Source organism: Pinus tabuliformis, chromosome 4_2 (assembly GCF_031772625.1).
Source record: "Pinus tabuliformis cultivar Carrire ecotype Pingquan chromosome 4_2, CPIR1, whole genome shotgun sequence".
Taxonomy (NCBI): Eukaryota; Viridiplantae; Streptophyta; class Pinopsida; order Pinales; family Pinaceae; genus Pinus; species Pinus tabuliformis.
In genome coordinates, this window is record NC_142304.1 from 85,100,015 (window position 1) to 85,172,103 (window position 72,089).

The following is a 72,089-nucleotide window of genomic DNA, read 5'->3' on the forward strand; positions in this document are numbered from 1 at the left end:
ACAAGTTGGCATATAATACACACAAAATAACAAAGCATCTAAAGAAAAAACATCATGTGCAAAGAGGATGCCCACCTTACGACCCAATTGGGTGGACGTGTCTTAAAATTCCATTACTATTGTAGTAGATTTAGTTGTGTGAGTAGGAGGAAGTTTGTCTTTTTGAGCCAAATGAGCAACAATATGCTCCCTATAATTGCCAGGGGGAGTCATAGGATAAGGAGTCTATAGATGTGTCCATATGACTTGGACAAGGCAGAGCCACAAATTTGAAGAAGGTTGAGAAATGCCATTATGCACTCCATTAGAGATTGTATGATGTTATATTAGATACCATTTTACCTTGTTTAGTTCGTAACAATACTATTAATTATTGAGACTTCCTCCTATTCACGAAGCCTAAGAATATTCTCTCTTGTATCAATAGTGCATTGGTCTCATTTTATTTTGTTCAAACCTTCTTTCCATTTATTCTAGTGGAGTGTTTAACATGTCGCAATTCCATTAGTTTCTACAATGTTCTTACATTTCTTTAGCCCCTTACTTATATATCTTAGGATGTAGAGGAGACAACATCTATTTCTATAATGGAAATGTGTTATAAGAACATTGATACGATGTCGAGGAACTCCCAAAAGTGATACACAAAGAAAGTCATGGAGAAATATTATTCTCCTTTGAATGAACGATATCATTTGGAGCCTTCCATTATGCAATCAACCTCCCAAACATCTAGGTTTTCCCATGGGCAAGAACCTAACCAAACATTACACTACTCATTAATCCCATTGTGTACAAAGTGAATAAGGTAAGGTAGTGGCATGCTATTAACCTTCTCTTGGATAAATGTGAAATGGCATGTGGTGTTCATCATTCCTATATTATCAATGCAATGATGGAGGGGAGTGGGAAACATGTGGAGGTCTTGATTCTCTCCACGCCCTCCTCTTTTCACCTAATATGGCTCCAAGTTTTAGTTTAGAGTCTACTTTTGTGTTAAGATTGTGAAATATTATTGAAAACATGATATGGAATCAAGCTTGGTAGAATGATATCATTTTGGTAGAATGAATGGCGTTGTGAATGTGAAGGAAACCATATGATATTGTAGAGAAACCCTATTAACCTTCTCTTGAATAAATGTGAAATAACATGTGGTGTTCATCATTCCTATATTATCATTGCAATAATGGAGGGAAGTGGGAAACATGTGGAGGTGTTTATTCTCCCCCACACCCTCATCTTTTCACCTAATATGGCTCCAAGATTTAGTTTAGAGTCTACTTTTGTGTTAAGATTGTGAAATATTATGTGAAAAAAATGATATGGAGTCAAGCTTTGCATGTGATCATTAGGAGCATTGAAGAGTAAGGAGAGTGTTGTTTGAAGGATAACATTATGCATTGAATGATGCTAAATTCTCGTGACAATGGTGTTGTGAATGTGAAGGAAAACATATGCACTTGTAGAGAAACCCTATGTAGAGAAACCACCACATGATATTGACTCAAGCTTGATAGAAACTTAGCTTGATTCCAAATGAGCTTGATTGTTGCACCATATGGTTGTTGGATGCTATTGTTGGAATCCAAACATTGAAAGGATCTGTCGAAGTCACAAAACATCTTGACTTGCATTAACCACTGCTCGATACTTTGCTTTTGCTGAAGAAAGAGTAATATCCTGCTGCTTTTTACAAGCCCAAGTGACAGGTTTAGAACCAAGATTTAAAACATAACCTATAGTAGACTTATGGTTATTAAGGTCGCCATCCTAATTTGAATCAATGAAACCAACCAATAAAGGATTTCCCCATGAACCATAATGTAGCCCAAACCAAACTATACACCAAATATATTGAAGTATCCTTTTTGCTACTTTCCAATGACTTTGAATATGTGGCGTTTGCATATATCATGCAACAAGACCAATAACAAAGGAAATATCAGGATAGGTATGACTCAAATATAAGAGGATACCAACTAAGTGATGGTACCAAGTGGCATCAACTTCAGATGTAGTGTAGGTAGCAATAAATTTGACTCCAAACTGAAAGGGAGAAGGGGATGGTTTACAATATTCCATGTGAAAATAATGAAGAAGGTCACATACACAGATTGGGAAAGAGAAATTCCTTCCTTGGTTTGGAAGACTTGGAGGCCAAGAAAATAATGCAAATATCCTATTTGTCATTTCAAACTTCTTTAGAAAGCTTGAATTCACATGGGATAAAAGTTTAGGGTCACTACTAGTGAGGATTATGAGATTGTTTCCTACTTTTTTAATTGTGTAGATAGTGGGGTCAAAATGAGATCTAGAGAAGTTGGCGTCAAGAAGAAATCTATTCATTTTTGCATAGCAAGCTCGAGGAGCTTGTTTAATACCATAGATAGATTTCCTTAAGGTAACAAAAAAGGTTGGAGTCACTCTAAACATAGCTAGGAGGTTGTTCCATGTAGATTTCTTCTTGTAGATCCCAATGCAAAAAAGTAGTTTTAACATCCATCTAATGGACCTCCCATCCATGTGACACAATAAGGGCTAGAAAAAGGAAAATGGAATTCATTTTGGCAATAGGGGAAAATGTTTCATTGTAGTCAATTCCTTCAACTTGAGAGAATCCTAACAACTAATTGGGCCTTATGTCTTTCAACACTTTTATATGATGCATGTTTAGTTTTGTATGTCCATTTACATTTTACAAATTAAATTCTTCCTTTTGGTAGAGATACAAGTTCCCAAGTATCATTCACCATCAATGAATGGTATTCTTCATTCATCGTTGTTTTCCAATCTAGATGTCTTGAAGCTTCTACAAATGTTTCTGGATCATGAGTCTCTGAAACTTGAGCCAAAAGAGAGGAGGCACAATGGAATTGTGAACGGGTATGACATTGATATGTAGGGTCATTGGAAAGGCCACTAGCTACTTCATGTGTTGTAAAAACTTATTTGGGACGCTGTGGTGTTGGTGCAGGTTCATGTTCAATGGGTTTATCTGGAGGAATTTTATAAGGCAAAGGTGGATTTTCATCCTCAGTGTCATCATTTGAAGAAGAAACAAGAATAGGAAGAGACAATGGCACAAATGTTGGAGATGGCTCACAAGGTAAAGGAGGGATAATCGTTGAATTAGGCCCACATGCCAAGATATTTTCATCAAATTAAACAACTATTCTAATGATTATTTAATTGGAGTGAGGTTCAAGAAGTCCATAACCTTTTACATCTTCAAAATGTACAATAAAAATACACTTTTCACTTTTATGCTATAAGGCTTTCCTCTTTTCATCAGGAATGTGAGCCCATGCTACACTATCGAAGATACAAATGTGGCTTACATCTGTCTTAATGTTAGTCTATGCTTCTTCTAATGCTACATTGCTTAAAGCCTTTCTAGGAGTGAGATTTACTAGGTAATTTGCATAAATTATGGCTTCTGCCCAATAACAAAGACTTAATCCTTTATATTGATACAATTAGACATTTTTGTTAATGCATGTTTCTTTATTTTAACAACAATATTTTTTTGTGGTATATATGGAACACTATGTTGCATTTGAATGCTTTGTGTAGTGCAGTAAGTTGTGAATTTATTGTTGACATATTCACCTCCATTATCCGTTCTTAATATTTGCAGTTGATGTCTAGATTCTTTTTCTACTAGGGCCTTGTAGGTCAAGAACAAGATAGAAACTCTTCTCTTAAGTTTTAAGAAATAAACCCAAGTGCATTTGGAAATGCCGTCAATGAAATTTAACAAATACTTGAACCCAAAGAAGGAAGGAGAAGAAAGTGGACCACATAAATCACCATGAATAAGTTGTAAGGGGATGAGGCACACCACGAGGCATGTTTATCAAAACTTTCCCTATGATGTTTGTCAAGAACACAAATAGCACAAACACCATCGCTACAAGAAATAAGAGGAAAACCAATCATTGTGTTTTGATTACATAGTTGTTGCAGTGAGAAATAGTTTAGATGACCAAATCACTCATGCCAAAGTTTACTCAAGTTATCACCATGAGAAATAAAAATGAGGGAAAAGATGATGACCCAAAGTTGTCAAACTTATACGTCCAACTAATATCATCAACTATTCTTGTGGCAAGGACATGCTTAGGATGTTTCAAATCCTTAATTACAAATTAGTGAGGTGAAAACTCTAATATTTTACCTTCACATGAATGAGTGAGCTGATATACTAACAGAAGGTTGTAGGAAAGAATTGGAACATATAATACATCATTGAAATGGCCATTATCTACTTGAAATTTTATAGATCCTACAACATTAAGAGATCTATCATCATCAATAGATATTTGTTTGGTGTTACAATCATTAAGAGAAGAAAAAATGGCTTTATCCTTAACCATATGATAAGATGCTCCATAATCAATAATCCATTCATTAGAAGAAGTAGAGGTTGCATTATTAAAGAAGAAACTAGAAGAGGAAAGTGCATGTCCATGAGAAGAAGCACTAGAAGAAGAACTAAGGTTGGTCTTGTGCTTCTTCATTGTTGCTTCTAATGCCTCAATATTTTTAAATCATTTGGACTCTAGATGACCATATTTCTTACAATAGTTGCAATTTTTTTAGTCTTATTACTCTTTGATTTCGGTCCTTTATCACCACTAGTAGTAGATGTTGGCTGAGATGATTTGGAACCCTTATTTTGCATGTTTTTGTGAGGATGTTTCTTCTTTGGATACTTGGTTTTATAATTCTATTGGGCTACTAAGGCCTTGCTAGATGTAGCTGCAATGATAATCAATCCAATATGCAAGAGTTTGTCTTGTTCTCTAATCAAAGAGTTACAAAAATATTTAAGAGAAGGATTTTGATAAGCAGTTCCTCTAATCAATGAGTCACAAAAAGTTTAAGAGAATGATTTTGATAGGTAGTTCCCAAAGCTTCTATAGTTTCATAAAATGTAGATACAAAAATAAAGTATTGAAAATTGAGTTTTCAAGTAATAATAATTATGCAATGTTTGGCATCTAGAGTAACCTAACAATCTTTAAGAAAATTTCTAAGGGTTTTAAACTTAGTTAAGTAATATTTAGTGCAAGAGAAATCATTAGGAATTTGTGACAACCCCAATTACATTTCCCATTTATTGAAAATTAAATTAAATAAAAATCGGATGAGTCAGGGTGACAGATGCCAAAGCTAAGGAAGGGGGGTTGCTTGGGATGTTGATTGGTTTAATGGAAACCATGGAGGCTGACAAGTGTGCATAAGGGACATGTTACAAAATATCAACTGAGAATGAGACAAGAGCATGCCTTAGGACAACCAAACATGACAACAGGGCCAATGGGAAATTGGCCACGCAGCAAGGGTCAATGTGTGACTAGGTGCACGTAAATTTTTTTGCCACTAGTGGTAACAAGGAATAACCAAAAGAAAAAATCTGGGAGGATAGAGAATTTTATGGCACCAATGTGATTGGAAAAAAGATGCTGGCCAAACATACACAAACAAGTGAAAGATTCTGACTAGACTGGACAATAACAACCTGCAGATAAGACTCGAGCAGTTGGAGGGAAGGCATATTGGATGAAAGAGGGAGAAGAATGATAACTTATTGGAGGATACATAGGAAGGGAATGAATGAAGGAAATACATAAAGGGAAATGATAGAAAATAAAAATAAAAAATGGAAACTCGAGTAGAGAATACAGGGAGACCCACACTGAAGGTGAGAATCACATTACTAAGAAGGACACATAATACAATTGACTGAAGATATTGGGATTCTACGGATAGGGTGATCATCATATGGTATTGAGGATCCATCTTACGGAAGATAAAGATAGGTGTACAACTACACAATGGGTGATCATCACATTGTGGATATTTTCTTTCTAGAGGAGATATTACCATTCACAACTGAGGAGTTGCCATGTGAACCTGCTGAAATTTTGGGAAGAAGCATTCATGAAACCTCTGATAAAGCTACACTAGAAAATGGACATGGGTGACCGAAGAAAGTTGAAAACAACATCTAAGAAGGAATCCTACATTCATATAGCACACAGGGGAAAAAAATGTGTTGGTGTCATCCCTTGAGCATACCTCCTTAAATCTAGAATCTGGCTTGGGGGTGGCTAGGTTGAAAGAAAAACCATAGTGCATCCTAATCTACAGTTGGGCAGAGAGTTACAATCCCCGACTTAGTTGCCTGGTCTTGTTTGAGATGTGTAATTTTTATATTTCTGAAATGGTTTATTTGCTAAATTCAATGTGTTAAAAGATGCCTTCTCATGAATTTGGAATTACTCATGTTATGATTACACTTAGACTATTGATATGATTGTAAATACTTCCATAATTGGACCTTTGCCTAATGCTACAAATAATAGCACATAATTTTACTATATGTGTAAGTATATGAAAATAAGAAGTCCTACATGCTGTGGTCACCATCTTGAGTTAACTGGTTCTACGAATCACAGGGTGCAACATAGTCATTGAGAGATTGATTCTAATTACCATAGAAAACCCTGGGCTGCAAGGGAATAGGTGAACATTATAAATTACTCCTACACAACTTCCTACTCCATAGGTTTTTCAGGGACTATGTTTACTTTACATCTTGTCTCCTTATAAGACCCATAAGCAATCTTGTTTAGTTTAAGCATACCCTCTTATCAATTGCCAAAATAATTCTTGAATGGACTATTAGGATTGTGGTAGATGTTTATATGTATTGTTGTTATGATTTCATTTGAATCAGATGGCGTCCTATTATATTTACCTCAAGGAGAAATTATCAAGGAAGCAATAACGATAAGAATGGTTACAAAACCATTCATCATAAATGTAATGGACTTAGTTTTCAGAGATACAATTAGAGGAGGAAATTACTTGGCATGAAAAATTTCATATTGAGGCTTGAGTAAAGTTGTGATGAAAGGATGGTTCAGTTCATTAAAATCCCTGAAAAGAAAACTTGACTATTATACTACCTCAGTGATTCTACTATGATTAGTCAGTTGTAAAGCTATATTATAGACCTCAAAATAAAGATATACCAACCTGAAAATAATAACAATTGAAGAAATTGCTTGAGCTGAAATACACCACCTCATTTCCCATGAGTTTAATTATGAACATATAGGTACTTATCAGGAGTCAAACGAGGCAAAGGTAAAATAATATGCTCTAGTATCCTAGTTCAATCACACATCCAAATTGAATAGGACCGGTTTAAATATGGACGACTAGCAAATGGTGAATGAATATATTTACGACTTGAAAATGTACATGATTAAGATATTATACCTAAATGAAACCTATTTTGAATTATTAGAAGTTTCTCGCTACAAACAGAGAGTTTCACAGGGATCCCTCTAGATTTCTAATTAGTCTACCTTCACATGGTGTGTAGTGCGACAATAGAAATTAGGGTTGTTAAATAGAGACATATCCTTAACATTGCATTTTCTACCTGGGAATATTTCAAGTGGGTCAAGGGACTAGCCAACGATAACTTTTCATCAAGATAGATCTTGGCAAGGTTTATGATCAAAGGGATCGATCTTTCATTTGAATGTTATTGATTATTTAAGGCTTTGGTCCAAGGTGTGTAGGAAAGGTGAAAACCATTTCCATTAATGCACTAACCTATATCTGTTTAAGAATGTCTGATATCTATTCCCCTCATCTATCTATATGACATGGATTCCCCTTGACAATTTTTTTTATGCTTTGCTAGAGAATATTCTGGGTTAATTGTTAAGATTTTTCTTATCTCCAAGGATAACTTTAGAGAATTGTTCTCTTGAATTGTTCAAACATGATTGACAACCATTTTATAGGTGACTCCCTCAAGTTGGGCTTGGTTGATGAATGTCATCTACTTGAACACTTTCTACTCTAATTTAAGCATTGTACCTAGTGACCACAAAATAGCCATGTGTTGAGACTAATTCAAAGATAATCATAGGATTTATCCTAGGACCATCCAAGTGACTCTTAATAGTGTTGGGAAGTTGTCTACTAGTGAAAATGAAAGTTGTCTCATAGGTGGAATATTAAAAACACTTTTCAAGCCATGGAAGGAGCCTCATCCATATTTAACCATAACCGAGGTGATAATTTACTAACTCAAGAACTTGCATCCAAAAGCTATGCCCATATTGATAGAAATTATGCAGATCCATTTGGATGACTTATAGACTAACATGATTAGGTTTTGGCTTGACTTGATGAGGCATTCCATGTCATGGATTTAGTGTGAGTAAGACAGACATTGGGTGGACCTAAGCAACATCCATACCCCTGTATTGGATCAACCTCGAAGTGTGTATCAAGGTTGTCTATCTAAGATTGATAAAGATGTAAATCAAATCCTTGGGGGCATGAGTTTAGATGCAGGGAATTTCACATAATCAGTTTTGTATGCATGGTCAATAGACCATGAGAATTGGATACCTAGAGGTCATAGTAAATACGAAAATATCGTCTTCCAAGGCATATGAGAAAAATTGGATAATATACCCAAGTAGGGAGGGCATCGACTTACAATGACGATGTTCATTGGCACCTAGGACATTCCTTATTGAATGCAAGTTGTGTGCAAGTTTTAGGGCTGGTAGATATTCCCTTCGACTTTACCATATGGAAGCTGCATAGGTAGGACCATGCATATATATATATATATATATATATATATATATATATATATATATATAGTATAATATAGGAAATATATCCTCATCCAAGGCATACAAGCATAATTTGATAATATACCTAAGTAGGGAGGGCATCCCCTTATAATGATGATGGGCATTGGCACCTATGACATTCCTTATTGAATGCAAGTTGTGTGCATGTTTAAGGGCTGGTAGATATTCCCTTTGAATATACCATAGGGAAGTTGTGTAGGTACGACCATCTCTCTCTCTCTCTCTCTCTCTCTCTCTATATATATATATATATATAGATATAAAATGAAACCTACCACTAATCCATCTAACTAAATTACAAGAGTTAGTATTCTTTGATGATAACAAGTTAAAAAAAATAATAAATAAATAAATAAAAATAAATAACCCCAATTTTCTAACTGCAAAGTAACCACCCTATGGTTATCGGTGAGGACAGGGGAAGGGTGCGTTACTGAATTAAAGTCATGATTTGATTTTGAACTTGATGAGATCAAATAATATTAGCATGACCAAATATCTTTTGTAAATTTTCCCAAGCTTCATCTCGAGCATCAATTCCTTGAATATGAAATTACAAATCAGGATAAACATACATTCCAATTAATCCATGGGGTTTGTCATTTCTATTATCCCATTTAGGTTTCTTATCAAGATTAGTGGGGGAATTTCCTTGTCCCAAGTTAATTTAGTACAATCCTTTACTTCTCAATACATCCTCTACATGGGATTTCCTTGAGAAGTAGTTAGTATTGGTAAGAAAAAGTTCACTTGGATTTTCCATATTACAATATGAAGATAATGTGGTTTCAAAAGCTAAAATTGTTTTTTTGGATAGAAATATCTCGAAAAAATAGGTCATTTAACAAAACGTCATTGAAAACAGACCTTGAATGTGAAAGTTATGTCCTTTTTAAATAAAGGCATTAACAATAGCAAAGAACCACACTGCAAGTATAAATTGGTCCATGTGCTGATGGATGATGACATTTTTTTTTTGTTTCCTTTCACTAACTTTGCCTATAAGCTCGCTTTTACAAATAAATTACTTTTTGAAGTGACCCACTTTTATAAAACAAGTGAGAATCACTTTTACAATGAAGTTACTTTATAAATGAAAGTTGCATGCAAACTTTAAAAATATTAAAGATTGAAGTTATTTTATAGTGATTCACTTTTATAAGACAAGTGAAATACACTTTAAAATAAAGTTATGAAATAACTTAAGTTTGCACATTTTTTTTCAAAAAATAACTTAAAAGGATATTTGAACTCAAAACCTCTTACTAAGTAAAGTAATTTTTAACAAAGTGAGCTAGTGAAAAGGACATAACAATAACAGTGAAGGAGGGTGGGGCATTAGTGTTGTTGTTGTTGAGGGTGAGGGTGTTTTTGTTGGAGCTCTACCTTGAACTAAGTGCTTACTGAAAAAGATGTGCTCATCCAAAAATAAATAACGGTTTGATTTTTTTTTCCAAATTTTATCAATAAAGAGGCTAGATCTTGGTTAGCTTACCCAAAAAATGTGATTTTTCTCATTGTTTATGATTTGCCAAGATCACACAAAGCACACAACAAAGAGCATATGCAGTCAAGAAAACACTTTCCACTCTATTTCTTATTTTTCAATATCACACATAGTGCAGGGAATAGAGCATACATAGATCATAAAGAATATCAAACCAGGAATATATAAAAAAAAAAAACAAAATATGAGGTCTATGCAAAATAATTTAAAAAAAGGATGTATTTGGAGTATATACCTTCAGATCTAATGAAAAAAAATGAGTTTTTAGCTAAAAACAAAGTTTCAGACACTGGAATAATCTATTTCAGCCAAAATAATATTTAAATAGAAGATCTAAAAAATGCAACAACACAAGTTTTAAGATCTTGATCACCAATAAGAGTAATTATTCAAATGGGTTCTGATACCATGTTCGAGTAAATAGGGTATTCCATACATGACAAACACCTTCAATAACCACTCACACAACTAGATCAAAGATCACAATGCCAATATTTTTATGTGGTTAAAACCCTCTGAGAGGGAAATGACCCACGACCCCAACCAACCCGACCACTTGAGGCAATTTTATTAATGCAAAAGAAAATATTTTACATAAGAGATTTCTCGCGATTAATCATCAACCATGAATCTCCATACCATTTAAATAGATACCATGGACCAGTGGAGTGTTAAGACACATATCAATAGCCATTAATATCAATGAGAATATGTTCCCTTAGATCACTCTATATCTAGAACATATGATGATCATAAGATTACAATGAAACTAATTCATACTAAATAAGCACACTAAGAAACAAAATTTACCTAATAGACACATTAGGTCGAGTTAAAATTAACTAACTCCTAAGCATCTAAATATCCTAACATCATGGATTTTATTGAACACCTAATTTGGAGTATATATTCATTAGTTGTAAATTTGGCAGTACCGATTTGACTCTTAAAGTTTGGTTTTCAAGGAACACCTATGTTTCCGCAAGAGCATAAATTTTAGATGCATCTTGGTTGAGATATAGTTCAATTTTATTTTTGACACCAGTGAAGACATGTTATAAAGTCTTATGGGATTTAAATAATTTTGATGTCCTTTTTAACAAGTCTTTTAATAATTATTTTTTGAAACACCTTGAATGTAGGGAATGAAGGCATTAACTTAGGAATTATCGCATTAAGACATTTTTTTGAATTATTTATAATGGCTGGATTTTATATGATGGTTGAATTTGAGAAAAGCTATATTTATCTAGAGTTAGAGTAGCCATTATTCCAAAAGGTTCCCTAAGGTGAGATTTTTTTTTTAATAAGTGGTTTATATTAGAATTATGAATAACTCTATTAAAAATGGCATTAACATTGACTTTATGTGCATGAAAATGATGAGACTGAGCATGAAGGTACCTAGTCATATGGGTTTTCTTCCTATAGACTGTGAAAAATTCTAACACAAAATTCTACTACAGTAACTGATTTATTTCACCTACTTATCTTTCACAATAAGTTATTTACGAAACTCTTCAGTAAACATTAAAATCAATTCTACCATAGTTATCACACAATTACATAGAGAAAATAACATTGGTATACAAGAAGAAGAATCAATCACATCAACACAGTTGTTTTTCGACAGTTGTCCCAGGAAAAACCCAATGTGGGAAAACCGGTGCAGTAGATGAGAGTTTTATTAATCTTCAACAACAATCGCTTTACAAGAAATGATTCCATATAAAAACCGAGACACTTCTGAGAGAAAACAACTGAGACAAAGTTTTTGTTCCTCCTGGAGGAGTTCTAACACCCTGAAGACCCTTCACCCACCTCTGCGTCAGTCTGCATCAGCCTATGTGAGGATTGCATCTCCAATGGTGCTATCTCCCTGCTCTTCCCTCAACATTGTCTCTCGAATGCCCTACGTCACCTCCTCCTTAGTCACTGACTAGTGTTGATGCCCTTCTCTTCCTTCACCATGCAACCTTCCCTCTGAAATCAAACTCCTCCTTGAGAATCGATTTCCCTCGAGGTACTGAGTATTTACCCAATGTATCTCCAAATGACTCTCAAGTCTTCTCTTATACTTTTCATGTTGATGAATCAATGACTGAGATTAAGTCTCTAATCAATGGCTAATATTAAAATAGACTTGATCCTCGTCTCTTAGAAGCTTTTCACCCATAGCTTTATTAATACCCATTAATATTTTTATTTTCCTAAGTTTAGACTTAGGAACCCATTAAAAATATTAATTATTTTAATAACTCCTCATTTGGATGGAATTTCTCCAAACGATTTATGGTTTTTGGAGATATCATGTGTTCTAGCGCCTTCACAAAATTTCAGAGCTAGAGCACATCTTATGCTACCCAAAATTAACACTCCCTCTTAGAGAGGAATGTGCTCTAGCAATACTTCCCAACATAAGCATCAAACTGATCCACGACGTCGGTCCTTTGCGCTATTGATGCTCGGCCAACTGTCCCTCATCTACTGCGCTTCTACAACCTGTACTAATTACCATGACACTATAACTGTCACTACTACATTTGTACCACATCTCCCTCTGAATATGATGCATCATGTTTCCCATAGCTCACTGCTAACTATTGCAGTGCAACTCCTTATACTATCTGCTGCTATTGCTGAAACAAATTCTTCACCATCCCCATCTTTTCCCTGAAGTAAACACACTTTGTTCTTCCTAGGGCCTTGGTAAGAATGTCTACCACCAGTTCTACTATTGGGGTGTACCTCAAATGTACTGCCCCTCCTTGGACACAGTCACTGATAAAGTGACACTTGATATCAATGTGCTTCGACTGATCATGAAAGAATGGATTCTCAGAGAGCTTGATGCAACTCTGATTATATCACAAAATAATGGTCGCTTCCATATTTCTCCTTAATGGATTCACAAGCAATTTCCTAGGCCATACGGATTCGCATGAAGTTGTACTAGCTGCCATATATTCAACTTCAGCTGAGCTCAGAGCCACAAATTTTTGTTTCCTACTACATCAGGAGGTCATTCTTGATACAATGCTGAAACAGTACCCAATGGTACTTTTTTGATCTACTGAACTTCCAGCGCAATCTGCATCAGTGAACCCACTCAAACTTATGTCATTTCCTTGGGCGTACATTAGTCCATGCTCGACTATTCCTCGTATATATCTGAGAACATGCTTGGCTGCTGCCTAGTGCACCCTCTTTGGTTCTACCATGAACTGACTAAGACTGTTGAAAATGAAACAAATGTCTGACCTGGTATTGACCAGATACATCAGGGACCCTATGAGTTGCTTGTATAAGGTGGGATCGACTTCTTTATCTTCAGATGCATCAATCTTCTTCCAGTTGGTGATCATTGGAGTAGCCACAGGTCTACAGTCCTGCATTCTGAACCTTTTCAAAATCTATGTAGTGTATCTTCCTTGCCCAAGGAAAATTTCACCCTTCTACTGCCAAACTTACAAACTTAGTTATGTGGCTAGGTTCTCCTTGCAATCTTTTATGAGCCTGGATGATCTAGTCGAAAAGAGATCATCCACATATAAAACCAGGATCAGAGGCTCATTCTCTACAACCAAATAGTAGAGGTTAGGATCTACGTCACTCTTGCTCAATCCCATCTTATGCAAGTAGCCATCAATTTGACCGTACCATGCTTTAGGTGCCTATTTAAGCCCACACAGAGCTTTCTTCAATCTGCATACATGAGATTCTTCTCATGTGTCTCAAAATCCTCTGGCTTTTCAATGTATACTTATTCTATCACCCCGTTCAAGAACATTGTCTTCACATCCATCTCGTGAATCTCCCACCCAATTTGAGTTGCAAGGGATATCACGAATCTAATAGAAGTATACCTGGCTACTGGGGTGAAGGTTTCTTCATAGCCTATCCCCTTCTTCTGAGAAAACCCCTTCGCCACAAACCTGGCCTTGTATTTTTCTACACTGCCATCTCCAACGTATTAGACTTTGTAGAGCCATATCGACCCTAAAACCGACCTACCCTAAGGCCTAGGTACCACTTCCCAGACATCATTGAACATTATGGAAATGTATTCCTCCACCATAGAATCTACCCATACTTGATGTTGAATGGCCTCCTGAAAACTAGAGGGTTCTCCAACCTGAGCCACCAAAGCTTGGTATCTACTTGGCTGTCTATGCTCCCTTTTCTCATTCCTCGGTGCCCTGACAAAATCATGTGCATCTCATAGTATCTATCTAAGTTCTCGACTCATTCTACCACTGGTAGTGGGTATATCTATCTTCTCCTCCTCTTCCTGAGGCTCCACCTTTGGAGCTTTGTCTTTAGGAGAAATATTAGCGCTAATTTCTACTGGTCGAAGTGGCTGTACCAATGAATCATCCTTTGATAGCTCTTTGGAAGGAATTTCTCGGGATTTTCTGAAGGTTTTGTCCTCTATGAAATTTACATCCTGTTGAATTACAATCTTCCTATTCCCCAGAAGATAGACTCTATATTCCTTAGCATTCTCACTATATACTACAAGATATCCTTTCTCCGCAGTCTGATCCAATTTCTTCCTCTTCTCTTCGGGTACATGGAAGTATGCCAAACTCCCAAATATCCTAAAATGACTCACCTCAGGCTTCTTACTAGTAAAGACACTTTCTGGAGTAATCTTTCCTAATGCCCTGTGAGGAGCCTTGTTCTGGATATACACTACCATGTTGCATGCTTCTGCTCATAGAAACTTGGACATATCCTGATCATACAACATTTCCCTGGCTGCTTCAACAATAGTTCGGTTCTTCCTTTCTGCTACTCCATTCTGCTCCAGATTATAGGGGGATGTCCACTCTCTTCTGATGCCTTCCCTTGCGCAAAAACCAGTGAAGTCATTTTCGATGTATTCTCCACCATTTTCTGAGTGCAATATCCTTATCCTCTTTCCTGTCAGATTCTCAACTAGAGCCTTGAACTCTTTGAACCGACCAAAAACCTCATCCTTGGTTTTTAGAAAGTGGATCCAAGTCTTTTTGGAACGGTCACCAATGAAGGTGATGAAATATTTGGCACCACTAAGAGATTTTGTGGACATGGGTTTGCAGATATCTGAGTGTATCAATCCCAGAACACTCTTAGCCATATTGTTGCTTCTGGAAAATGCTGCCTTGGCATACTTTCCTAATGTGCATCCTCTACATACATGATCTCGTTCAGTACTTAATTATGGAACTCTTGATACCATTTTCCCAATAATTCTCAGAGCCCCATAGTTTAAGTGTCCCATCCTCCTGTGCCATAGTTCATTCAAATCTTTATCCCCACTGCTACTGTAGTCTTGCGCGGTGGGTTGGGTGAACAAGGTTTAGTACTCTGCGTAGTAATAGTTAGGCATTATAACATGTGTCAGTGAATAATAACATGTCACAAGCCATAATACAATCCTATCAGATTGGGGAAACCTAGTTCTGACAGTCACCCATTAGAATCTTGAGTGAGACTTCACTCACTTTGTGGGTGTTGCCGAAAGGGTCGATGTTAAGCGGGTCATATTGGCCACTATGTTGCAAAACTCAGATCTGTTAAAATCCCACATGCCAACAGATGGCTTGATTCTGGCCCAGTTTCATGGTAGCCTTGAAGTAAGGCTAGTGACCAACCATTGCCAACATGGATTCCCAAACTTATTTGAATGCTTTTCATTCTCTAAAAGAGGGTTGGAACCATAATACAAAACATCATTATGGGAAGCATAAAGGTTGGCTTTTATTGGACATATGTGATGCATGAGCATCATGCACACTCATTAAAATTTCATGTATAGTTAACAATTCTATGTTCACTTAGACGAATACATGTTTTATCATTTTGGTTAATTATACTAGGATTTCATCATGCCTTGTTCCCTCACTCACATCAATGTTCCAACAATCCTATGAGATTAGAATTGGAGGTCAAAATAAATGCCATGTATTGTCCGAGACTTGAGTTGGTAGTTTAGAGGTAAACATATGGAAACCATGAAAGGAGGGGAATGTCATACTACTTGTTTCCCACCATGTTGATGATTAGGATGGGTTGTTGGTGTTGATACTTTCACGTCATAATGGTGTAGTTGGGTTTACTAGAATAACTTACACATGTCAGTGATTCTTTGCTCACTCATTAGTTTTCTTCCCATGATCATAACAATCATCTTATGTATAAATTTTTGCACTCTATTCCTTGCTATCCAAATCATAATTAAGGTTTTCTATGGCATTCTCCAACTAAGCAAAAGACAAAACCACTATATACGTGGAAGAAAAATTCACGGTCTTTGGTCTTATGGATAAAACTACAAATTAGGACCATTATATAAAAGTGTTTGAGTTGCCTATGTTGGAGGCTCTTTAGTAGAATGGTTGCAACATGTATTGGTTTCACTATCATTCCTACAAGACATGGGTGAGTTAACACATGTGGCAACAACTCACATGGTTAGTTAGGTCATGGTTATTCTCTAGAGAGACCTATTCCAAGGAAGGTCTAGAGATTCAATTGTCTTGGTCTTGTTGTTTAAAATTTTGAATGTGTCAGCCATACTATGGCAATCAATGAGGATGGTATGTTATATTCTTTTGGTCATGGTTCCAATTTACTTGGAAATAATGATCCACAAGATGAGTTGCAACCACAAGAATTGAAATATTTCAAGAGGAATAATATTCATGTAAATCGTGTATCTGTTGAAGATGAAAATTCAGTTGAATTTGACTCTAATGGATATGTGTATATATAATGTTATGTTGGATCCTTGGGGCATGGTGATGAGAATGATAAAATGGTTCCAAATTTTGTGGTTATTCTTAGGGACCATTAGGCAATGTAGGTTTGTGCTAGGAAAAATAACACTTTTGTAACCCACGCATCCCATATCTACCCACTTTCACTGGTCTGCTAAGTAAACATGAGAAAGAGAGCTACTATGGCATGACCCAACCTCCTAGGTCCCATTAAGGAAGTGGGGTCGAAAACTGACAAATAACTAACATCTCAACACATCTTACAGGGTTGCAGGTCACTTAGAGGTTGAGCAACCACCCCATGAGGCCAAATCCTGAGCTTGACCACCTTTTCATTGCCATAAGCCCTCAACCACTCCCATAACAAGACATCTATGTGGTTTGGAGGCTCCAAATACATGCCTAAGCCTGCATCCCAACGATTGCAACCCAAAATGTCCAGTTCAGAGCATGCGGTCCCGGATTTTGAGCCTAAATTCAGCCTCTAGGCCAGTGCCCATAACTCAATCAAAATTTCTAGAATCATTCCTAACATGGTGACAAATCCATTCAATCAAAATTGAGTCAAAACCTTGACCTAGCCAGGCCTAACAATGACAGTCATTTCGTCAAAAATATTGAGAACATGTAATCTATAGGTAATGAATGCATATTTGAACATAGGGGTCTGATACTTCTTTAAGAATCATCAAGAAGGTCTAATACCCTCTCATAATAGTTTCCATAACATTTTTTAGCTCATGCATTCATTAACCATTCATAAAAAAACCAAACATATCAAGAGCCACAGCTAGAACCTGTAATGAAACCATGCTTATAACAAGCATATAACCAGAATATTAAGCATGATAGAACAACCATCAAAGACACATAATAAAAAGTACAAATACCCATGAAATGTAGGAGGAAAAATATCTTATTAACATATGCAAAAGCCAACCAAGTCAAGGATTTCCATGTACCACCTGAGCATAGATTGGGTTGAACGAAATATTTCTTTTAGCCAATCACCCTAGTGCCATGTTCCAAGCATGAATGTGGGTCTCAAGCAAAAACAACCAGGGCTACTCGGAGATTAAACCACCTCCACCCTCAGGATTTACCGCAATCCCACCAAAATTGATCAAGGATTCCTATGCCCAATGAGCACATAAACAACCAGGCTTTACTGCAATCCTGCCAAAATTGGTCAAGAGATCACTAGGCCCAAAACATGAGCATACACTACCAAGATTTACTTCAATCCTACCAAAATAGTCAAGGGATCACTAGGCCTGAAACAACCTTAGATGCCTCATAATTTCTTCACCAATACCTTGAGGAATTCTCGAGTCTCCACCCTCAGGCTTTACCGCAACCCTACCAAAATCGGTCAAGGGATTCCTAGGCCCTTGGGAATTTTCCTGAGACCAACTCACTTAGTTCCAAAACCATCCGAAAATCGAAAGCTCAACCAAATAAAAGAACCCCATCACACCATGGCTATCTGGAAATTGCAAGGCAAGGCTGAAATCACTGTCACACTTGGAAAAACCCATGCCAATGACCACAAGAGAACCAAATACACACATGCATGTACCATGAATTCACAAACCAGCTGGGAAATCACACATGCAACTTGTTACCTACCAATATTCCTGTTGAAGCTGCTTGATTCAACATTTCCTTTCTTTTTTCTTGCTTTCCTTTGCTTTCCTTTCTCCAATGTTAGAGTGCTCCAAGAATTCTATAAGTGTGCAAGAGTATGAGAGAGAGCTTCAAGCTAAAATTGACAAAAAGGTTGTGAACTGATCCTTAGAAGCCTTTTTATTCTTGAGGCTTCTATTTCTTCAATTTCCTTTATTCTTCCTTCAATTTTCCTCCCATGCAATCATGTGACTTTTCACCTTCCTTTTCTCCTATTTTCCTTTATTTTCATAAATAAAATGCCAAATAATGCCTCTTTTCCTTTTCAAAGCCTTTTCCAATTTACCTTAGCCATAATAAACCAAATGAACACCCACTAGGATGTTTTTCCCATCATTCAACTTGGAATATGTGTCTCGTGACCTTGGTCTTATTTTTACCTTTATTACATGAAATTTTAACCCGGGGCATTTACAAACCCTTCCCCCTTAGGGGAACACTATCCTTGGTGTTCTATAACAGCTATAACCTACAAGACCATTGAAAACCAAAACATACTGCCCATGGAGCTTCATAACTCAATTCGATGCAGTATTTACAATGACATCCTACTCAAAAGAAAACCAACATGAAAATGATGACAACATAATAACCATATCGCTTATTGGAGATTTATAACACAACTCATTGTGGTGTTTACAATACAACCATATATATATACCAAAACTCCTTTACCTCAACTAACAAATAATGAAGGATACTTAGCCTACATCTGATCAACCATCTTGCATGTAGCTTCATTGGGCCCAAAGTGCTTCCACTACACTTTAACATGCTCAAATTCTTGGTTTCAGAGCATGAGTTGTTTCCATTGCAATATGCACTGAGATTCTAGCAATTCTCCTTGTAGATCCACCTACTATACATACTAATCAATCACATGATCAACATCTTTGACATATATTTTAAGCAAAGAAACATGGGAAACATCATAAACTTTCACTGTCGGCGGTAGTGCAAGTTCGTAGGCCACTATTCTAATCCTCTCAAGGATATAGAAAGTCCCGCAATACCGAGGTGCTAACTTAGAACATGACCCAATCCTCAAATAACTCTTCTTGGGCTTGATGCGCAAGTACACATGATCCCCAACTTTAAACTCCTTAAATGCCTTGTTCTGATCTGCATAACTCTTCTGTCTATCCTGTGCTACCTTTAAATTATTCTTTACTGTTCCAACATGTTTGATCCTATTAGTACCCTATTCATTGGATCACTCCAGATGATGGGATAATTACAACTCTTCCCATAAAATGCCTCAAACAGACTCATCCTCAGTGACTCCTCATACACATTGTTGCAAGCAAACTCAACCAATGGAAGATACTCCTCTTACCTCCTTTGTTGGTGCCTAACATACATTCTCAACATGTCCTTCAAAATCTCGTTGACCCTCTATGTCTTTCCATTTGTTTGCAAATGATAATATGTATTGAAAGCCAACTTTATACCCAAACCTGCAAATAACTCCTTCCAAAACCTGGAAGTGAACTTAGCTTCTTTGTCAGATACAATATTTTTTAGGAATACCATGCAATCTCACTATCTCCCTGATGAAGACATGTGCTACCTTAGTAGTTGAATAAGTAGACTTAACTATTATGAAGTGAGCTACCTTAGTCAACTTTTCAACCACAACCATAATTGAATCATGTTGTTTTGATGTCCTCGACAAACCTATGATGAAATCCATGGTTGTAGAAAAACACCTGGATTCTTACACTCTACTTTTACCTATTGACAATCCAAACACCTTTCAATGAACTCTGCTCCCTCTTTCTTTAGATTTGACCAATAGTATAAATTCTTCACAGCTGTCAAAATCTTTTGATATCTTGTATGACATGAATACAACTTAACATGAAATTCCAGCAATATAAGCTTCTTGAGTTCACTGTTGTCGGACACATAGATCCAGTCTCTAAATCTGACCAAACCATCTATTGTAAGATGATAATCCACATCCTGATCACTTGTACCCTGTTGCTGTAACCTATGCATATGCTCCCTATACATGTCATCCTGTTTTCTTGCCTGTAATATTTGATCTTGTAAATCTGTCCCAAATGAGCTCATAACTACTATGTGATTTACCTATACTTTTCTGCTAAGAGCATCTGCAACATTATTCTCCTTACCCTTAATGTACCTAATCTCGAATTCAAACTCACTGAGCGTGGCCAACCACCTAGATTTCTTGGCATTCAAATTAGGTTGGTCAAACAAGTATCTCAACCCATTATGATCACTCATCAACACAAACCTCTTGCAAAGAAGGTATTTAATGTTCCAAACTTATATAAACAGTGACATGCAAAGTGAAAATGATTTACAACACACAATTTTTAAACAATTAGCAAATGCTCATAAGAACTTCAAAAGTAAGAACCAACTGAGCCATTTAATTAATTAATGGAGCAAGTACAATAGTATGGAGGAATACACCTCGTCTTGCCTCAATGGAAAGTGTGACAGAACCCAAGTGATAAGACAATGATATCAAATGCTTGAAATGGCTGCTCCTCTAATGCTCTGCGTTGCCCAAAAAATTACATTGCTCGCTGGAAAGGAACTGCAAGAAAATCCACCTCCGCTGCTTAGAAAATGTTGCAAAATTAACCCCAAGTTCCTTGACCAAAGCCCACAAAAACCCAGAAATTGTTTGTTTTAAATCCAACCTCCCAAAATCGGCCTCCAATATGCCCTATGCCCTCCAAACTGCTCAAGAACACAACCTGCAAAGGTACAAGAAATTCCTCCACCAAGGCTCCAGAAAAGTAGTAATGTCCTCCATAAATGCTTTCCTTAACTCCCCCGGCAAGGACCAGCCTCAATAACTCATACTCTACCTCCCAAATGTGCACCAAATGTTTCCTCTGCGCTGGGCCAGGAAGTGCAAAAGTCACATTGGATACGAGCACTCTCCTCCAACTCCAAAACTCTCCAAAATGGCAGCCAAATTGTTATTCCTCCTCTTCGAAAATTCTCCCGGCCAAAGCTCCTCTAAAAGATGTTATAAACAAACTCAGCCTCCCTTCACTGCGTCCTCCATAAATATGCACCACCTCGAGATGAATGCAACTGCTGGAAACCACAATGAAATCCTCCTCTGGAAGAATGAAGATGGACCTCTCAGGGTGGCACTTGAAGTCCATCAAAGAAAGGGTGAGCTCTTCGCTTGAAGAACTCTTGCTAAACAACAAGTGACTCAGCTAAGTAGCTCGAGCAACCAAAGAGAAAATAGATATGCCAAAAGATGATGAAATGAGGAGAGATGCTTTCCTTATATAGATTTTGTGGAGCACTTTCTCCTCCATCGTGGGTCCCTAACTTAACCATCGACTTCCCCTCCATGCAATTCGAACTAGGGAGTGAGTATTATCCTAGTGTGAGTGGTCCCCACGTACAACTTAACCACATCAAAAATAACTTCTATTAAGTCTAACCTCCTAATAAAATAAAATGGGCCCCATCATCTCCGAAATTGGCCCCAAAATGTAATGATTAATTTTTTTCCAAATTAATTTAGGAAGGGACATGACAAGATAGTGCCTCCACATCTTCAATGCATGAATAATCATTGCCAACTCCAAATCATGAGTCACATAATTCTTCTCATGCTCATTTAGTTTCCTTGATTTGTAGCATATCATCTGCCATTTCTACATCAGGACTCCCCAAAGTCCTCTCTTGCAAGCATTTGTACATACCACAAACTCTTTATCTGGATCTGCAATCTTTAGAACTGGAGCATTTGTAAGCAACTCCAATTGTTCAAAACTAGTTGCACATTACTCTATCCATTCAATTTTATTTCCTTTTTGTCGCAATAATATAATGGGATAAGAAATCTGTGATAAGTTCCTGATGAACCTCTTGTAGTAACCTGCTAACCCCATGAATGATCTAACCTCATCCACATTCCTAGGAGCTTCCCTTTCCATGATGGCTCTTATATTTTCTGGATCCACTATTGTGCTTTCATTGGAAACAACATGTCCCAAGTAATGTACCTTTGTTTGAAAGAAACTACAGTTACTAAGCTTGGCATACAATTGATTCTCTCTTAGCAATCTCAATATTGTTGTCAAGTGTTCTACATGCTCTTCCTCAGTCTTAGAATATATTAATATATCATCAATGAATGCAATCTCAAACTTGTCCAGATAAGGACACAACACATTATTTATCAAATACATGAAAGTATATGGAACATTAGTTAGACCAAAAGGAACTACAACAAACTCATAATGCACATACCTGGTTCAGAAACCAGTCTTGTAGATGTCCTCTTATTTGATGCGTACCTGATGATATCCTAATCTCAAATCAATCTTTGAGGACATTGTTGCTCCCTTCAATTGGTCAAACATGTCATTGATCTGAGGCAACAAATACCTATTCTTGATCATCACCTTGTTCAACTGCTTGTAATCAATACACAACTTGAGAGTACCATCCTTCTTCTTCACGAACAACATTGGTGCACCCCAAGGTGACACAATTGACCTAATGTATCCCTTTTCAAGCATTTCCTTCAACTGCAACTTCAATTCCACTATCTCTAGAGTGCTCAATTTGTAAGGTGCCTTTGATGTTGGTGTTGCCCCTAGTACCAACTCAATAGAAAAGTCCACTTCCTTATCAAGTGGTAACTCTAAAATCTCTGTTGGAAATACATCTTGAAACTACTGCAAATCTGGATACCTATTCAAGACTTCCACACCCTCAACATCCTTACCTTTATCACTAAAAGGATGCATTGCAAACAATATACACCCTTTCCTGCGACTACGCTTTTCTTGCATAATTGTAACCATTCTAACGGATGTCACCTTACTCTTACCCTGCAAGATTCTTTGTTCTCCATCCACGCACTCAATAGCCTTTTCTTAATAATCCACCTTAGTCCTATGAAAGTATAACCAATCCATACCCATAAGCATGTTGTACAATCCCAATGGAAGCACATTCAGATGCACTGATGTAGGCATACCGTTCATCTCAAATGCACAACCTCTTACCCAATGATGAACTCTTTTCTTTGTACTTGTAGTGATCCAGGTGGATATTGGTGGCCCCCCACCTATTCCACCTAGACCCTCCAATTGGTTTCATATGTTTCCTTGTTTATTTCATCATTTACTATTTTTAGCAGTTGTTCAGGTACTGAAGTTCCAGAGCAATTTTGACCCCCTAAATGACATTTTTCAAAGTCTGTTGTAGGATCGCTGCCATAGGCCAAGACTTGTGGCAAAAATTGTAGTACTCCAAGAAACATTTCCAACAAGGTATTGTATGCACCAAACAAAGATAATATGACCAAGTTACGACCCCAGGAAGTTGGCCACCCAACTAACCCCAACAGGACCCACAAAATGTTGGCGTTACATCTGCTGGGGTTAAAGTTTTGGCTATTTAGGGTTTTCTCATGTTTTTCAATAATAAATAAGCCCTTGAGCCTCGTCCTAACACAGTTCAGGTGGCATGTAGCCGCCCCATCTCTTCTCAAAGATAAGTTACCATTGCCTGAGCTATCTTATTTCCATTTTGTTTGTAAGCATAGTTCAATATTTTTTATTAATGAAAATAAGTGTTTTTCCATTGCATCTCTGTATTTATGATTATATTTGTAATTTTTGTGTTCCTATTTAAGTTCGAATCATGTATCCAACTGCACCGACCAATAATCTCCATGCACTTATTTTCTCAAGCCACACATATATCCACCAAGTTAGGGTTAACATAACTATAATTAGATCCACGGTCTTCGTGTTCTGTTCTCTGTCTATTCATGGCTTAAAGCCAATCTATCCTTGACCGTTCGCTTCCTCTTCCACCCCTTAGGAACACCTTTTGTTGTTCATTTGGAGTTTCCTGCCTCTGCGTCATCGCCATTGTATCATAGGGAGGTGGCCACTTGTCCTCTCACGAACTACGCCAGCTCTTCCTCAACGGTTCGGTATTTCAGTTACACTGTGGAATGATTCATCTGCCAACTCAGTGGTCAAATCAGACTTCAAACTTTTGTATGTCACGGCTTAATTCCCCTGCCAAATCCAATTTTCCCATCGGGCGCAATCTCCACCGTCAGATCTGGGGTCCCCAGATCCTACGATGTTCGCTCATTTCGAGCGGTTGACTTGCTCGACTGTTAGTGTGCGATGAGAGGCAATTTTCTCTCTCATCCACCGGATAGGTATCATGCACTAAATGGAATTGCTCATTTTCTGCCAAATCCGCTTACCATCCCAATGTGCCTCCGATATACCATGGATTTTGGAGCGTGGGACTAGCCTTTCGCCTTAGCGATTTCCTTATGGTTCCCTGACTTCCCATGCGACCGAGCACTCGGGGCTTTTCCTTTTCGAGGGGTTTTGCCCAGCACTAATCACGCATCAGAAATGGCCTTCGTTTCCCAATCTGGGCTTCCTAACTGCCAATTTTGCCTCCTGGGTAGTCTCCATGGGCCTCGGTCAGTGCGCTTTGACTGAGGTCCTCGTCGTTCCTTGCTGGCTGCAAACTGCCACTATCTAGAGGTCTTCCTAGTCGCTCTTTGTTCATGAATTTTGAAGTCTGCCCTGATTTGATATAGTAATGGCACTTTGATAATTTTTTCATGGATCTAATTTGGATCATGGCCTTCCCATTGAAAAAGCTTTTGGACCACCAAAAGTTGGTTTTCAAGCATCGACTAAGTGAGGGTACAATTTTCTCACTTGTCCAATCTCTATCCACTTTGCATTGCTCGACTTTGAACCCTTGAGCCCAATTCTGAGGTACTCAACATCTCCTCTACGCGGTGTCCTCACCTTCCTGTCCAGAACTGTGTATTCCTGCAATTCATTAAGATATTCAGGTAACAGGTCATCAATAGAAGGCAATTGACTCTACTCTCCGGGATCCTCAATTAGTGAAGGTTTAAACAATCTCAAGCAATCTGCATTTATGACTGAGTAGATGTGCATGTAAGCTGGTATATTAAGGCGAAAAGCATTCTCACCAATCTTCTCAAGTATCTTGAAGGGTCCATACCTGATAGGCTTTAGCTTTTTACCTTCACCTTGCATCCTGTCCTTGCTGATATATAGCGAGACTTGGTCACCAACTTGGAAACTATGCTCCATCCAATGCTTGTCATGCCTTTCCTTGTATTTGGATTGGCTCTTTTCCAGTTGTTCCTGTACTGCCTGGTGGATCTCTTGGATTTATTCAATGAACCTAGTTGCCCTGTCCACATCACTGTGTCCCTCAACTGTGGTGTCTTTACCAAAGACAAAATCCAAAGGAGACCTTGGTGTGAAACCAAAACAGGTCTCAAAAGGAGATCTCTGTGTAGAATTTTTTTTTTCTCTATTGTATGCACGCTGGACATAACATAAATGCTCATCCCAAAGCTTAGGATGCTTGATGCAATATCCTCTAAGTAACTAGATCACTGTCCTGTTAACTACTTCTGTCTGGCCATCAGTTTGTGGATGAAAAGCTGTGCTTTTCTTCAGTTTGGTGTCCATCAATTCACACAGTCTTGACCAAAACTTCTCCACAAATCAGGGGTCTCGATCAGATACAATGGAAGTGGGTAATCCAAAATGAACCCATACATGTTCAAAGAATAGTTTTGCAGTTTGTTCAGTTGTAATCTGTTTATTACAAGGTATCAAAATATACATTTTGTTGAACCTATCAACAACAACATATAGATAATCATGACCCTTCCTAGATTTAGGCAGTCCTCCAACAAAATCCATGGAAACACTTTCCCAAGGGTGAAAAGGAACTGGTAATGGAGTGTACAAGCCTAGTTTTCTATTGTTGGGCTTGCTTTTAGCACACATAGTACACCCTCTTACATATCTAGAAACTGTCTCATTCATTTTTGGCCAATAACAAAATCTTTGCAGCTGTGCAACTGTTTTACTTACCCCAAAGTGACCTAATATTAGAGAAGTGTGTGCTTCTTGAATTATCTTTACTCTTTCAGTTTGTGGAATGCATAACTTCCCACAATGATATAAGAGTCGGTCCTTTACATGATAATCCAATTCTCGTTTGCCTTGACTTAAAGTTGCATATACATCTATAAAGTCTACATCTTGAGCATATTGTTCAATGTAACTCTCATTAACATAGAATTATGCTTAAGTATAGTAGGTGCATTTATAATGGGTCTAGATAACATGTCTGCAACTTTATTGTGTATGCCCTTTTTATACCTGATAACTAAATGAAACTGTTGTAGAAAAATCACCCATCTATAGTGCCTTGATTGTTGCAACTTAGTTTGGGAGTGTAGATATTGAAGTGGTTGATGATCAATATGTATTACTGTCTCTTTGCCCATTAAGTAATGTTTCCACTTTTTCACACTCTGTACTAATGCATACAATTCTTTATCATATGTAGTATAGTTAACTACTGCAGAATTAAATGTCTCAGAATGATAACATATGGGTTTACCGCGCTGTGTCAACACTGCTCCCATGGCATAGTCACTGGCATCCAATTGAAACTCAAATGGTCTTTGAAGATCAGGCAGTGCTAGTAAGGTGTTGTACTAATCTTTTCTTTCAAGGTGTCGAAGGCTTTCTGCTATTTTCCTCCCCACTAAAACACCTTGTTCAATCATGTTAAAGCATGTAAGGGAGCTACAATTGAGGAAAAGTTAGAAATGAACTTCCTCCAATATTGTGATGCTCCTAAGAAGCTTCTAACTTCTGTAGCAGATTTGGGTTTAGGCCAGTTTATAATGACTGCCACCTTAGAGTGATCTATCTTCAGTTCACCACCCCCTACTATATGACCCAAATAATTCAAAGATGTTTTGCCAAATTTACATTTTGAGAGTTTAACACAAAGTTTTTCTCTTTTCAAAACATCTAGTGTCTACTTAACATGCTTTAAGTGTTCTTCCCATGTTTTGCTAAATATCATAATGTCATCTAGATACACAATAACAAAATCATCAAGAAAAGGTCTGAGTACATCATTAATTAATCTCATGAAAGTAGCAGGATCATTAGTTAAGCCAAAAGGCATAACCATCCACTTATACAATCCCTGCTTTGTTTTGAAAGTATTCTTCCATGCATCTTGTTCTACAACTCTGACCTGATGGTATCCACTATGCAAGTCTAGCTTGGAGAAATAAGAAGCTTCTTTCAATTGATCTAAAAGATCATCTATGCGAGGAAGGGGATAATGATTTTTTATCGTTATCTTATTCAGTGCTCGGTAATCAATGCACATTCTCCACGAGCCATCTTTCTTTCTCACCAAAATGATTGGTGACCCACATGGTGATGTAGGTCTGATGAACCCTTTCTCGAGCAACTCTTGCACCTGCTTCTTGATTTCAGCATTCTCTAAAGTGGATAACCTGTACATTCCAATGTTAGGCAATGGAGCATCTTGTTGCAAAATAATATCATGCACTATTTCCCTTTTGGGTGGCAGACCTTTAGGTTCTTGAAACAAGATATCATACTCTGAAACAACCTTTTCTAAATCAACTTGTTGTTTAGCATTACAACCTTCAAATACATTGGTTTTACCAGGTTTCTTTTCCTTTACAATGATCAGTAAGAATTGTTTGCATGAATTTATCATTCATTTCATCTACACCGAGTTTATGAGAGTATAATTATTCTTGAGCTTATGAGCTCTTACAAAGTATTCAATTCCATCCTTAACAAGTAGATACTTGTTCTCAGCTCTATAGATAATAACTTTTCTATTATACAAGTAAGGACTTCCTAAAACAATTCCACATATATCCAAAGGAATTATGTTTAACTCAACCTCATCTACAAATGTTGACCCAAAAGAAAACTTGAGTTTTCATTGTCTAGTCACTTGTAGTTGGTTTTATCATTCAACCATCCTAATGGGTATGGTTTCTTTTTAGGTGTAGTTACTAATCCCAACTTCTGACAATTGCTTCAGAAATGAAATTTACTTGTGAGACACTATCAAACAAAGTATCAATCTTTTGATGTTTGGAAATAACTTGAATACCCAAAAGCTCATGTCTTTTTCTCTCATTTTCTTCATCAATAGTAGATTGTGCAGAATTACTAGTAGATGCTTCAGAATTATTACCTCTTATACCTGTGGCTGCAATGGTTGTTTCATCTCCTGAGTTTGACCCCAAATATTTCTAAATAGCTGCAACGATCTTCTTCTTCTTGCCCTCAAACTTCTTAGGTATTAGCTCTGGATGCAGAATCCAACAATGTTCATCATCATGCCCATCCTATTTACAGTGAGTGCATGAAGCCTTGATTTTCTATGCAGTGTTAGCTTCCTTGCTTTCCATTTCTACTTTCTTTTCTCCTTATTCTTGCTTGCAGTGGGTTGGGATGATCCCCGAACTTTTGGACTTCCATTCTTTCCCCTAGCCTCTAGATGAGTAGCTTGTATAAATACCTCATCTATACTAGTGGGATTAAACATGAGGATACTATGCCTCATGTAGCTGTGTAGACCACCAATGTACTTCAATAGAGTCTTAGGTGAGTCTAATGAGATTCCTAGAATCAATGCTCTCTTTCTAAATTCTTGAGTGTACCCTTGCACACTTTTCCCTTTCAAATGTCAAAGAGTTTTCCAACTCATCATGGCTTGCTGCATGTAGGCCAATGGCTAGAACTGCTTTTTGATTGCAGAAACAAATTCACCCCAGACAAAGATAGTATTACCATGTCATTTCATGTCATCTTGGGTCCTGCCTTCCCACCAAACCAAGGCAGTGCCTCCAAGGTGTAGGCTTGTCAGCTAAATCTTTCTCTTGTCTGAATCGATATTTTGCACTCTGCAATAAACATCAATTTGTCTAATCCAATTGTCTAACTTTTCTGCATTCAACTCTCCATCATATATAGGTAAATCAAATTTAACATTTGATCAAATATGTTTTCTTTTTAGGGCTATCAGGAGGTGTGAGAAAGATTTCCTCTTTCCCTTTGCCTTTTGAGTGGTCATGGGAATGTGACTCATCTTCTCCTTTGTCTTGTTTAGAGCCTGATGAATCTTCATCCTTACGTTTTCTAAAGTCCCTATACATTTCTTCTACCATGGACTTTATGGCTAAGAAACTATCTATGAATTGAGGGTCTAGCCCCATAGAACCTTCCTCTGACATTGTCTTTCGAGGATAGACTCTCCCAATTTCAGGATTAGTTTCGACCAACTCTCCTTCTCCTAATTTGAGCTTTGATCTAGTTAGCATTCAACAACTAAACCAACACAAGCTTGTCTAACCTTAACAGCCTAAAGATCTGATACCACTTGATCTGAAAATCACTTGTGAGTGACCTCAGTTAATTAATTAATGAATGAAGGTATTGCAGACTCATGTGTTGGTGTGTGTCTATGTTATTTTAGGCAACGGATCAATCAAATTGCAAAATAAATAGACACTGGAAGAATGGAGAACAGTATGTGAAACACAGTAAGCAAATGCAAGAACACAACAGATTTAATAAGGAGTTCACCCTATTCTCCAGGGCTACATCTTTGGTCCAGCTTTCAGTGGTGGCCTTCTTTTATTGTGTCTTTAAAGCAAAGATTTACAATGAGGAGCTCAACTGGAGTCTCCTGAAATAGAGGATTCTTAGTAGGGTGATTCTTGGATTCCCCACGCCACTAGAGTGCATAGAATCTTTCCTTACCAAGTCTCGACCTCTCTGGTATTTAATGGGATGATTCCAATGGTGCTCAATTCCTAACAGATATCCTCATAGGGATGGCTTGAACCTCTCAAGCTTGGTTCTATCTACTCGATTCTGCCTTAGGTCAACTTGACTCTCTATTTTCTGCTTCTTGCTTCACTGTCTTTTCTTCGCTCTTGCTCTCTTTGTCTTCGAGTTCTGTTCTCTGTTTATTCATGGCTTAAAGCCAATTTATCCTTAACCGTTCACTTCCTCTTCCACCCCTTCGGATCGCCTGTTGTTGTTCGTTTGGAGTTCCCTACCTCTGCGTCATCACCATCGTCTCACAGGGAGGTGGCCACTTGTCCTCTCACGAATTGCACCAGCTCTTCCTCAATGGTTCGGTATTTCAGTTACACTGTGGAATGATTCATCCGCTAACTCAACGGTCAAATCGGACTTCAAACTTTTGTATGTCGCGGCTTAATTCCCCTGTCAAATTCGGTTTTCCCATTGGACGAAATCTCCGCCGTCAAATATGGGGTCCCCAGATCCTACGGTGTTTGCCCATTTTGCGCGGTTGACTTGCTCGACCATTAGCGCGTGATGAGAGGCGGTTTTCTCTCTCATCCGTTGGACACGTGTCATGTGATGAATGGAATTGCTCATTTTTTGCCAAATCCACTTACCATCCCAATGTGCCTCCGATATACCGCCGGTTTTGGAGCATGGGACCCACCTTTCACCTTAGCACTTTCCTTACAGTTCCCTAGCTTCCCATGCGACCGAGCACTCCGGACTTTTTCTTTTCAAGGGGTTTTGCCCAGCAAATCAGAAATGGCCTCTGTTTCCTGATTTGGGCTTCCTAACTACCAATTTTGCCTCCTGCGCTGTCTCCATGGGCCTTGATCAGCGCGCTTTGACTGAGGTCCTTGTCTTTCCTTGCTGGCTGCAAACTACCACTATCCAAAGGTCTTCCTGATCGCTCTTTGTTCATAAATTTTGAAGTCTGTCCTGATTTGACACAGTCATGGCACTTTGATAATTTTTTCATGGATCCAATTCAGATCACTTGAACTCATCCGAGAAATATCCCTTATCACTCCTCCTATAAGGGTGATAGTGATGATGACCATGATACCTATTTGAACCATAACTACAGTAGAATCCATGTCCACTGTCTCTCCCATAAGGTGTATCCAAGAATCTGCCATCTCTATCCAACCTGTGTCCACCATGAGACTTGCTCTCATATGCCCCATTAGTCGTGTCCTCCTGTCCATAACTAATCTGTGGTTGTCCATGCCTCTGCAAGTCTGAAAAACTCTAAAGGATAAATGCATTGACTTCTGCTTGTTTCCCCTATGCCCTGGCAAGTCTCTCTTGTGACTAAATGATTTTTTCATTTTCTACTTTGTAACTTCTTATCTCATCCTTCAAACTCCTCAAAGTGTCTGCTATGTCTAGAGAATAATCATCTCTTGGCTGCTCATTTATGATTTTATCATTATCTTCTTTGCAACTTCTTATTTCAGGCTTCAAACTTCTCAAAGTGTCTGTTATTTCTAAAGAATACTCATGTCTTGGCTTCTCATTTGATCTATAAGGGGAGACTCATGAACTATAATCCACCATTTTTCTAGTCATCTTTGATCTTCTTCTTCCTGCAAACATACCATGTCAGATAAACCAAATACAAACATAATCAACATACCTCAGTGAAGTTTAGGGGAGGCTATCTCGTCTGCAAAATTATTCCATATTAGCACGATACATGTATATAAATAATCACATCAATATATCAACATCATCTCAATCATCATCCCAGTTACCATGCATGATGTCACAAACTATAACACACTCTAGATACAATGCATGAATAACAATAACCATCTATAAAATTGGCATGCATGCATGACAAACACATTCTGGCCTTTCAATCCAAGTATTGAACCATGCTATGATACCAATCTGTAACCCACCGCTCCCACATTTACCCACTTTCACCAGTCTTTTGGGTAAACATGAGACAAAGAGATACTATGACATGACCCAACCTCCTAGGTCCCATTAAGGAAGTGAGGTTGACAACTGACAACCAACAGACATATCAACACATCCTATAGGGTTACAGGTCACTCAGAGGCTAAGAAACCACCCTAAGTGGCCAAATCCTGAGTTTGACCACCTTTTACTTGTCCTGAGCCTTAACCGCTCCCACAACAAGGCATCCATGTAGTTGGGAGTCTTCATTTGCATGCATAAGCCTGCATCCCAACAGTTGTAGCCCAAAATGTCAAGTTTAGAGCATGTGGTCCCGGATTCTAAGCCTAATTTCCAGGTTAGCCTCCAAACCATTGTCCCATAACTTAGTGAGGCTTTCCAGAATAATTTCTAACATGGTGACAATGCCATTCAATCAAACTTGAGTCAAAACCTTGACCTATCCAAGCCTAACCATGACAGTCATTTCATCAAACATATTGAGAACATGTAATCTATAGGTCATGAATGCGTATCTGAACATAGGAGTTTGGTACTTATCGGAGAATCATGAATAAGGTATAATTCCCTATCGTAATAGTTATCATAACATTTGTTAACTCGTGCATTCATTAACCATTCATCAACAAATCAAACATATCAAGAGCCATAACTAGAACCTGTTATGAAACCATGCTTATAAATAGCATATAACCAGAATATTACTCATGATAGAACAACCATCAAAGCCACATAATAGCAAGTACAAATACTCATGAAATACAAGAAGATTTTTTTTTATTAACATATGCAAAAGCCAACCAAGTCAGGGACTTCCACGTAGCACTCGACCATAGATTGGGTTGAACCAAATCTTTCTTTTAGCAAATCACCCTCATTGCATATTCCAAGCATGAATGTGGGACTCAAGACAAAAACAACCAGGGCTTCCTGGAGATTAAACCACCTCCACCCTTAGGCTTTCCTGTAATCCCGCCAAAACTGGTCAAGGGATTCCTAGGCCCAACAAGCACATAAACAACTAGGCGTTACCACAATCTCGTCAAAAGCGGTAAAGGGATCACTAGGCCCAAAATAAGCTTGGATACCTCAGAATTTATTCACCAATACTTTGAGAAATTTTCCCTTCTCCACCCTCGGGCTTTACTACAATCCTTCCAAAACCAGTCAAGGGATTCCCAGGCCCTTGGAAATTTTCCTGAGACCACTTCACCCGGTTCCAAAACCATTTGACAATCAAAAGCTCAACCAAATGAAAGGACCCCATGACACCATGGCTATTCACAAATGGCAAGGCAAGGCTGAAACCATTGTCACACTTCGCAAAACCAGTGCCAATGACAGCAAGAGAACCAAATACACACATGCATGTACCATGCATTCACAAACCAACTAGGAAATCACACATGCAACCTATTACCTGCAAGTATTCTTGTTGAAGTTGCTTGATCCAACTTTTCCTTTCTTGATTCTTGCTTTCCTTTCTTTCTTTTCCTTCCTTTGCTTTCCATTCTCCAATGCTAGAGTGCTCCAAGAATGCTATAAGTGTGCAAGAGTATGAGAGAGAGAATAGAGAGAGAGCTCCAAGCTAAGATTGACAAAAAGGTTGTGAACTGATCCTCAGAAGCCTTTTTATTCTTGAGGCTTATATTTTCTTCAATTTCCTTTATTTTTCCTTCAATTCTCCTCACATGCAATCATGTGACCTTTCACCTTCCTTTTCTCCCATTTTACTTTATTTTCATAAATAAAATGCTAAATAGTGCCTCTTTTCCTTTTCAAAGCCTTTTCCAATGCCTTTGAAAATTTCCCTTAGCCATAATAAACCAAATGAACACCCACTAGGATGTTTTTTCCCAGCATTCAACTTGGAATACATGTCCCATGACCTTGGTCTTATTTTGGCCTTTATTAACTTTATTACATGAAATTTTGACCCAAGGTTGTTACAACCCTTTTCCTCTCTGATGAAGGGTTGGTATTTTCTTTTGGATGGATGGCTTTTGGAAGTTTGGGATTTGTAAATAGAGTTATTATGAACAAAGTTGTAAGTTTACAAGTGCTTGACACACTAAAGGGTTATTATGTTTCTCAAGTAAGCATAGGGTTGTATAACACAATTGTGGTTACAAACATGGGTTGGTTTTTGGTTTTGGAGACAATGAGAGGGCACAACTTGGGCAAGGTTCCTTGAGGTAATCCCTGGAATCAAGATAAGAGGCTAAGAAAAGTCACTTATGCTCAATCATAATAGACCATATCCATTTGCATTGCCAATTGTGGTTACAAACAAGGGTTGGTTTTTGGTTTTGGAGACAATGAGAGCGCACAACTTGGGCAAGGTTCCTTGAGGTAATGCCTAGAATCAAGATAAGAGGCTAAGAAAAGTAACTTATGCTCAATCATAATAGACCATATCCATTTGCATTGCTTCGTACACAACTTGGCCTAGAGTTGACAGTGATAATTGACCAATTTATGATTTCGTGATTGGTGAGAAAGTTCTTTCCACCTTGAATCATACAACCTGTTGGATTCAAATTTCCTCAGTGTCAAAAAAAGAGGAACACTAGTCAAGAAGTGTTTAAAATATGCAAATAGGAGGAGCATCCTTTGTTATCGATACCAAAGGGGGAGAAATTGTAGTCGGGGTGGGGGGTGGGTTAGCTAACACAGAGTATGGAGAGAATGAAGATAGGTGAAACAAGTGTCAAAATAATGCCATCAATAATAAATGGAGATATTGTTGAAAATGGTTTCTGTCTATTTTAAACACTATCCAAATGAAAGAGAAAGATACTTAGTTAAAGAACATATTTTGAGACCTTTCCAATGATATATGTTACACCTTATAAATCCTCATGGTTGAAGAAAAATGATTTTTTGAATATTCATTATACATCTTGCGAGTCGCATAAGTCAACTCAACCAGTGGGCAAGTCAGCCTAGCCAGTGACAAGTCGACCCCAGGACAAATTGGCCCCTAAAAAGGTGATGTCAAACAATATAAATATTCCACTCATGTGGCTCATTTAAGGCAACCAATTCTGTGTTTGCGTGAGAAATAAGGTATGAAATAGACCACCAAAGATTTGGGTTAAAGAATTATTATAAAGAAGGTTGAGTTTGAGGAGCAACAAGTAGACTGACCTAGAGAAAGGATGTCGAGCTAGAAGAACAAGGGACAAGGTTGAGCTAGGAGAACAACGATGAGCCAAGAGAATAGGGACAAAATGAGTTGAGATAGGGCGGAGTTGAGGAAGACTACCAAGGTAAATTGTTTGTTTTATTATATGATTTTATCCCATCTGTTATTGGAGGGGGTTGAGTTCTTCTTATTTAGGCAACAAGCCTGTAGGGAACCTTGAAATGAAGTGTCAACAAATTTGTAATGGCTATCTAAGTGCTAGAACATTAAGGAAAAAGGTATAGCAAGGGTACAAGCTGCCAGGAGGGGAAATCTTATTTTGAACGTACAATAAGCCTAAATATTGACAACGATCGACAAAGTATTTGTTGAAGAATGTAACTAGGTTTGGTCTTCATAAATTCTACTTGAGTCAAAATGTAATATATTTGTCAAAATGAATTTTATTATTAATTGAATTGACTTGTTAAAGCATGGGTTTCATGCTTGGGTCAATTTTTATAGGTCAAGCCTCAATTGTAGGCTTTAAGATTGTTTACTCGAGTCAAAAGTCAAAGTTTGTTTGGTCAAAGTCTTCTTGTTGTCGGCCTCATCATCAAGTCGACTTCCCTCAATGAACTCAAATTGGCCTAATATAGAGACACATATGTTCAAGAAACTCATGTCAGCTTATTTACTATGGAGAACAAATATAAATAGGAGGGTATACCTCGCTCCATAGGTCAGATTGACATCTCGCATAAATCTCAAAATAAATTTTCGGTGGAACACAATGAAGGAACTCAATTTAGTTGCAGAGATGAACTTGTGATACAAGTGCAGAAATCACAAAAGAAATGTTCGGTATTTCAGAGATGAAGTTTGGTGTAATCACAGTGAGATAGTGCAGATATTTTAGAGAAAGTTTCAGTGGAATAAAGGTACATAACTTCGACATACCTCATTGAAAATTTTTGGATATTACAGAGGTGACTATTCAATGAACCTCAGTAACGAAGTCCAAAATTAAAAAAAAAAATTGATGTATTACAGTAAGGAGACTCAGAACATTACAGGACTGACATTAGAGTTTGGGGCAGTCACCGCAACACCGAAGGCAACATACATTACAATGTTGGTCATCATATGTTACAGTGTTGGTCGTCATTGTTGGTCATCATATATCACAGTGTTGGTCACTACAAGTATATGGATATATTTATAGGAAATTTATAAAGGGTTACCTCATTGTTGCAAGGAGGACATGTTTAGTACACATTGGAGGATGAAATACTACTTACAAGACTAAGAGCCAAGGTTGACTTGATGTAGGGAGTCCCTAATCCAGGTTGTGAGGGCCTTGGTCATCTCATCCTGTTTTGAATCTACTGAAGAAAGAATTTTGACTCGGTTTTACCCTAGAGTGGAGTTTTTCCCTTGATGTGTGCCTACACCTTGTGTCCTCTTCTATTTGTTGCTTGGCATTAGTCTTGATGATAAGAAAATATAAATCAAAAGAAAGAATAATAATAAATAAAACATCACAAAATAATGTCATAATAAGATAAATCAATTAACTTGCCACACTTTGGATTTCTCAACATGGTATCAGAGCTAAGGTCATGATCAAAGGCAGCTTGAAGATCACTTATGCATCTTAGAAATATTCTCAGTGAAAGGTTCATAGCTTAAGGACATCTCTAGGCTTATAGAATTAAGATTACAGAGAGCTAGTTTAGTCTCTTCAAGACACCTTGAAGAAGAAGGAGGATTTTGTTATATCTCAAAGAGACAGAGAGAAAAAAAAAAAATTTACAATAAAAAAGTCAAATCATTTCAGAGAGAAAGGTTAGATGATATCACAGTCTAGAATAAATGTAACTTTGCTCCACATGATAGTGATATAATCCACAGAAACAAGTGAACTCCAAACCAAATTTCAGTGAGGAATTTGTAACAGGTGTAGTGATGAACTCGAGACATCTAGTATCGCAAGTATATGGTAAGTACTATCCTCAACAAGACAGTTCAAATCAGATTCGGTGAAAATCACAAGGAGACAAGTTCGATCATTGAGTACATATAATATCATAAGTAAAATGAGGATTACAATGTGATGTAAGCTACAATGAGACAACTTGATCACTTCAGAAATTGGGTTCATAGTTTTTTGGTGAAGTCATAGTCACAGTCATGACTTCGCTATAGATTTCAGAAGGATTCAGGATCAGTGATATGTTTATAGTTGAAGCACTAAGTGCTGAAGCAATGATAAGGTTAAAGCAGCGAAAACGTATATTCTATCTTCCACTCGTTGAAGGAATGGAACTTGGTACAACTGCCTATGAAGATCTACCAAGTACAAGCACAAGGAACCAACTTAAGGAAATCAAGTAAGTATTTTGTACTCAACAAGATGCACTTGCAATAAGTCTAATGAGCTATCTAATGAGAGGTACATAAATACAAGGTATGATTTTAGATTTGTAATATATTTAATCTTAGATGGTCCTAGTTTATAGTTAGTCTAGGGTAAAAAGAATGTAATCCCTAGATAACATATAAGAACCTTAATCCTAATAAGTAATCTAGGATGTCAAGAAAAAGCACTGATATTGATTGGAAGAAGGAATAACTTGATTTTCAATATCATAGGATTCCATCCTCCAGGATTAGGTAGAATATCTAGCTTGAGAAATTAAATCATGTTCTTGGTACCACATGTTTTGCTTGTAAGTATGTATTACATGTATAAAAGATCATGGCTCAATACAAAGAAGACACTTCAAGGAATCCTTCAAAGGTTTGTCAATCTCCAGGTATGTCATAGACTATACACCTTATAAAAACTCTCTTAATATAAAAGGTATGTTCATCTTATTTTTTTAATTTTCATTACATTACTAACATAGTTATGTCTAGTTGTCTTGAATCATAAATATTCTTGTCAAGGGTGATTCATCGCTAAGTAAATTCACCCTCCTTACATTCTTGGTAGTTCTTATAGAACCCTAGACAATTTCTCTGGAAACCCTAACTTAAGGGTATGCTTATGTTAATGTGTGAAACTCTAGCCTGCTTAGGGTTATTGGAAATTTTATTTCATGTTTTTGATGATAATGTCATGTTTGGGGTTTGGCATGATCATGAAAACCCTAACTTGTTAGGGTTGAATGATGTTGTCTAAAATTCTAAACCTTTAATGGTTTTGGTAATGTAGGGTTTGATTTGTTATGTTATGAAACCCTATATCTTTAGGGTTTGGTTGGGTCTATAAGCAAAACCCTTGTTATGTAAGCTACTAGGAATGAAACCCTAGGTATATGTCCATTGGTTGAATCCCTGGCCTAGTCTAGGTCAATATATGTCTAATGTATTGTCTAACATATGATGTGCTTATTCTTGATAATGAATTCCTAGACATCTGTGCTTGACCTAATTATTAATGGTCATATGTCCTAGGGTTTCAAAACAAGCCCTAGTCAAAGTTTGATATTCTAAGATGATGATGTTTGGGAAATCTAGGGTTTTGCAACTAAACCCTAGTAGTAGTTAAATTCTCTAGTATGTGTGATATGACAATCTAGAATCTATGAATTTATATAATGATTATTGAGATTGTGTAAATGATAAATCTAAGGTGTACATCAAACCCTATTAGAAGCTAGTTATAATGTTGTTTAAGTTGTGATCATTGTTTAAGATCATGTGTGAAATCTAGGGTATGTATGAAATCCTAGTGAGGATTCTAACATATGAATTCTGATAATTGTTGGATGCATTACTTGTTTGAATTTTTTATAGGGTTTGTTATATGAAAAAACTTGTCATATCATTGAAAAAATATTGAAACCCTATATGAGTTTAATATTTTGAGCTATTGATGTGATTTAGGGTTTAACAAAACCTGGGCAAGAAGGTGAAGTATTTAAGTATAGTATCTTGCTGATTATGTTTGCAAATTCTAATGCTTATGTTATTATGAGATTCTGAGATGATTAACCTCATGTTTCTATAGTTTTGGTTCTACTTGCTATCTAAGTTGTGCATGTGCATCATCTTCAAGATGGTGAAGATGATCGTAAAATGTGGTAAGCATGAATCTAATAAGAACAATGGAAGCCATGAAAGATTATCCAATTTCATAAGAAGAAGATGATCTCCCTAAGAGGGAGCCTAAATATAAGATATCTCCCTGAGATTAAGAGGGATTCTGGATATAAGGAATCTCCTTGGTTGAGAGAGAGGGCATTTCATAGTTTTGATTGGATAATGCATTTTGGAGGATATGTTTTTGCATGTGAAGTAGGAAAGAAAAGTTGATTGAGGAATCTTCTCTCAATGATTCGGTTAATAGTCCTACTGTGTTGAGAAGCAACATCAGTTGTCTGAAAGACCCCAAAGGTTTGTGTTTATTTGTGAACATGTGAAAGTATATTATTGATTGGGGTTGTGCTTGTACAGGTAAATCTCTCGAAGTTTTGATAACATGCTGGTTACCCATCAGTTGGATCAAGAGAGATTTGTTGTCTTTGATTTGCTAGATCAAGGAGTTTTGAGGCTTTGTGAGTGAAGCACTGCCTGGGAGGACATCTGGACGACATTTTGTGTTGATGTTTAGGTACTGAAGTTGGGAGGCTAGTGTTGGTCATAGAGCTATGATCTCGAATACACACGTAGATCCCTAGGTTGATGGTTAAGAAGTAAGCTTGATGGTACCTAGAGAGTTTGAAAGCTTGAGAACATCTTAGTCCCACTTGAACAGATTCCCTTGGTTAGGAATCTAATCCATGGCATTGCGGTGCCTAAATTGTTGAGAGGCCTTGGATAGATTTCCCTGGTCAGGAATTTAGTCCATGGCATTGCGGTGCCTTAACATCTTCGTAGATGATGTGTTTTGAGATCTTCCATGTACCTATTTGATTATATGTAAATACGAATACCTCCCTAGTTAAGAGGGAGTGTTGAAGAATGTAACTAGGTTCGGTCTTCATAACTTGTACTTGAGTCAAAATTTAATATATTTGTCAAAAGGAAGTTTTTTAATTAATTGAATTGACTTTTTAAAGCAAAAGTTTCATGTTTGGGTCAATTATTATAGTTCAAGCCCCCATTGTAGGCTTTAGGATTGCTTACTTGAGTCAAAAGTAAAAGTTTGTTTGGTCAAAGAATCCTCCATCAAAGTCTCTTTGATGTCAGCCTCATCATCAAGTTGACTTCCCTCAATGAACTCATATTGGCCTAATATAGAGACACATATGTTCAAGAAACTCATGTCGACTTATTTATTATGGAGAATAAATATAAATAGGAGGGTATGCCTTGCTCCACAGTTCAGATTGACAACTCACATAAATCTCAAAAGAAAGGTTCGGTGGACACAACGAAGGAGCTCAGTTTAGTTGCAGAGATGAACTCATGAGACAAGTGCGAAAATCACATAAGAAAGGTTCGGTATTTCATAGATGAAGTTCAATGTAATCACAATGAGACAATGAAAATATTTTAGAGAAATTTTTAGTGGAATGAAGGTACATGACTTCGGCATACCTCAAAGATTTTTTTTGCATATTGCAGAGATGACTATTTAGTGAACCTCAGTAATGGAGTTCGAAATTATAGTAAAGTTTTGATGTATTACAGTAAGGAAAATGAGAACATTACAGGACCGAGATCAGAGTTTGGGGAAGTCACCACAAGACTGAAGGCAACATACATTACAATGTTGGCCATCATATGTTACAGTGTTGGTTGTCATTTTTGGTCATCATATATTACAATGTTGGTCACTACAAGCATATGGATATCTTTATAGGAAATTTGTAAAGGATTATCTCATTCTTGCAAGGAGGACGTGTTGAGTACACATTTAAGAATGAAATACTACTTACACAACTAAGAGCCAATGTTGAATTGATGTAGGGAGTCTCTAGTCTAGGTTGTGAGGGGCTTGGTCATCTCATCTTGTATTGAATCTACTGAAGAAAGAATTTTAACCAGGTTTTTCCCTAGAGTGGGGTTTTTCTTTGGCTGCGTGCCTACATATTGTGTCCTCTTCTTTTTTTTGCTTGGCATTAGTCTTGATGATAAGAAAACATAAATCAAAAGAAATAACAATAATAATGAAAACATCACAAGATAATGCCATAATAAGAGAAATCAATTAACTTGCCACACTTTGGATTTCTCAACAGTACTAAGTTGAGTTGAGTTGCAGAGGATTTGTTTTGAGTTGACAAAATAGTCTATGCAACTAACTATTTGGTTTTGTTGATTATGATACTAGTCAAGAGAAGCATGCAGTCGTTGTGTACAAGTACAAAAATAAGAAGGGGCAGAAGAAGCCAAACTTTGGTCAAGAAGCTTTGTTATTAGTCCTTGTGAAAAGTCAGAGGTGACCATAGATATTTTAACACCGGGTCTATATTTTTTACGTCATGCAGGAGAAGGAACTACCTGTTTTAAGCCCATTTGGAGTTACACAAAAGTTGAAGAGTCAAGCCACGTTAAATATTAGAGGAAGTGTATAGGAAGGACAAGTGGTTGTCACCAAGGTTGAAGGTACAAACCTAAGAGCAACATAGCGGTGACAAATCCTACTGAAGAAGGGAAATTCGTGTGAACTAGGAGAAGTTGTGAAGCATCTTGAAGAAGTAGGTTGGTGCCTACAAATTGTTGAGTTGGTGCTCAACTGAGGGGTTTAGATTCTTCTGTATGTTGGTGCCTATGAAGTTTCTAAGTTGATGCTCAACTAGGGGACTGAAATCTCCTGTAATTTGGTGCCTACAAAAGTTGTAAGTTGGTGCTTACTTTGTATGAGAAAATTTACAAAATATTTACAAAGAAAATTTGTATAAGTGCTTCTTATAAAGATATGTGTTTCATGAATTATGTGCATCAAATGTTTTAAAAGATAAAAATTGTTAATAATAGCAAAATATTGATTCACCCCCCTAGTGTTTCCAACATATGTAGAATTCTTTTTAGGGTTTTAATAAAATTAAAATAAGAATATTTCTATATACAAAGATGTGAAATTTATATAAATATAAATAATTAAGTTAATAGACATATATATTTTGGAATAAGGTTTCCAAACTTTTAATTCAATTATCAATAATTATTAGGTAGATGGTAAGAGATTTAACTTATTTGGAATATTCTATAATATTTTTTTTGTAAGTCAACATTCTATTCATTCAGAGAAAAAAAAGATATACATCTAATATTTAAAAAGCATGTGGTCTCACCACAACTGGATTTGCCGACCATAGTCAACAGAAGGTGGCAAAAATACAAAAGATATGCCAGTAACATTGCCCACAAATGAGAGGGACATAAGCTCCAATAGATAAAAAAAAACATAAATAAATCCAGAGGACATTATAATCATCTGAGGTGACTGAATCTAGGTTGTCTGGAGCAGTTCCTAGAGGAGGCGGAGGACGGAAGTTGCACTAAACGTGCTCTTCGAAGTGCGCCATCCAAGTCTCTAGCTATTCCACTTTCTCCGCTAGATGGTTTTGTCCCCGCTAGATTACCACAACTCGCTCCCTAACCTAACACTGGAAGTAATGCATGCATTCCAATGTTTCCATCAGCTCATCATGGTTTTCCCAATTAATTCGTTCTATTGCATCTACCCGATCCACCAAGGATTGGATTAGGCCTTGAGAGTTTTCCAAGTAGTAGTGCTACAATCCTTTTGGGTTTGGGGCATCACAACAACCATCATTTTGAGCTGTATGAGCCCTCCTACGTCTGCCACCTCTCTGAGAGCCAAGAGTCCACGTACTATTACTAGTGCGAGGTGTATTCGTGCCATCGCTGCTGCCACGCTTAGTCAACTGCCCCCATCTCTAGCCACCTCATCAATTGCCGCGAAGTCCACCACCTCGCCCTCTGCGTGCTTCAATACTTGCACCCTAAGCCTTGCCCACCAGTTTGTCCCCACTTCCACCCAACATGGTTGCCAATGCAAGGGCCTCCTCCCTCCCCATCCCTGGCTTCGCTAGGAGGTTAGGCCGCCCCCGTTGAGGATTAGGATGCATCTTTCGCCAACCAATCACACCCAATTCTACCGGTTGTGCTTTCGCGTCTGCAGGAATTAATTTTTGCCCTCTCGTCCACTAGACCGAGCTTAAGGCAACGCCGCTAACACCACCTTCACATTCCCCACCACACCAGTCACTCTACTGTATAGATCTGGCTACCAGGAGGACGACAATTCTCCAAAAGCTTGACACCTCCCAAACACTAGCCTCACCATGGCACTGGCAGCTTTTACAGAGACACTCCTGACCCCAAATGAACCAGAAATAACATTTTATTTCAAACTGCACCTGCCAACCCAGTCCGACCTTGTGAGACCTGAGAAAAACAAGGAATTGGGCTTCGTTATACACAAAAAACCATAATTCCTTGAAGAAAATCAAGAAACCACTAATTGTGTCATGCCTCCGACACCTCTCTTGCCATCAAGTAGGAGGCCAAGTATATTTCCACCACCAAACCTAAGCATTAAATCGAAATCATGACACCTTCCTCATCTCGCTTATCAACCCATTGTCGCTTCCCTTTCCCAATGCGCCATAAATACTCACACGTCTTAGAGCTAAGGCTCATGTACGCCATTTCCTACTCCACATAGTATGAGGGGACTTGGAGGTATGACCCTTCCCACCAACCCATTTGTCGCTCTTCATGGGGCCCGACAACGATGTTAGTCTCGGTTCTCACCCCCATAGGGGATTCTATACTATTTTTAATAGCAGGTTGACATTGATCTTAAAAGTAGTTATGCCCTCCCCACTCTTTTAATTAAATTGATTAATTGAAAAAAATGTTATATGAACAAGTGTCATATGAAATGAGTTATAATTTTGTTGACTTTGGTATTGATAAGCCATAATATTGTAAGAAAACCTATTTACAATCTCCATGGTAAAGTGGGGTGAATCTCTATGATAAATAATATTGTCACATGTTTTTTTAATTTATATATGTTTAATTCACACACACACACACAGATATATATATATATATATATATATATATATATATATATATATATATATATTTTTTAATTAATAAAAATAATACTTATTTAAAATAAATTGATAATTAGCTATTTTTTAAATATTTTTTTAAAGGTGAGATGTATCATGAAGTAAGTGTTTTGATGGTTGTTATGGATTGATGTCTATACATGTTTACCAACCATTTAATATACATGGTTTCTTTTGTTAAGAACCAACCATTTAATTTATATGGTTGCATTAGTATTATTAAGAACTAGCACATATCCATCATATCTCCCAATCTACCAAGCACCAAGAGGAATTTAATCTCTAGCAAAGCTTTCCTCAAGTTTTGCACTCAAAAAAAGTTGTGCATCTTGAGAGATTTGATCCCTCTAAGTTCTTAGTAGATCTAAACTCAAAATGTATCTCTAATGATATATAGAAAGTATAAAGTTCCAATCTCCTCCCATATTAAAAGTTTAAATGATTAAAAATACCAATAATCCATTAAATTCTTTATTATATATTTACAATTTTGTATAATTTTTTTTTTAAATAATAAAAATTATTTTTAAAATTATCTTAAAAATATTAACATAAAAATGGAAAAAATTACATATTAAATATAATTCCATTTAACTAATTTATAGATTTTATTTTTATATTTACATCCTACTCAATTTTAAACATTTATTTTCACATTTAAATTATACTCAATATCAAAATTTTGAACTTTTATTTTCACATTTAAATAATACCTAATTTTGTTGTTGTTGTTGTTAAATAATACTTCATCTAATTTTTTTTTGTTTAGTAGTTTATGTGAGTCTTGAGATGATTGCACCACTAATTTTTGGCTTGAGTAAGAGGCATTTAAATTGTTAAAATCACTAGGACCTGGTCTAGGCCACACTAACACTTAGCATCGCTGTATTTTGACCATAAAATTCTAAACCAATAACCTTTACATCCAGAGTGCCTTAACAAAACACCTAACCACTATCTACTCTATACCCCCTAAACTATATAATCTGAAAATTTCTTATTTTCTCAATTCAGAAAATATTCTGTTATTTAATTTCTACCGAAGTAATTACTAGGGGAGAGAATCCTAATGTTGTGCAGGGACCAGTAATTGATATAGTATTGGTCCCACAAAACCACCATAAATTGAGACTTTTGAAACCAATATTTAAACAAAATAAATAACATTAAGTATAAATAAGTATTAATTTATGTCCAAAATTTCCCCATATATTGACTGGGCCCACAACTGTCCATAAATAGTACTTAAGACTGCAAACCATATTGACCCAACTAGAAAACAGCTAAAACCATAAAGGCTTCCAAAATGGTCTATTCCAGAAGTACAAAGTAGCAGTCACTTCAACCCCCACTCATCAGAACTGAAGCTTTGTATCCCAAATAAATATCCCTACCTGCACATAATAAAAGGGAATGTATGTCAGCCATAACTATTGTGTCGTTCAACAACTAAACACCCTATGTTCAATAAGTGACACCCAACCCAATAACATTTAAACCCACTTTGTTCAATAAATGACACCCAGACCCAATAACTGCAATAATGAAACCCAAATCACTCTATTTCTCATTAAAATAGATCAAAGCACATGGATCAACAAATAACCAATTCCCAACCATTAGATCACATCAAATTAAATCTAGAACACACATTCAAAATGAAGCCATTGCAATCCATGTGCATCCATGTCCACCAATTAAATTCAAGTGCCAAAAACTATAAAAGAAGTCCACCCACTATTGAAGTTGCATCTTATGCTTTCAAACTATTCAACAAACTTGAAGACAACATCACAAAACAGTTGCCAATATATCCAGGTTAGTTATATCAATTACAACTCATTCTTCTTACAATTTTTTTTTCACTGTTTTCATTTATCAGATTTCTTACATGATCTGTCTGGCCATAACTGCTAAAAGGATAGCTGGATGGTTTCACAAACAACCATTGAAACTCATTCTTCTTACAGTTCTATTTTCGTTGTTTTCATTTATTAGAGTTCTTACATGATCTGTCTGGCCATAACTGCTAAAAGGATAGCTAGATGGTTTCGCAAACAACCATTGAATAAAAAGTAGGTTCTAAATACATCTATTTAGAAAAGTTAAAACCATTCCTTAAAATAAAAAAAAATGAATGCCTTCAACATATTTAATTTTTTCAGTTCAATTTTCTAAAACTTTTTATGACTGATAAGTCCATTCCAAGGCTGATCACAGCTGCAAGTTATTCCCAACTTAGAATTTATGCCCAGCCTTACTGCGATTATGACAGGAATAACACTCTTCTGGAGCATATGACCATATTTTGTTTGAGTTTCCTAACTAATTACTATGCCTGGAATGGTGGCCATGGACTGCAATGGAGAAGTTCCAGTACTGAGACATTTTTGGCATTGCCAAACAACAAAAAAATTGAAAATGATATTTGAAACAAAATATATGTGCACATTTCACTTGCTTATGCCTTAGCTAGTTCCTATCCTTACATTAACGAAGCAGTCATGGAAATGCATCCTTATAAGCCGAGCTTGCTATAAGGGAATTCTGAGCAAAAGCCTTGGAAACTGATTGCTGAATAATGCCTTCAACTGCACTGCAACTTCTATCATAGAATCCTACTTGAAGCCCTTTAGCAGATATCCATATAAAAGTTGCTAAACTGATGAACAAGTAGGAAACTAAGAGACTACGAAGTAATTTTCAATGAGAGACTACGAAGTAATGCAATTCGATTTCCTGTAACATACACGTTGATAATTTCCTGTAATAAAGCAGAAGTATTTTTGCCTTGTATGAAAGCATAATTTACAAATATTCTAATGTCTAAATGCATGCAATAATTTTACAATTTGTTGCATCTATGGCAAAAGGAAGTTATACTGCTCATACAAGGAGAAGTGGCAGGAGAGTGAAAAGGGGTGCGCAGCTGCGATGCACATCATCTGATGAGGACAAGACAGCTGATGTCAATGCTAACAATGCACCAGGGAACATTGTTGAGGATGACCATGTGATAGCAGCTGATGTTAACACATCATCAACCACATAACCACCATCAACAACAGTCCAAGGAGCAAGCTCAACTAAAAAGATCAGTGCTATAAGAGGATGGACAAAAGAACAAATGTTAGTTGCAATTGATGACATAGAGTTTAATGGATACTCAGTTCGGGCATCTGCAAAAAAACATGTTATTCCTCCCTCATCAATACATTATTGGATAAATGGACTAACTCATACAAAACGTAGAGGGCCTCTTACAGTTATGACTAAGGAGGAGGAGGCTGAGGTGGTTGAATGGTGTAAATAGATGGCCCAATTGGGACATGGGCTAGAGTTGATATAACTCAAATCAACAGTTGCTCAAATCTGTCAAGGGAGGCCAAACCCATTCAAATATGGGTTTCTTGGTAAATCATGGTGGTTTGGGTTTAAAAAAAGGCATCCAGAACTTGTATTGCATACTGCTAAGGGCCTTGACAGAGACAGAGCATTAAATTAGCGCCCTGCAGTTGTGCAAAAGTTCTATGACACACTTTCTAGTGCTTACGATAAACATTCTTATGGAGCAGAACATATATGGAACTGTGATGAAACAGGTTTACAGGTAGGGAGGAATTGTGGCATGTGAGTAACGTCCAAGAGAGGGAGCCGAAATGTGCCAAAGATTTTGCCTAAGAGTATGGAGTGGATAACTATTTTATGTTGTGTCAATGCAATTTGTACTTCAATCCCAGGATTTTATCTATTCAAAGGTAAAAGTCAACTGAAAAACTATATAAAAAATTGTGAACCAGGTGCATGCATGGCTGCACATCCCTATGCATGGATGACTAAAGAACTGTTTCTAAGTTGGCTTTTTCACTTTTCTACATCGGTACCAGGTGGCGTCTCGCCTAATAACAGACACCTATTGATATTAGATGGCCATGGGAGCCACATGGCTGTACAAACAATTGAGGAGGCAAACAATTTAGGCATCAACCTATTGACATTTCCCGCTCATACCACTCATAGACTGCAACCCCTTGATGTTAGCGTGTTTGGCCCTTTCAAGAACTATTTCAGGTCAGAGCACGCTGCATGGATGGCAAAGAATCCAGGGGTTGAGGTGAAAAGGTTCGAGCTAGCAAAGCTTGCAAGTAAGGCTTTTAAAAGGGCTTTGACACCATCAAATATCAAGGCTAGCTTTAGGAGGAAAGGAATCTGGTCACTGAACTATGATGCTCTTATGCATGATACTGGTTGTAGCCAAGCGTTTCATGTGGATGGCCAGGAAGAAGGGAATGCCAAAACAGGTGTTGAAGTGCAAGAAGTAGATGACCAAGATGATGTTGTTGCAGTTGGTAATATGATTTCCCTATCTCAAGGACACTTATATGCTGAAGATGATGAAACTTCATGTGAAACACAATATAACCATGAACAAATTTGCAGTAACATGGAGATCGTTCCACCAACTCAAGAACACGAAATTCCTGTTGCTGATATTGTTAATGACATTGTTGAACATGCAGTTGACAATGACCAATTGACATTGCCAAGCCAAGTAACCCCACCTTCATGGCTAGCAGAAGTAATGATCAATATGAATGCACATAGTGTCTCAACAACCAATGAAGAAAGCATGAACATGCCCTCACAACCAACAAAATTGAACAGTGAAATTGTTCATTTTTTTGTGGACAATAGATCAATGGAAGAAGATGAAGGACATAATGAGGCATCAAATGAAGATAATGATATAGTTCAATCAGTTCCAACAGATACTAAAAGGGAAGTACCAAGAAATGACATGCAGGTGGGAGGGGTGGAGAAGACACTCGGACAGTTCCTAAAGCTACCAGTAGAGAGAGTATCAATGAAAAACAAGCAAGGTGCACCGGGTAGTCTTCGTCTGGGCCGAAGCTCACAGTTACTCACCTCAGAGGACTATATAAACCTGTTAGTTGAGTCTGAAAAAAAGAAATTTGAAATGCAAGAATTAAAACAAAAAAAGAAGGATCTAGTCAAGGAGAAGAAGGCAACAAGGATTGTTGCAGTGCAACGTCGAGTAGATGAAAGGATTAAAAGAGATAAAGCAAGGCAAGTTAAGGAACAAGAAAAGCAAATGGAAAGACAGGAAAAGGAAAAACAAAAGGCACAATAAATGCTTGAAAAGGAATAAGGGATGATTGACGATACAAGAATAGCTGATGAAACCAGGATTATTTCAAACTCATTGGACTCCATTGCAACTAATACACCATTATTCCAAGATCTCATAAACATTCAAGTGCCTCACTATCAAACTGAGGGTCTACCCACTTGCCTTGTTCCTACCAGAGTTGGTTTCAATTCTCTGTATGCTCATTACACACCTCCACTTAATCCAGGGGTTAGTAGTGCAAATGTGAGGTATGGGTACTCAATACGTCCTGGAAGCTGCAAATTGGAATCAATCATATGGCAGTAATCAACCATTTCCTAATCAACCCTTGCCTGGTAGGCCAACCTACCTAGCTTAAGAAGGTAACTCGGGGAGTTTTGGCACTCAAGATTCTCAGGGCCATAAAGAATAGGGGTGTCATATGTTTTTGGTTCTAACCATATTATGATGTGGATTTTGGTTGGATTGTATCTTTTTCTTGTCACAAAAACATTTTGGCTTACAACCTAGGTTGCTTTATTTCATAATGTGTGTGACATTGTATCCAAAATCCATTTTAGAAAGAACATCTATAGTCTATTAAATGAATCAGTCATGAGAATTGAGGTATATCTTATATACATTGTATAAAACAACTTTTCAATTTGACTAGCCTTTGTGACCAATGTTCTTTTTATTAGCAAATCTATCTCTAATCTTATGTCTGCGACTTAAATCAGTTTATTGTAGTTTATATAATACAGAAAATATGAAAATTTGAATGAAAATTATACATGTACATCAATGTAAAACCAAGATTCCAAACCATTAGAGAAAGTTGCCCAAGTTGAACTCTCTTCTTAACTGAATTTATATCCCAAGATGGACTCCTTAACTCATGTTGACCTAGGCTAAAATATTCTCTGATGGTTTTATGTAAGAACATTCTGTAGTCATCTCTCTGGTTGATGTTCACAATATTCTAAAATGTGGCTATAGCTGTCCATAGCTTTCAAGTCTATTCCATAGAATCCATGTATGCTAAGCTCTGACACCAAATACTTGGAAGATATTGTTGGGCAATTTAATTGCTTAAATTTCTTTCATTAAATTATCAACCAGGGAAACTCGTAAGCTTGTGATGATGCCAGAAAAATATATGCAGGAGTAGGAAACTAACTCTATGACTAACTAAATGATTTCTGATTCAATATAATATGCAAGGGAAGAGGCTCTTAATTGAGGAGGTCTTGGTTGTCCTTCCCTATCGTATTATAGATTGAAAAGAAATCATTGATTACATAAAACCAAAAACTTGAAATAAAGACAAGAGAATGAATTTTAATTGTTGTTTAGATTCAAAAAGAGAGAGAGACTAACTTAGTCCCTTGATTGTTCCCTTGTATACTGATCCAAGCTAAACTAAGATTCATTCATAAGCATAGGAAATGAAATAACTTGAAACTTAAAAGCAAAAGAATGAATTTCAATTATCATGTAAATCAAATAGAGAGAGAGCCTAACTTAGACCCTTGGTTGTCCCCTCATATGCTGATAAGATTTTAATTTAAAACTCATTCATCAATCACAAACAAATCCTCAAACATCTAGGAAATTAAATGAAATAAGATCGATTATGAAATAAAATGTTTCTTTGATCTTTTCAGAGTGAGCTCAATTCTCTTAAGAATAAAGTGACAAGCTATTTCATATACTACATTAAGACAATTTATATCTAAAACTATAGAATGGAAATTTATGTAAAATGAAGCTTTATTCTATTCCATCATAACTTGGATACATGCTCCAAGAGTCCTCCCTTTGGAATGGAGGAGGTGCTCCTATTTATACAAAAAGTTAAGAAACTAACTCATTAATGGGGACCACTAATCCCTCATATGGTTACAACCAATATGAGACACATATTCCTTTATCCATGATTTTTCTCCATGAGATATGCTTGACCCCTATCCCAAATCTCCTTCAAATCTTCAAGAGAATTCGAGTTTGAGTGTTGGAGACCACATAAGAGTATCTTGGAACCTTCAAAATCACCTACACATGTCACCAAACTTGTTCCACCTTTAGGTATAAGCAAATACATGTTATTTTTCTAACTTCTAATCATAAATTAACTTTAAATACTTGAAATTAATAACTTTGGAAAATGAAAATATAAACCCATATGGTAATGGAAATATAGGGTTATGTAATGATAATGTGATGAAATGAGGTGACAAAATGAGGATAAAGGTGAAAATGGAGTGAAAATGTATGCTAATTTGGCAGCCCAACATACCCCCCAACTTAAGTTATTGCATGTCCTCAGGCAATCTATTACATTGATCATGATTTGATCTTTTAAATTGTCTTGCTTCTACATGAACTTTGGCTGATATTGATTTTTAACTTCACATGATTTTCTTTTTGACAACTTTGTTCCTTTTTGCAAAGTCTTCTTTCTTGAAAAACATTTGATTGCAACATATTATTTTAGTTGGTTCTTATGTGACAACCAAAATTTGATTAGTATTGGTTCTTGTGTAACAATGCTTTCACTATTTTTATGTTGCATCAAAAGACTTCGAAAGCATTTAATCAACCATTGATTCTTCAATCATTATTTGCAACACATGTAACATTTGAATCATAATGTAATAGTAATTGTTTGGAGAAAGTATGTTGGTTAGGATGATATGTGTAGAAAGGACATATATGACATATGGAAGCTGATAATGGAGTATGAATGTGAGTATGAATGAACATGGTGAAACATTTTCCAAAAATTATAATTTTAGTATTAAAGGAATTGTATGATAAAAAGCTCGAAAAGAACATACCTTTAGTTACCTAAGTGGACAAACTGTGTATATGTAGAAAAGTGTAGCTCTTGTTGCTGAATCATGGAATGGAGAATACAATAATGTGATCTGTGTCTTGGTTGCATACATGATGGATGAAGTCGTAAATGTGGATCCTTTATTATTGTTGAATCTACTACTGAACCATATAGTCTTCATGTCGTTCCATATCGTGGCACAATTCTTTCCATGTGAATAAATGTGTCGATGTCAAACATGGAAAGAAGTCATTGGATTACCGACCATTGATGAATGTTGTTAACCAATGCGAGGAAACTCACCATTAATGTTAATGAGTGCCAAGGTACCTAAGTACATCTTGCGAAGTGCGAATAGATGAGCTGATGTCGAGCCACTTGCAAGATCCAACGATCAAGGGACATTGGTGTATTCCCATGATTGTTGGTGAGAGAGCCTGTCATTAAGGCATACAAGCCTCAAGGTACTAATAATGACTCTAGTCTTTATCCCAGATAAGGTGCTGAGGTCGATGGGTCAAGACTTGTTAGAAGGGAGGCCTTAAGGAATCCTCCATCATCTAACATGAGTATGAAATAATGATTTTGAAGGACCATAGATAGAAAATTTGTATTGAAGCAGGGTTTATTTGGAAGAAAAGGAAAATGGGGTGAATCAGCTGTGTAAGGGAGCTGAATGAATTTATTCATGGGCTACAGGTTAGTGAAAGAGATAGGAAAGTGAAGGAAAATGAACAATGGATCAAGGTTTTATTTGAAAACATGAAAAGGAAAATGGAATGGAAAATTTATTGACTAAAGAAGTGGGAATGCAATAAAGTTTTTATTTACTGAAAAGGAGTAGAAATATAATGGCGAATGTAAAGGGAAATGAGGCAAATGTTTATTAACTGAAGAAGCACGGATGCAATGGAGACAGTGGAATTTGAAATGCTTGCAAGTGATGGATCTGATTTGACATCATGTGCTCATGCATTGATGTTTCATCTTTGTTGCTGCTTTGATCATTTTCTTATGAAAGAAATGTCATCTTTGGGAGGGTTTTCAATGATTTGATAGATATGATGACATTATCTCCCTTTTTCTTACCCAAAAGAATGTCCTCATGCTTGAAATGGGGTCTTTGAAAGACACTGTTTGCTTGTGGTCATTTGTTTATCTTCCTCGAATCTACAAAAACTTAGTACTTTTTCTGCAATGAAATGTAATTTTATCATAATAGAGAGGTGATCAATCTCTCTATTTATGACATTTACAAAAAGAAACTGAGAATTGGTACTAATGAAACAAATTCTTGAAAGAAAAACCAAAAGAATTTTTACCTGTCTCGAAACTAGTGCCTCATTTTACCTGTTATGTATTGTCAGAAATTTCTTCATTCTTGAACTGTTTCAAACTATTTTGAAAGCTTTGTCATTGTGTAGACATTGCCAAGATCTTTCCAACAATGCTTGAATCGTTGAAATCCGATGTCGTATGAGAAAGTTGTGCTTATTTGAAATTTGGGTGAAACAGTGAAAATTGTCAAGAGGTTTCTAGGCTGTAGGATTGCGCCCTTCTTGCATTAAAAAAAATCTTGTCAATATTCTTTGGCTGAGCCATGGCATAATATTTTCCTGTTTTTGATGCCTTTGGATTTTATACCTGCAAGACTAAAATAAACATGATCATTTTGTATAAAAACATGTTAGTAGAAATCTCTTGAATCAAGCATGAAATGAAAACAATCAATTTATCTAGAGAATTGCCATCGACTTAAAAAAACGTGATTGTGATGAAGTGGCTTCTATCCAAGAAGATTGTAATTGTGATGAAGTGGCTTCTCAAAGTAGGAATATTTTTCCAAAAGCTCTTCTTGCATCGTTTTCAGGCACAATACACATATCACGAAGGTCACATTTGTTGCCTATCAACGTGATAACAATATTAATAATGCAAGTTGGTTGTTCCATCAACAAAGATAGAGTATTTTGGCCTTATAGAAACATTAGAGATAACATGTAGCTCAATAGACAATTGAATCAAAACAACACCGTAAGATAATCAGTGGCAGGGTCATCAGGCTCTATCCAAAATTCCAAGTCTGGATAGGATATCTAGTCAGCTCATAGAAAAAGGATGAATTGGAGAAGAAACTTACTAAAATATAATTCAAATCAACAGCCAATTTTAAGAAATTGGTGAGGTTTCGAGGAAAAGCTAGGACCATTATCTGGTAACTCAACCCAACAGAAGTAAAGATCCTTCAGGAAGCTCTTAACCAAAGGAAATTTCGTCGTATGCCAAAGCTTGAATAAACTGTGTTGGATTGAAAAAGACAAATTCTCTTTCTTGGTTAAGGACTGTTACATCCAAGCATTGCTTAGGGGCTACCAGTGAAGAAAAAGATTCCTTCTAGACCAAATTTTGGAAAAATGGGATTTGATAAGAGATAGCACATTTATTGGATTAGGCTGATTAGGTTGAGACTTTAAGAGGACAAAGTGATTGCCCAAGAATATGGACAGGTTAAGGAGCCATAGGGAAAACATATATTGGAGCTATGCAATCAAGGATAGATGACAAGTCCCCAAGAGAACAATGGAAACCTCCTTATAGCCTGAATTTTGATGCAACTACAAAAGGAAATCTAGAAAAGGTTACCATTGAAGGGGTATAAGAGACAGTAATGTACAATGGGTGTAAGGAAAAAATAGTAAGGAGGGAATCCATCTTATCAATTGGCTAGCACTATCTATCCCCAAACACCTTGGAGGATGGGGATTTAAAAACCTATCATGGTTTGCAAAATCTTTATCGTTAAAAAACATGTGGAGAGCCCTATTCGGTGGGGGTCTATGGAGTCAGATTATAAAAGGAAAGTATTTAAATCACAAGTCTATAGTGGACTAGATCAAAGGATACGCAAAAAATCTGGTCAAAGGAGGCTCCATTTTCTGGAAAGATATCACTACATCTTTTCCCATTCTCTTTAACTAGCTCGCTTGGAAAGTTGGGGATGCCAAACAAAGAGTCCTGGGTAAGGACCCTTTCATTGGAGAAGGTCGCGCCTACAAGTTTTCTCTAGAATTAGTTAACTATGTTAATCCCAAAGGAATTGCCCATTTACATAATATCAAAACAAGTGGCTCCTCTTTGTCCTCTGGAAACTACTAGCTAACCTCATTAGAGTTGGGAATGGAAGGAATCCCAGCAGAGGAATGGCATAATTTTATATTAGAGATAAACCTAAATGGAATTAGAGTAAACAATTCTAAGGACCATCTAATTTGGAGCTGGGATACATCCTTTGGGGAGGTAAAGTCCTGATTAACATATGAAGCAATTATATATTCAAAGGTGGAGCCAAATCATAGATGGTGGAACTATTGTATTTGGAAATGGCCCATCCTGGCCAAATTAAAATGCTTCACCTAGCTAGCCCTACACAATAATATATTAACCTAGGAGAATCTACAAAAAAGAGATTTTGTAGATCCTAATAGTTGTAACCTGTGTATACAACAACAAGAAACAATTGATCATAGATTTACACAATGTTATGCTACAAAAGGAATCTGGACCACACTTTTACAGGATTTGGGCATCCACACAATTCAAAGATGGGATTCTTTTGAGGAATCTCTTATTTTCTAAAACAAGCACTATAAAAGACGCATTAACCATCACTCTGAAAGACATTAAAAGTGAACACCATTGCTACACATTTATCCATAAATCAACCATTCTTCATGATCCCCTGAAAATTGAACAATCACTAAAAACTGAACACCATTGCTAAACATGTATCCATAAAGAAACCATTCTTCATTATCCCCTTCAACATGATGTACAACCTAAAACAATCACCATGAAAGACTCCAAAAATTGAACACCATACCTGCACATTTATCCATAAATCAACCATTCTTCGTGAACTTCTTCAACCTAACCTACAACCTAAAAAACATTACCATGAAAGACACTAAAAGTTGAACCACCATATCTACACATTTATCCATAAATCAACCATTCATCATGATCCCTGTAACCTAAAAATAGTTGCCCTGAAAGACACTAAAAAATTGATGCACGTTTATCCATAAATCAACCATTCTTCATGAACTTCTTCAACTTGACCTACAACCTAAAAATAATTAGCATAAATGACTAAAAATTGAACATCATTGCTGCACATTTATTCACAAATCAGCCATTCTCCATGATCTGCTTCAGACTGACCTACAACCTAAAAACAATCACCATGAAAGACACCAATGCTGGGCATTTATGTATAAATCAACCATTCTTCATGATCCTATTTAAACTGGCCTAAAACCTTAGATTATTAACTGCAATAAAGCATTTTCATAAAAATAATAAATTAGAGGCATGCAAGAAACCAAAACTCTACATTTATCCACAAACCAACAGTTTTTCATTATCCCCTGAAAAGTTATATACAACCCTTATAAGATTTTAAGGCTGTAGGAAATACAATCGTCCATTATCCCAAACCGTTACAAAATTGCTATAGGAAATACAGTCATCCATAATCCCAAGCAGTTACAGCTCATTTTATTTCCCTCGTCTCATCGTCATTCTTTATGCTTTCTCTTAGCCATGTGAGCTACTTCTCTGCACCAAAAGGATAAATTCCATCTCTACACTGCAAAGATTCAACAAAACCCACATTATAGAGACTTGTTCTTGCTATAACTCTAAGGATTTCAGATGTAAAGAGATATAAAAGATAACAAATTTGATTCAAAGATATAATAAAAGAAAACAAATTGGATATACACTAATTTCAACACCTGCAAAGAATAGCAGGCTATTATGACTGGGTTTGTGGCTTTGGCTGCAGGACTTTGAGCCTACTGAGGCCATTGAAATAAGATTTTTCCTTGGATGCAAGGCTAGTTAGCCCATCAAGTTGCATTTGTATCTAGGCCTCTTCTTATGCTTTTCTGTTTTGAATGGACATGGGGGTTGAATGGGAAGCAGCATGTAGTTGTAATGAATGCACAGAGAGCTTGTGGCAGGAAGCATGGTGGAGGGCTTGAGAGTAATGTTAGTAAGATAGTTTAGTTGAAGGTACAAGACTTGAATATCCGCTGAGACAATTCTGTTGGTGAATTCTTCAGGAACTGCCCCTGTAAAAAGGTTATCGTCGAGGTACAGACTCTGGATGTAGGCCAGCTTTGGGGAGACTTGGCCTGTGAGAAGATTATACCTAAGGTCCACCGTTGGGATATTGAATTGAACTTGGGGTACAATGGGTCCAGAAAAAGAGTTTCTCTGAATTTGAAGAGACATGAGAGGGAAAGTGAACAAGATGGAAGGGTCACAAAGACAATCACCCAACAATGTAAAAAAGCAGTTTCATCTTCCATTTTTTTCCAAGTCAAAGACAAACGCTGAAGCATAACAAAATCACATATTTTAGTTTTTACCCTCTGCTTATGTATATTTTTCAAATTCCTTTCTAATGTAATATTCACTCAACTAAATCTAATTTTACAACAAATGTATTTTACATTTTACAGTGACAAGTTTAAGAGGGTTTCGAGGGCTTGTTCGGGGTCATTGCTGCAATGTTCCATTTTCCCTTTGTCTTTTTGCTCGGAGCCGGTTTTTGGACGAAGCCCTCCGCCGAAGAAACTGGATGTTCCAAGTGAAACCTAATGACTAAGCCATTTTGGAGGATGATTCAAGAAAAATACTTGACTATGGAGCAGAATTTTAGAGCTATGTACAAAGACAATGCTCTAATATCAATTCTTCTTTCTAAGGCTCTTCACCCTAGAGGCTTTTGTTTATGGAATTTGACAATAAAAGAACAAAAATTGTTTGCATAAAATGCCTTCTGGGTCAGTGGCAATGACAAAACAACAAGATTTTTGGATAATCAGTGGCAATGGATTAGGGTTTGCTGGTTCAAATCCATGGAAGCTCAATAAGCACGTAACAGTGAATAAGCATGATAACAACAAAAATTTCACAAATACTAGCATGAAAAGCCACAAACAACATCAAAATATCCACAAAAAAGTGACAAAAGATCCCTGTAACCCTAAACCCTCAAAACCTACCATAGAAAGTTTACAAAAATTCCAAATAGGGTTGTTTGTGGTGAAAAACACAGAGAAATTGCTGGTAGGATCAAAATCCTACCGGATAGAGGCCATGGATGGTCGCTGACCTTCTCCGGAGCTTGCCGCACCTTCGCCAGACCTTCTCCACACCTGCAATGAGAAGAAATAAGCCATTATACAACAAAAAAAACCAAAAAAACAAGCACAAAACAACAAAATCTACAATTACCTCTTAAAAAAAACCTTCGACCTCGAACTCAGTAAAATTGCAACCAGCTCCTCCCCAAACAACAAAAACTAAAAATAATACCACCACCAAAGAAACCCTAAAGGACCGGTGGTCCAGGACGACCAGCAAATCTAGGCGGAAAACCACAAGAAAGCCAGATACCCTGTTACAACCATAAACCCTAAACCTCGAAAAATGGCGGACATCAGCACCTGCATACCAGACGAAGCGTGTAGGTTCTGGAGTTGTCCTGCGCCATCTTCAGTGGAGGGCTTCACCCAACAATCGGCCTCGAGCAAAAAGACAAAGGGAAAATGGAACATCACAACAATGACCCCAAACAAACCCTGGAAATGGTGCGGAAAAGATAGTTAAGTACATGACACGATGCCCAACACGTGGAACTCCACGACGAACAGGTGTCATACGGTCTTCACGATGGTTCACATGGTGGCAGACGACATGGCGGGGAGGGCGCATAGGTAATGGCGTCCCTCCCCTATATTACCAAATCATATTCAATTTCAATTAAAAAAAATTACATTTCCATACACAAACAAAGTTCCCTCTAAAATTCCTGGTGGCTAATGGACATTATCATTTGAAAATTAAAAGGAGCAAATTAATTTTTGTGACCATCCACCTCCCTTTAGTTAAGTGTAGCACTGAGACCTCCTAGGGAGCTCCACTAATGATGGACCCCTTTCTATTTCTGAAGGTCACCACCATTGTATTATCACTGGAAACAAGGATTGAACTGGGGATGTTAGACACATTAGGGAATTAAACGTGGGGTTACATAAATACAAACACCAGGGGCATGTGTGAGCTCAGGTTTTTATTTTATCTCAAGGAACCGGAGGGGAAGATGGGATGATGAGGATGAGGACGAAGGCGGTTGAGGAGACTGAGCAGTAGAACCCAAATTTTCCAGGTACATATTTCTTCCTCTATAATATCCTTTTCGCTTTTCTCCTTTGCTAATAGATGGTCACATGGTGGCTCTCTCTTCGAGGTTCAGTAAATTGTCATTCCCTCTGGTCACATAGTCTTTTCATTTAGCCCCCTTCTCAGATCATTACTTCTGGTTACACTTATACCCAATTTTCTTCCCTCTTTTTCTTTGAGTTGCTCATGGGGTTTGTGCGTGTGCCCATTAGATGAATTTATGAATTTGGTTTTGGTTGAAATGCAGTCATGATGGTTCAATGGGAACAAAGCACAATACCCCCATTGTTATTGGGGTCCCAAAGGTTAAAATTTTTGGGGTTCTTTACGGGAATCAATCCTGTGACTGCCTGTTGGCAAATGATACTTTTTGTGCAAAACCCCACTTATGAATACAACAAGAATGCCTTGAATGCTTCTACTTATATGGCAGGTACATGCCATTTTCCGTCCTCTATCACTTGTTGTGTTCATCTTGTTTTTATTTAACCAATAATGGTGATTTTTGGGTTTTATGTGCTCCAACCAGAGCTGTTTTATTGAGGGGTTTCGCCATTCACTGTGGAGAATCTCCAAAATATTCCATTCACTGACGTAGAACCTACCCCAATACGAGCTGTTGCTTTTATTCCTTATATGGGCTAGTGGGTTTTGACATATTAAGGTATGATCCATATTCTTGAATAGGCCTTCAAAGATTAAATAGAAACAGTACACACAGTAGAGCCCAAGTGATTCAAGTAACATGCTGAACAATGGATCATGTAGCAACCAAAGATAGGATGAACGCAAATGGCTTCCACCTTAAAGCCTACAGTGCTGTATAGTTCTTAATGGAAGGAATCCTCAACAAGGGATTTGCCACTTCGTTTTTAGTAATCTGGCAAGGAAGAAGGCATCATAAAGGCATCGGGAAGGGGCCCACAAAACATACACGGGCACTTCTAAGTGGTACGGCATGTAAATTTGGGATAAAGAACTAACTTATGTGGTAGGAGATGAGATGGTGTACGTCAAGGCAAAGTGTCATGCCACTCATTGGAATTAGTTAATATAGCTAATTTGAGATATTACAGTCAACTCTTGGTATATGTATGTGAGATCAAGGTGCAGTTTAGATATTATATGTGTTTGTGAATCTGCATACTTCTTTTGGTTGGTTCTAACTACGGTCTGCTTTTGGATCACAATGACATGTTTAAAACAATATCTAGATTGGCTTAATTGTAACCTCTAAGCAAAAAGAGAGATTGTTATTGATTAGTAATTCTCTTTGTAATTCACCATCTTGACAAGCTTTGGCTTCTAGTCTATAAACAGATCTCTTGACCGACTCCTTTGCATCGAAAACTATTCTCACGTAACCCTTAAAAAATCTTTGGCACAATATTCTCATCACATCTTTCGATAGTCTAATTTTCTGAAAAATAACTTTCATTGGATAATGAATTTCATTCTGGGAATTAGTCCTCGTAAATTCCATGATATTATGGCACTTTCCCAAACTTCCAAGTCTTTAAGAACTTTTTTGCCACTCTTGAGATTTTATTATTTAATATACCCGATTCAATGTTTTAATGTCTTGTCAATAAATAATGAGATAGTTTTATTATTAAGAATTTAATGATGTTATCGGATAGAATGTACAACCTTTTCGTGAAATGGGAAATTCATTGTCAAGGTTCCATCAAGCAGGGTATGTACTATGCATACATGTCTAGGTAAAATACGAGGGCAGGTGTGGAATAAATTCAGGATAGATTAGCTTAGGACATGATCATGAGGAGCATGCTATATCAAATGGAGAAAAATCTGATCATTTTTCTTGTTGGGAACAAAGACTTATTTAGGTCAATCAATTTTGCCAAGCCACCTCACCTTTATACATCAACCACTTTATAATAATAAGGGGGATTTTTATTTGGCTTGTTCTCTACCCCTTTTTCTTTGGCACTTTCCATGTTATTCCTAGTTGTCATCAAGTCACTCCTTTTGAGTATGGCTAATGGTTGCTAGAAATGCTCTTTTGCATTGTTGTAGTCACTTTGTCTCGCAAGTTGTTCATAGACACATATTGATAAGTCTTTGACGATGTTCTTTTGTGTTGCTTGCGTGCACATTGTTAGTCTTAAAGAATGCCCTCAATGGATGCCTATAGATTTTTGGCCTTAAAGAATAACTTCAATGGATATGCAGGGAGAGATGCATGTTTAAGGAGAATACATCTTTGCTGATTAATGATTGTTTAAACTTAATATAGCATGTTTAGATCCTTGATCTAGTTTGGATAGCAAGGAGGAATTCTAGCTCTACTATTGATTCATTTGGGATCATCAACCAGGTCTTGATTTGGTCAAGTGATAATATAGTTATAGTTGTTAGTAGTTGTGCATTGTTAAGTCTTTGACGAAATTCTATTGTATCACTTTCGTACACATCGTTAGCCTTGAATAATAACCCTTATAGATATGTTGGGATATATATATGTGGGAATCCTTGCTATTGCAATAGTTGTTTAAACTTTAAAGAGCATCTTCTACCTCTTGATCTAGTGGAGTTAGCAAGGATACATTCTAGCTTTTCCTTGGACTTGATTAGGATGATTAAGGTGACCTTGATTTGGTTTTGGATAGCAAGATAGTTTTAGTTGTTCATAAAAGTTTCTTTTAGAGGGAAGAGATTGAGTTCTTTACAACTTACACATATTTAGGGGTTGAATTCAAGGGTTTAGGTTCCAGTGTGTGATACGCCCTCTAGCCTCAACTTAATAAGGGATGCAACATCCTTTCTCTTCTTGAGAGATAGTGCTTCTAAAATCATTTCCAGGACATCTCATCCAAAATGCACCTCTTGGACATGATTATTAAGCCCATAGTCATTTACGATTTTGAGGTGTGGGGAACAAGTTTGCTTCAGATTGATTGAGTTCATGTTAGAAAAATTTTAGATGCTCCTCGTCATACATACCATTAGATACAAACAAATTATACCTCGACACATTGTTCAAGTAGATTTTGGGGTTTAGTCTCATTGCCTTAATTATTAATGATGTCTTTACATTGATCTTGTTTTGCACATCAATTTTTTTTGCATTTTGACTTATCTTTTTCTTCACTTACTTTTGATTTTTGGGTCTTGGCCTTTGTTGGGTCCCTATAATACTAGTGATTACCCCATTAATATTGTAGTTATACCCCTTATTTATATTGTTGTGCCCCTATTAACCCCATATTGTTATTTCTGTGCCCCATAGAATCCCTCTATTATTATTTTTGTGGCTTTATATTATTATTGTTAGGTCGGGTGGATTATATTGTGACTCCTTAGACTCCTATATATAGAAAGGAGGTTTTTTCATTTGAATCATCCAAGAATTGTTCATTTATGTAATGCAAAGTAGGTTTCCCCCTTGAAGAGGCTGAATTCTAAGGCGTTGATCTATCTTTTCCATCTTTTCTTGAGCTTGTTTCATAACATTTGGTATCAGAGCTTTGGATTCTAGGGTTTCGCTGCTCCAAACAGGTCATTGTGGAATTTTCGCTATAAATTTTTTTCTGTGACGTTTCAGAAGTCACAAAAAAAAACCCATTTGAGAAGAAATCACGCTGAACCTTGGGTCCGAATTTCAGAGCTTTTCGGAGATATGATCTGAGGAAGTTGGTCTTTTTGCAGACTCCTGAATTACATTCAAAACAGGTGACCTGGGGAAAATCGTCCTAGCTTTCTCTTTGAGGATCAGATTGAAATTTCGTAAGAAGGTACAAAAAGAGGACGGACTTTAGTTTCTTGTATGCATTTTTCAGATCCATAGGTCGAAACAATGACTCGTGGCACGTCGCACAAGTTTGCTCTACTGAACTAGTCTATAAGCAAGTCACTGTGGGAGATTTCACATAACGTTTACTTGGAGAAACCAATTTGGGTCTGACTTGTGGCATTGGAAAGAGGAATCAGAAGGCCACTATAGGTCAAAATTTCAGAACTAAATGATCTGAAATTACAGAGATACATCAGATTCAATATCGGGCTTCTACAAGGTGAAAAAAGGTGTGTAGTTTTTTTTAAATTTTTGCATAAGCTTGGTTTGAGGGAATTCAAAGGGCATAGTAAAGCATTATTATCGCTAACTGATGCCCCGAGGAAAGAAAATTCAAACACCTAGTAAGGAACCTGAAAGCTCTAGCATGACTCATGAAGAAGAGGAAGAAATGCTACATGATATATCAAAATTACAAGAACAAGTGCAACAAATGTCACGCTCACAAAAGCTAACAGAAGCTAAGATAAATGGTGTGGAATCTAAGATAAAGGGCATGGAAGCTAAGATGGATGATTCGAACATGAATTTGAAGAGAGACATGGCAGATTTGAAGACAGACATGGACGAATTGAAGATAAATATGAATAAGTTGCTACAAGAAATGGGCACTAAGGATGAAAGGGTACTAAAGGAAACTCATGATGAGAATAAAATAAATGTTAATCATGATTCCATAGATGCTAATGTTGTATTGAAGACTCACCATATTCCAAAAATCGATATGAGGAAGTTTGATGGCAAGGATCCTGCCACATGGATATTACAGATGGAGCAATTCTTCGATCTCAATAATGTGTAAAACACACAAAAGGTACGTATGGAAACTGTATATTTGGAACCAAATCAGTTTGTATGGTATCGATGGCTTTGCTCTCGTAAACAATTTATCACTTGCGCAATTTTTACGGAAGAATTGATAGCACATTATGAGGATACAAAAAGCAACACTTTTTTTAGCCAATTGATAAGTCTCAAACAAAAGGGTTCAGTAATGGATCACATTGAGGAGTTCCAAAAATTGAACATAAGGGTAAAAGATATTCCAGAGGAGCATAGGGTTGATGTGTTCATAGGTCTTTAAAGGATAATATCCAACATGATGTTCGCCTTTGGGAACCTGATTCATTAGAGAAGACATTCAGGTTAGCAAGAAAAATGGAAAGAAAAATTATGGCAACCAGGAAGCATACCACTCACAACTATAAAGATGGAAGTGTTGTTGCCCCTAGTCTTCCACAACCTATAAGGTTGACACCACAACAATTGGAAGAAAAAAGAGCAAAAGGGCTTTGTTACAGTTGTGATAGCAAATACACTAAAGGTCATAAGTGTGCCGAGAAGAAATTATTCTACATAAATTGTGAAGAGGAAGAAGAAAAGGAGCAAGAAAGGTCAAAAGAAGAGGATATACTCCAGGAACAAAGCCTAGATGAAGAACAATTAAATCTGACCATATCTTGTAATGCATTGGCGGGAATTACCACTCCTCAAACCATAAATATAGAAGGACAAATCAAGAAGAAAAAGGTAATAGTGTTGATTGATTCAGGAAGCACCCACAATTTTATTCATTGTAGGGTAGCAAAATAATTGTATTGCTTCCTATATCCAGCACTAGAGTGTCAAGTGATGATTGAAAATGGAGGAACAATAAATTGCTCTGGAAGGTGCCATAATATCAAGCTATCCATGGGAGAATATGTATTGACTAGCCCAATGCTTTCCATTCCAATGGGAGGTGCTGATGTTGTACTAGGAGTCCAATGGCTACAATCCTTGGGTACAATAGCTTTTAATTTTGAAGAACTTTTCATCAAATTTTCTACGGAAGGAAAGGAAGTTGAATTAAGGGGTATTGCAGGGAAACCAGGAAAGATAATAAGCTCTAATGGTATGACAAAGCTTCTAAAAAAGGAGAAAAGAGGTGTAATTGCACAATTATGTCCGCTAGATGTTTCCACATCGGAATCATCTGTTTCTCCAGATCTCCAAAAAGTCCTGGACAATCATTCCAGGGTATTTGAGACTCCCAAAGGTCTCCCACCTATGCGTGATCATGATCATGCTATTCATCTGATTCCAGGAAGTGTTCCTCCAAACATCAGGCCGTACAGATATCCCTATGTCCAAAAAAGTGAAATTGAACGTATGGTTGCAGAAATGCTAGAGGCTGATATAATTCAACCAAGTCAAAGTTCTTTCTCTGCTCCAGTAGTATTGGTGCACAAGAAGGATGGATCATGGCGCATGTGTCCGGATTATAGGGAGCTCAACAAGATCACTATTAAAGATAAGTTTCCCATTCCTGTCATTGATGAATTACTGGATGAATTGCATGGATCAATTTACTTCACCAAGTTGGATCTTCGTTCGGGATATCATCAAATCAGAACGAAGATTGAAGACATTCCAAAAACAACATTTAGAACTCATGAGGGTCATTATGAATTTTTGGTCATGCCTTTTGGTCTTACCAATGTAGCTTCAACATTTCAAGGTTTGATGAATTCAATTTTCAAACCATTCCTTAGAAAATTTGTGTTAGTATTTTTTGATGATATACTAATCTACAACAAGTCTTGGAAGGATCATGTTGAACATGTTGACAGGGTGCTACAACTATTGGAGGAGAAATAATTGTATGCAAAAAGATCCAAATGTTTCTTTGGAGTCCAGGAGGTGGAATATTTGGGTCATATTGTATCTCATGAAGGAGTTAAGGTAGACCCTAGCAAAATTAAAGCCATTAAGGAATGGAAAATCCCCACATCCATAAAGCATTTTCGAGTATTTCTTGGGTTAACAGGGTGTTATCGCAAGTTTGTTAAGAATTATGGGAGAATAGCAGCACCTCTAACAACATTATTGAAGAAAGATGCATTTTCATGGACTCTGGAATCAACAAAGGCCTTTGAACATCTTAAAGAGGCAATGTGCCAAGCACCGGTCTTAGCTACACCGGACTTGACAAAAACCTTTATTGTGGAATTTGATGCTTCAGGAAATGGAATTGGTGTTGTTCTAATGCAAGATGAAAGACCCATTGCTTTTGAAGGTTGTCCAATCAAGGGAAAGTTTTTAAGAAAAGCTATTTATGAGAAGGAAATGTTGGCAATACTCCATGCACTTAAGAAATGGCAACCCTACCTAATGGGAAGACACTTCAAGGTAAAAACGGATCATGATAGCCTTAAATACTTTTTAGAACAAAGATTATCCTCTGAAGAGCAACAAAAGTGGGTCACAAAGATGTTGGGTTATGACTTTGAAATCATCTACAAAAAAGGGAAGCAAAATGTGGTGGCAGATGCACTCTCAAGAAAGGATGAGGATGTGGAAGCATTGTTGTGTGCCATTTCTATTATCCAACCAGATTGGATAAATGAAGCAAGGGAGGAATGGAAGAATGACGAAGAAGTTTGGGCACTTATTCGAAAGCTACAACAAGATTCCAGTACGTCTGATACATTTAGCTGGCAAAATGATTCGTTATGGTACAAAGATCGCTTATACCTCTGTAAGAATTCCCAGCTAAAACAAAAGATTCTTATGGAATTGCACACTTCTACCTTAGGAGGGCACTCAGGATTTTTAAAAACTTACCACATGGTTAAGAAGGAATTTTTTTGGGATGGCCTTAAATCAGATATTCAAAAGTTTGTGGCGGAATGTTTGGTTTTCCAACAAAATAAAGTTGAAACAATTAAGACACTGGGTCTACTACAACCTTTATCCATTCCAAGCCAACGTTGGGAGGAGGTTTCAATGGATTTTATCTTAGGTTTACCCAAGTCTGAGGGAAAAAGTGTCATCATGGTGGTAGTTGATAGACTTACCAAGTATGCACACTTTTGTGCATTATCACATCCATTTAAAGCCAGTACAGTTTCTACTGCATTTATGGAAACAATTCAAAAGCTACATGGAAACCCAAAGATTATTGTAAGTGACAGAGATCCCATTTTCACTGGAAATTTTTGGACAGAATTATTTTCTTGTCTTGGTACTCAGTTATCTCATAGCTCATCTTATCATCCTCAATCTGATGGGCAAACTGAGATAGTAAACAAATGTTTGGAAGGATATCTTCGTTGCTTTGTATCTGATAAACAGACACAATGGGTCAAATGGTTGCCTCTGGCTGAATGGTGGTATAACACTTCCTTACATACAGCAAAAAAAATGACCCCATTTATGGCACTTTATGGGTATCAACCACCATCCATCACATCATATTTAAGAGAAAATTCTAAGGTTCAGGCAGTGGAACATCACATCGAACATCAACAACAAGTCCTCCAACTGTTAAAGGATAACCTCGTGTTGGCACAAAATAGAATGAAACAACAAGCAGATGAACATCACAGTGAAAGAAGTTTTGATGTAGGTGATTGGGTATTCCTACGACTACAACCATATAAGCAAATGTCCCTAAAGCAAGCTAAGAAGGATAATAAATTATTACCAAAGTATTATGGTCCGTACAAGGTGTTGCAAAAGATTGGTACTATGGCATACAAATTGGAGCTTCCTGCAGCTTCTCGATTGCACCTAGTTTTCCATGTTTAATGTTTAAAGAAGGTTATAGGTGACAAGCTCCAAGTTCAAAAAATATTGCCAGAACTTGACGAGGAAGGAAAAATTATATTGGAACTGGAAGCAGTCACAGAAACAAGAACTTGACAACTATGAAATCGATCAATTTCAGAGTATCTTATCAAGTGGAAGAACTTATCCGCTGAAGATTCCACATGGGAGGATGAGAATTTTATGCAGAAGTATCCAGAACTACTCAAGCGTTGAGGACAACACTTTTTTGAAGGATAGGGGCATGTTGGGTCCTTATAATACTAGTGATTACCCCATTACTATTGTAGTTATACCCCTTATTTATATTGTTGTGCCCCTATTACCCCCATATTGTTATTTCTATGCCCCATAGAATCCCTCTATTGTTATTTTTGTGCCTTTATATTATTATTGTTAGGTCGGCTGGATTATATTGTGACTCCTTAGACTCCTATATATACAAATGAGGTTTTGTCATTTGAATCATCCAAGAATTGTTCATTTATGTAATGTAAAGGAGGTTGCCCCCTTGAAGAGGCTGAATTCTAAGGCGTTGATCTATCTTTTCTATCTTTTCTTGAGCTGGTTTCATAATAGCCTTTGGCAAGGATTGGCATCCCAATTTAACATTTTGTTCTTTTGACACCCCCCTTTCAAAAAAAAAAAACCAAAGTGGTCAATTAACCTCTTTATAACATTCCCAAAACTTAACCTTGTTGATATTGTAATTGTAACTTAATTATACTATTGATCATTGTATGGGCATGTAAACGGGCAATTTAAATAGTAGTTGATGAAGCAGTGAAGCCTTGATATGATACAAACCATGTGAGGTCGTGAGGAGAGGAAAGCAAAAAAAGGGAAATTGGAGGTTAGTAGTTGCCAATGGATTATTGGTCGAGCCAAATGTTCATAAGGACCAACATTGTTAACATTTTCTAAGAAAATATCTAATGGGAAGGTGCAACAATAATTGCCAATAGTTATGAGTGGAGTGGGCAGTAGTACCAAACCTGCATAATGAGTATGGGCAAAGTACCTCTTGAATACTTTCACTAGAAGTATTTGATCTGACCAACATGGGAAAACATGACATGCAATCCCATCAAGGGAAGAAACCTATGGAAGTTGATTGTGAAAGACAAGAAAAGGCAGAGAAAAAAAAAGAAGGGAGAGAGAAGCATTTGTGCTCGAGGATAGAGAAGAGTAGAGCTAAAAAGAAAGGGGAAGATAGGGGAGCGAAATATAGCACAAGTGGGTGCACTAGAGGAGAGAGAAGTGCATAGTGCATGAGTGCAGAGAAGACCAGAGATGATTGGAGGGCTCTCATGTGAAGGAGAAGGGAACCTCGTGCATGATCAGGTTTGCCTAATTTCGATGAGTAAGGTCAGGGGGCAAGTCTTATCTTGAGTTAGAGGGTTGAATAAATTTTGTTGAGGATTGTCTATGTAATGCATGAAGACATCGAAAGGAGGCACTAAGGGACTTATGATTGAGTGGGAAGGGCTCCTTTCATGCTATGCAGGCTTGGAATGGCCATTTGACAAGTGAAATATTGGAAGTCATGCACTTGAGCACTTGGAAGGGGCATTGAGGAATTCTTGGCCGAGCAAAAGGGTTCTCCTTGTGTTATGTAGGTTCTGTTGTGACCACATTGGGAATGGGATTAGGCCATGGCTCTACATGCTAAAAAAACTCAATACAGACCATTGAGTGGATGAAGGAGAGTGGCCTTCATCGTTACACCACTAGTAGCATGAGAGATGTTGCCCCTTAGGGCAGTTGTTGTGTAGAGAAACTAAGAAATCACCCATAACAAGTAGGTAATGACTTTGGGCATTGTGTGATCTTAAAGGAAACCGATGAGTTAACTTGTTGAAGGAGAATGGCTTTCATGAATTCAACCTATAATGCTGAGTAGAACTCCCCTCATGGTCTCTTGGTTTGGCCTCGTGGATGTGTAGCTACAAGAAAGAACATAGTGCAACTGAGCGTATGGTGGGGTGGAATGTAGCTCACCCTTCATTATTGCAGACATCATAAAATTGTAATTAGCGTGGAATTCATCTCTGCGATGTAAACTATGTTAGTAAGAAAGATAAGATCATTGTTGAAATGTATTGTATTTATTTGCATTCCTGCTTAATGGACAATATGGTCTATACAATGTCTATGTATGATTTGAAGTAGTACATCAAGTTGGAATGGTTGTATGATGCTCATATGCCTATATTCAATCATTAATATATTTTTGTGAAATGCATTTCATGTTATGGACAAGAAGTAAATGGTTCCTTAAGTAAGGGATTGAAGGAGTTCTAATCCTGACCATATGGCCAATGACGATGGTTGGTTCTTAGACTGGGGAAACCCCAAACTAGTTGAGTTTATTAGAGGGTCATGTGAATGATGTGTATGTCAAAGGCAGGAGCAGAAGCCTTGACTTCAAAGGGGAAACATAAGGGAAAGAGTCTTCCCAGAACATGTGATGGAATCATGAAAGAGTGCACTAAAGAACTTTGGCACTGTTTGGGGCTAGCTAATGGTTCAAAACAACCATTATGTATATTGGTTTGGGCCGCAATTTAGTTATGAGATCCTTGGTATGGGAGAGAGAAAAGTTGGGGTTTTGATTCCATTGCTTTGGGTGAAAAGGGATTTGAGGTAGAGACCCTTAACACAATGTTTCATTGGAGATTCGGGGTTTGAAGGCCTCGGCCTTAGCCCCAGGTAGCATGGCTGACATAGGGTCTATGACCAAAAGGCAGGTATATGGAGGGCTTACCATATATCAAGACCTTAGAAGTATGTTGAAAGCATATTTTGTAGAAGTCTTGATATGGTGTGGCCCTTCGTTGATGGTCCTTACTAGATGGAAAAATCTTTGTTAATCAAATTAGACACAGTAAATGATGACATAGAAGCATCAAAGTGTGGGACTTTTGAGGGATGATATCAACATCAATGACATCGCAGTACCAGTGGAGAACATGTGTCATGTAGATTTGGGGTTTTTGGCATGCCAACTATTTAAAGGTCACTGACATGTGGCACACATTAGTAGTTCCATGTGGCAAAGGACATTAGTATTTTACACATGTCGGTCTGTGGTTGGATTTGATAGTTTTGAGATGGCATGCTGAGTTGGCCATCAGGCCATTGGCCTATTGAGAATTGCAAAAGTTCATAGTTGTAGGAATTTGTTGATACTCGATATTCCATATTAGCATATTGGGTCACTTGGAATATTGACGTATTGGGTTAGCCAAAGTATCAGTATATTGAAACCTTCAGAGATTGGGATAAGGCCCATTTCATAAAAACAATGATATGGCGAGGGTTGACATCACAATTGGGCCCGGGGCGTGGACTAGTGTGTGGGAGACACATGGCTATGAGCTACCACATGTCAGCGATGTGGGCAAGTACGAATGCTTATATGGCCCTTAAGGGGAGAAGTCTTCAAATGGGCATAACTTGGTGCCCAGAGCTCAAAATGAGGAAATTTATAATGTTGGAAAGCTCTTGACAAGTAGGAGATGATGGTGGTGTCACAATAGTGATTTGAAGTGATGGAAGAAACAGGAAATTTAATAACCCCATTTTTGTAATAAATCATGAAGGTCGGGTCTAGTTATGCCCCACATCCCTAATAAGGCATTAGGGGGTTGGGTATGTTATACTCCATGAGACTCATGAGGTGTAACCTTTTTTGGAACACCACCAAACTAGTGAATAAATTGATTCAGGGTCTCAAAGTTGGGTTACCCTCATCCAACACTCTACTCCCTAGGTTTGTTTGAGTAGCCAAGCTTGCATCTACAGTTTATTACCCATGGCCTTGGATGTTAGCAGTGTTGGGCTTCGTGCTCTTGTTTCCACCCCAGGATCTTATAAGTAAGCACTCTCAGTGTCTGTCATTTCATATATGGGATATCATTTACGAGTGCATATTATTGGCCCTTTC

The 72,089-nt window shown here is 37.1% G+C and overlaps 1 pseudogene; it reads left to right on the plus strand.

Moving 5' to 3' along the window:
- Window positions 1-16,588: 16,588 nt before the first annotated feature.
- LOC149168315 (ultraviolet-B receptor UVR8-like) lies at window positions 16,589-34,688 on the plus strand (annotated as a pseudogene).
- The last annotated feature ends 37,401 nt before the right edge of the window (window positions 34,689-72,089 follow it).